The sequence below is a fragment of the Dipodomys spectabilis genome, unplaced genomic scaffold (genome assembly GCF_019054845.1).
Source record: "Dipodomys spectabilis isolate Male_0828 unplaced genomic scaffold, ASM1905484v1 ptg000307l, whole genome shotgun sequence".
NCBI lineage: Eukaryota > Metazoa > Chordata > Mammalia > Rodentia > Heteromyidae > Dipodomys > Dipodomys spectabilis.
In genome coordinates, this window is record NW_024870984.1 from 3,207,154 (window position 1) to 3,279,242 (window position 72,089).

At 39.0% G+C, this 72,089-nt stretch overlaps 1 long non-coding RNA gene and 1 pseudogene across 1 annotated transcript; one reads left to right on the forward strand and one right to left on the reverse strand.

The window, feature by feature from the left end:
- Positions 1 to 15,142: 15,142 nt before the first annotated feature.
- Positions 15,143 to 37,530, reverse strand: LOC122127671. Its single transcript, XR_006151241.1, has 3 exons — positions 37,329 to 37,530; positions 35,781 to 35,854; positions 15,143 to 15,292 (listed from the first exon to the last, which is right to left on the reverse strand). It is a non-coding gene; the product is annotated as an uncharacterized LOC122127671 (long non-coding RNA).
- Positions 37,531 to 68,275: 30,745 nt separating this feature from the next.
- LOC122127706 lies at positions 68,276 to 68,375 on the forward strand (annotated as a pseudogene).
- The last annotated feature ends 3,714 nt before the right edge of the window (positions 68,376 to 72,089 follow it).

The following is a 72,089-nucleotide window of genomic DNA, read 5'->3' on the forward strand; positions in this document are numbered from 1 at the left end:
CAGGACATGAGCACTGTACCTAGTTTCTCGTCTACAAGGATTGCCCTCTCCTACTTGAACCACAGAGGCACTTTAGGCTTTTTCCTAGTGATGTGGTCCTGAGAAATCATATATGCAAAGCACTCTAACCCTAAGGCACATTTCCAGCCCTCTACTTCAGTTTGTTAGTGTGTATCTATCTTTTTTTATTATTGTCGGTTGGAGGAGTGGAAAGCTGGGCCTGGGGGCTGTCTCTGAGCTCTTCAGCTCAAATCTTGTTGCTCTACCACTTGAGCCACAGAGCCACTCCTGGTTTTCTTGTGGTTCATTGGAGCTAAGTATCTCAAGGGCTTTCCTACCCAGGCTAGCATTGAGCCATGATCCTCAGATCTCATCCTCCTGAGTAGGTAGGATGATCAGCATGAGCCATAAGCACCCAGCTATCACTTCATGTTTCTTAGTGGTGAATTGGATATAATAGTCTCATGGAACCTTTTGTGACTGAGATAGTTTGGAACCCAGATCCTCAGATCTCAGCTTCCTGAGAAGGCAGGATGACAGACCTGTGCTATAGAACCCTAGGCCGTGACACTCTGTTGCAAGAGGTTCCTTGGCTCCACGTGGTGAAGTGCTATCCATGAGCCCAAGAGGTAAGTGTCAGTGCTTAGGCCCTGAGTTCAAGGTTCATGACTGAGAAAAACAAAACAAAACAAAACAATTGTCTGCAGGAAACAACTCACTAGTCTTCAGTAATACATAATTTTGCCCCTCCCATGGGGACATATCTGAGTGTCAATATTCTTGTCTGCATAATCATCTCAGTTGTGGAGTTCTTACAAGGACAAGATGAAAGAATACACCCTTTGATGTATATAACATATAACACTCTTTTTTATTCTGTCGTGAGGCTTGAATTTTTGGCCTGAGCTCTGTCCCTCATCTCTTTAGCTCAAGGCTAGTGTTCTACCATTTGAGTTACAGCACCACTTCCGGTTTTCCTGTGGTTTATTGGAGATAAGGTTTTCACCGTCTTTCCTGCCCGGGCTGGCTTTGAACTGCGATCCTCAGATCTCAGCCTCCTGAGTAGCTAGGATGACATGCATGAGCCACCGGTGCCTGCCTCCACATAACCCTCTTTACAGGGTTCAGCAAAGAGCATCTTGTGAAAGACTCATCATCCAGCACCCAATGCAGGACTCAACACACTGAACTCGGTGAAGGACTCAGCACATATCCTGTGCAGGATTCAGCACACAGCACTCTGTGAGGGACTCAGAACCCCAGGAAGGACTCATCACATAGCTGTATCCCACAAGCTGTCATTAGTATTAGGGTGCTTTCATCAGTATCACCATTCTTTCAGAAACACATCACAAACTGCACAAAGTTCACATCTAATCATTTAGAGGGGTATTTTTTTGGGGGGGAGTCACCCACAGGGATTGCACTAAAATGTTGGGGGTAATATCCTAAGATCTTTTGCTCAAGGCTAGAGCTCTCCCATTTTGAGCCACAGCTCAGATTTTCACAGACATCCTGCCAGGGCTGGGTTTTTAACCCACCAGTGTCAGGTCTCAGCCCCCATGTATCTTGGATGACAGGGGTGAACAAGCCAGCAGAATCTGGTTCCATGGCGCTTGGTTGCAGTGGTATACATCTGGCTATTCAGATTAGATTGCAGTTGTCAGCATCAGACACCCAGCTTGCTCTGTGATGAGGTATTTGACGTCCTATTCTTATAGAGTTGCAGTCACAACATTCAATCTTTTTTGGTGCCCGTCCTGGGTCTTGAGTAAGGCTCTAGACACAGTCCCTAAGATTTTATGCTCAAAGCTAGTGCTCGACTGCTTGAGCGACAGCACAACTTCCGGATTTTTATGTGCATGTGGTAGTGAGGAATCGAATCCACGGCTTTGTATGTGCTAGCCATCACTATAGCACTGAGCCACAGGAGTGATGTGTATAAACAGATAAATGTGTAGATCGGCATATATATATGTCTACATATATATGTAGATGTATAAATATATATATATATGTATAAAACAAGAGAAAGATGAGTGTATATTATTAAATTACATAAATTATATTATTGCCAATTATTGAAAAATTATTCCTTCCATTTTTAAGTATCATGGTTGAATACATAGTAAAGTATTAATTGAAAATTAGTCAATGTAGTGTAGTTGTTGTGTATAATTTTATAGTATACTCATACACTAACTACTAATTTAATTGTTACTTTTATAACATTTGTATGGATGTATTTTGGAATGCGTTTCTTAGAATCTCCCGCCAATCATTAGTGGCAGTCCCAGGATTTGACGTCCAGGCTTAAGTTGAGGTTTCGGCTATGGCTATCATAATAGCCAGCCAAACATCAGCATATAAGATCATGTACACATTCTGGGCCTTGTCATTTAGACCCAGGATGGTCACAATGCAAAGCAAAAAAATGTAAAACCACCTTCTAGAACTTCTCTGTTTTATCCTTCTCCTTTTTATTTTTTGCTAACGCCGAGATTTGAACTTGGGTCCTAGGATCCCAAGCTCAGCTGTGGCAGAGATGCCAAGACCTGAGTTCAAGCCCCATGTTTGGCCAAAAAACATAATAAAATAAAGCCCTGGATGGAATTTTTTTGGAATTTTTTGGAATTTTTCTGGCTGGCATGGGATTTGAACTCAGGGTCTGGGTAACTCTGTGGCATTGTGGGTGAAGGGGAAGCTCTCGGTCCTTGAAGACAAGAAATTCAGACCAGTTCCCAGGCTCTGAATTGACGCCACAGCACTGGCAAAAATAATATTCATATATGATCACTATTTACATACATGGGTTTAGTAAGTATGACATTTATTACCCTTATTTATTTATTATTAGTACACATATAACATTTCATTTATTACATCCTATCACGAGTATATATTTGCATATGGATTATACATCATACTGAGACCCAGGATTTTTTTTTCAGGAAAAAAATGTGTCGAAAGTGGTTTCTTCCTACATGAATAAATTTTTGGCGATGCTGGGATTTCAACTCACGGCCTACAATGGCTAATCCATAAATGGGGTCACAGTCTTAGCACACCAGCCTCTGGCAATCTGAGCTGCCAGGAAGTTCTAAGGACCTGTGATCAAGCCACAGTAGTGCCCTATATATATATTGATAGATGTGTAGAAGGCTATATATATACATACACACACACACACACACACACACACACACACACACATATATATATATATATATATACAGAGAGAGAATGTGAGGATATCATTAAATTATATAAATATAGTCATCCATTATTAGTTATTAAATTATGTCTCCATTTAATGAAGTATCATGGTTGAATACTTATAAAAATTTTAATAAAAATTAGTCAATATCCTTCCATTAGGGGAATCATACCATGGTGCTAGAATGGAAGATATAAATCCAATAATTTTTGTGTGGCATTATAAAATAGAATCACGAATTAACTGCAAAATTAATTGTTATTACACATTCCATTAACATTCACATAAATAGGAACTAGTCTTTTAGGATCTCTCTCCATTTGTGGGTGGCAGTCCTGGCATTCGAACTCCAGGGTTAGGTAGTTTACTTCTAATGAAAACCATTGGAATAATACTGTGAAGGTTTCAGATGGTCACAATGAAAAAAAAGAACAACAAGAAGAAAAGAAAGCCAGCTGTCAGTGGTTCCTGCCTGTAATACTAGCTCCTCAGGAGGCTGAGATGTATAGAATGCCAATTTGAATTCAGCAAAGGCAGGAAAGTCCACGACATTCTTATTTCTAAGAGATCACAGGAAAATATCCCCATGGGTTGGGGCTGTGGCTCAAGGGCAGAGGACTACTCTTGTGCAAGAGGAGATCAGACATAGGGCCTGGGCTCATATTTCAACCTCGGACCTGCCAAAGAAAAAAAAAGAAGGCAATAACTCCATGTCTCTGAGTATGGATGGATGATGTATGGATTTCACAAAAGATTTACAATATAATCATCAGTGTGATGTCACATTGTCATTATGACATCAGCTCATTGTGACATCACAAATATGTAATGACATCACACCACTATGATATCACATTGTCATTGTGACATCATATATACATTATGAATGCCAATTGTTTGATTTCATTATATTTCAAATGTGGCATGTGGGTTCATATAAAAAACACATTTTGACTTCATAATCATTGTGACATCACAATCCCTTTGTGACATAACATTGCCACTGTGATATCTCTAAACATCTGTGCCAACTCAAACATGTCCTGTCCTCATGTTTTGTGACATGTTGCCACTGTGTTAGGCTCATTGAGAGCTCAATCTATTTTTGACATATTATTTCAGGTATGACATGAAATATTAGCAATATACTGTGACATCATGAACATTGTGACATCACACTACTAGATTTAATGACCATTGTGTCACATTGTCACATCACGAATCTGTTCTGACTTCATCACATTTGTGCCAACAAATGCTTTGGAATCATCACAAGCCCGTTCTAAATTTATATACTCATTGTGAGTTAATGACAATTGAGGTCTGGAATGCCATTGTCACATCACCAATCTACTGCGACATCACAAAACTAGTTTGAACTCATCTCTATTATGGCATCATCAAATAATTGTGATATAACAACACTATTATGACATTATAATTTGACATCATATTGCAATTGTGATATTACATACTTTCACAAACCTATTATGATCTCATCACATATAAGAAAATTCATGGCCTTTGGGATATCAAGCTCCTTCTGTGAATTGTATCATTGTGAACTTCTAGCAATTCAAATGTGAAATAAGATGTCATATTACAAACTAGTTTGGACATCATTAACTCATTTATTACAAACTCGTTTGGACATCATTAACTCATTTTTATATCAATAATTATATCATTTTTATATCATTAACACTTGAACAAACGAAACCTGTTAGCATCTTTAGCACTTGTAACAAAAAACATGGCCTTTACATCATCATACTTCATTTGTGTATGTTGTGACTTCAATCTCATATCCTCACCATAAATTAGTGGCAATTAAGATCTGACATGCCATTGTGACATCACAAACCCTTTGTGACGTCATTACCAATGTGAAATCCGACTGTTGTTATGACACCATCAGCTCATTGTGACATCACCAAGCTACAGTGACATCATAGCATTATGACATCACATTGCCATTTTGCTGTCATAGACACATTGTGAATGTATATCCTGTGATTTCATTCTTTTTCAGATGTGGCATATCAGTTGATATCAGAAACACATTGTGACCTCATAACTATTGTAACATTACAAACTCTGTGTGACGTCATAACCAGTGTGACATCAAAATGTTGTTATAACATCTTTAGCTTATGACATTATAGCATTTGCCATTATGACATTATGACATCATAGTCACATTATGAATGCCTAATCATTGTATTTGAAATGTGGGTTGATATCAGAAATTCATTGTGATATCATAACCATTGTCACATCAAAATCCCATTGTGACATCAATTTGGCAATGTGACATCACAATGTCAATGTAAAGCTACTAAGGCATCATGATATCACAATGGTCATGAACTCACAATGGGCTTCTGATATCAACTGACATGCCACATTAAAAATAGAATGAAAAACATAATAGGCAACCACAACGTGTGTATGACATCAGAATGACAATGTGATGTTACAATGCTATGATGTCATTGTAGTTTTACACGTCAAAATGAGCTGATGGTGTCATAATGCCAACATGATGTCACAATTATGATGAAGTCAGAAAGGATTTGTTATGTATATCAATGGTATGTCTGTCAGTTGTCATTAGTTCCCCATAAGAATATGGATACAAAAAAGGTTCTCTGATGTCACAGAGGCCATGTGTGTTTTCAAAGGTGGTAAGAGGTCCTAATCTGAATGGCACAATGTGATTCATCATGTCACAATGGAAATGAGATGTCCCATTGTGTTTTTGATGTCACCGTGGTGGGATGAGATCACAAAGGTTTTGTGATATCACAATTTTTTTGTAATATCAGAATGATATATCCAATTTCAATTACTTAGAATTCAATATGAGGATACCAGGAGAAAGAAGAAGCTTCATAGTATGAGGTCATATTATGAGAAAACCCAATGGGACAGTGATTTCACAAACACAATGTGATGTCTCAATATCTTGTTATAATAATGTTTTGATGTCACAATTGGTGACACCATACTGATGAGGTGGTCTTAATAGATTGGAGATGTCCCAAGGGGTTCATGATGTCACAATGGCATATGGGATCTCAATTGTCATTAACTCATCATGAGTATATGAGTTTGGGAAGGGATTCTGATGTCACTAATGTATATGTAGTCAAAAAGCTGAAGAACTAAAAGATCTGAGATGTCACAAAGTGACACAATGCTTATGATGTCCAGCAGTGTGATATCATTATGTTACACTGGATTTTAGATATCTCATGTCGTATCTGAAATATGAGGTCGAACACAGACTTTCAACTCACAAAGGGCCTAAGACATCACAATAGCATGCCACAAAAGTTATGAGGAAAGGAGAGGTATTTGATCTAACAGTGAGTTAGTGATATAACAAAGGCAAAGTGCTGTGACAAAGAGATTTTGATATCACAAAAGTTATGAGTTCACAGTGGTTTCCTGATATCAACCCACATGGCACATTTGAAATAGAATGAAATCAAAGAATAGGCATTCACAATGGGTCTATGACATCAAAATGACAAAGTGATGTTAAGACAGCAATGTTTGATAGGATAGGAACTCATTACCTTGCTCATGTAAATGTAATCCCTCTGTACACTGTACTTATAATAAAAAAGACACAGAAGAAAAAAAGAGAAAAATGGTATGGTGTTATTGGGGTTTGGTAATGTCACAATGAGATGATGGTGTTATGATGACAATGTGATTTCACAGTCATAATTATTGCAGAAAGTATTTGTGATGATACAATACTATGTGTGATCACAATTTTCATTAGTTCACTATGAGGATATGGCTACACAAAGGTCTGTGAAGCCACAGAGGTTATGTGTTTCTTTAAAGGTGCTAAGAGCTCACAATAGCTTTGTGATGTCACAATGTGATTGTGAAGGCAAAACAGCAATGTGATGTCACAATGGGGTTGTGATGTCACAGTGGTGATGAGGTCACAATGAGTTTGTGTTGTCAATATGAGTTTGTAATATCACCATGACATGTCCAATTTTAATTTCTACTAGTTCACAATGAGGATACAATTTCAAAGAAAGAGTCTTAAGCTCCAAAGACCATGTGTTTTTAGTCATAACTTGTGTAATATGCAGCCATTAAGATATTTTAGTCCTTCAGTAGGCTTAGAATCTGTTTTCAAACTCATAATAATTCAGGTAGGACATATGATATCTATCAGAAATTGACTGACATCATGACCATTGTGACATCATATGGATAGATATTAAGACCATGGTGTCACATTGTGAACTCACAAATCTGTTAGGACTTCAACACATTTGTGCCAACACATGACATTGAAGATAACACGGTCCCTTTGTCAACTCATATCTTCATTGTGAATTAATGACATTTGAGATCCAGCATGCCATTGTGACATTTCCAACCAGTTGTGACACAAACAAGACCACACTAAAGCTACCAGCACGACTATATTTATTTCAGCATTATTTACCATATCTAAGATATGGAATCAACCCAGATGCCCCTCAGTACATGAATGGATCAAGAAAATGTGGCATATATATATATATATATATATATATATATATATATATATATACATACATACAATGGAATTCTATGCCTCCATCAGAAAGAATGATATTGCCCCATTTGTTAGGAATTAGAAAGACTTAGAAAAAATTATATTCAGTGAAGTAATCCAGCCCCAAAGAAACATAGGTTCCAGGTTTCCCTTATTTGCAATCACTAGTATATGTCTGAGTCAAGCAGAAAAGGTCAGATAAGTTGATGTTACTGGAATGAACCCTAAGATAAGTATTCCAATTTTTTTTGTTTTTTTTTTCTTTCATGCAATTTTTTCTATCATATTTATAAGATGATTTCTATGTTGTTTTGTATGTCCCTCCCCCACAGTATAACCCATACTTTCACTGTATTTGATGTTGGTATAGTTTGTGGAGGGGAAGGGAAAAAAATAACAAATCATTTAATTAGGGATACAGGAGGACCCATTGCAACAATGAGATGTACAAGTCGTTTTGTCGAAAAACGAACTTAAAAACTTTGGTGGGGTTGATTCTGGTGCAGGGTGATATATAAGGATCTAGCTTTAGTTTTCTACATGTAGTTAACCAGTTTTGCCAGCACCATTTACTGAAGAGGCTGTCTGTCTTCCATTCTATTGTTTTAGCTCCCTTATCGAAGATTAGATGGCTATAGGTCTGTAGGTTCATTTCTGGGTTTTCAATTCTATTCCATTGGTCCTGAGGTCTGTTCTTATGCCAATACCAAGCTGTTTTGATTACTATGGCTTTATAGTAGAGTTTGAAATTTGGTATTGATATTCCTCCAGCAGTGTTCTTTCCGTTGAGGAGCGTTTTTGCTATTCTGGGTCTTTTATTGTTCCATATGAATTTTTGGATTGCCTCTTCTATTTCCTTGAAGAATGAGGGTGGAATTTTGATAGGTATTGCGTTGAATTTGTAGATAGCCTTGGGAAGTATTGCCATTTTCACGATGTTAATCTTTCCAATCCAGGAGCATGGGAGGTTTTGCCATTTTTTAAGTTCTGTGTTGATTTTCTTTTTCAAGATTTTAAAGAGAAGCTTCTCTGAAGAAGAAAGAAGGATGGCCAATAGACACATGAAGAAATGTTCAACATCCCTAGCCATAAAAGAAATGCAAATCAAAACAACATTGAGATATCACCTCACTCCAGTTAGAACAGCAAAAATCAAGAACTCTAACAACAACAGATGCTGGAGGGGATGTGGACAGAAAGGAACCTTACTTCATTGTTGGTGGGAATGTAAACTTGTTCAACCACTTTGGAAAGCAGTATGGAGGTTCCTCAAAAGACTTCACATAGAACTCCCCTATGACCCAGCAATCCCACTTTTGGGCATTTACCCTAATGTATACAAACAAGACCACACTAAAGCTACCAGCACAACTATGTTTATTGCAGCATTATTTACCATAGCTAAGATATGGAACCAACCCAGATGCCCCTCAGTAGACGAATGGATCAAGAAAATGTGGTATATATACACAATGGAATTCTATGCCTCCATCAGAAAGAATGACATTTCCCCATTTGTTAGGAAATGGAAAGGCTTGGAAAAAATTATATTTAGTGAAGTAAGCCAGGCCCAAAGAAACGTAGGTCCCATGGTTTCCCTTATTTGCAATATCTAGTATAGGTATGAGTCAAGCGGAAAAAGTCAGAGAATGTGATGTTAGGAAAACGAACCCTCAAATATGTATTTTAATGTTTTTGTTTCTTTCATGCATGTGTTTCTAACGCATTTATGAGGTTATTTCTTTGTTGCTTTGTATGTCCCTCCCCCACAGTGTAACCCCCGCCTTCACTATATTTGATGTCAGTATAACATGTGGAGGAGATGGGGACAAACAAGTCGTTTAAGGATTCAGGTGGACCTGTTGCAACAATGAGAAGTACAAAATGTCATGTCAAAACCAGCTTTACAATGTCGGTTTGTGGGGGGGAGGGGGGGCATGATTCGGTGGAGGGGAGGGGGGAGGCTGGGAAGGGAGGTGAAGGGTAAACAAAGGAGGAGGCTGCAATGCTTGGTAAGAAATGTATGCATTATCCTGCCCATGTAATTGTATGTTCTCAAATAAAATAAAATTAAATTAAAAAAAAAAAACTTTGGTGGGGGGTGGGAGGGGGATTGAGTGGGGAGAGAGGAGGAGTATGGGAAGTGTTTGGAAGGGGAAACGAGGAGGCAATAATGCTTGAAAGAAATGTACTCGTTATCTTGCCCATGTAATTGTAACTTTTCTGTACGGTATTCTCACAATAAAAAAAAACACAAGACATTACAAACCCCCTCCCAAAAAAATTGTGACAGCACAAAACTATTATAGTAGAAACACATTGTGATCTAATAGCCATTGTTGTAGCACAATACCTTTGTGATCCCACATTTCCATAGTGATATCACTAACCCACTGTGAAATTCCAATCCTCTCACACCCAATCCAGGTATGAAATGTGATACCCGAATCCAGTGTGACATTTAGATCATAGTGACATCACACTGATAGATGTTAAGAGCATTTTGTCACATTCTGACAACACACACCTGTTAGGACTTCATCACTTTTGTGACAACGCATGCCTTTGGAGATACCACAGTCCCTTTATGAGCTCATATACTCATTGTGAGTTAATGACAATTGAGATCACATGTGTCATTTTGATATCACCAACCCATTTTGACATCACACACCTCTTGTAAACATCACTAGAGTGGCATCACCAATTGTGATATGAAAACCTTATTAAGTTATCATATTGCAACATCACATTGCCATTATTATATCACTGTTCCATTGTGTTTTCTAAAACCTAGTATGTCTTCATAGCATTTTAGAAAATTCATGGTCTTTTATACTTCAGTCTTCTGTGAACTCATATCCTCATTGTGAAATAGTAGCAACTGAAATTGGACATGTGATTTTGAGGTATGACTTCACAAAACTATTTGATTTCATTACCAATTTGACATCCAAACCCATTGAGAACTTTCATTACCATTTGACATCACTATCACATTTTGACATCCCAAACCGATTAAGACCTCTAAGCACATTTGATAAAAACATATGACCTTTGTGACATCACAGTCGCTTTGTGTAACTATACCCTTATTATGAACTTCCAATTGGTATCAGACATGCCATTGTAATATCACGAACCCTTTGTGGCATCACCAGTGTGACATAACATTTTCATTATGACAGCGTCAACTACTTTTGATATCACAAAAGTACAATGACAAGATAGCATTATGAGATCACATTGTCATTGTGAAGTTACAGATAGATTGTGAATGCTTATTTTTAATGGTTTTTTTTTTCCGGTTGTGGGGCTTGAACTCTGGGCTTGGTTGCTGTCCCTGCTCTTCTGCTCTAGGTGAGCACTCTATCGCTTGAGCCACAGCACCACTTCTGGTTTTCTAGTTGTTTTTATTGGAGATGAGTCTTATGAACTTTCCTGCCTGAGCTGGCTTTGAACTGCGATCCTCAGATCTCAGCCTCCTGAGTAGCTAGGATTACAGGTGTGAGCCACCAGTGCAAACCTATTTCATTCTATTGCAAATTTGACATATGTGTTGATATCAGAAACATAATGTGACCTCATAACCATTGTAACATCATAAATCAGCAGTGACATCAAATTGTCATTATGACACCATCAACTCATTGTGACATCACCAAACAACAATGGCATCATAGCAGTATAAATCACAGTGACATTGTTACATCATAGACATAACATTGTAAAGGCTTATTGTATGAATTCATTCTATTTCAGAAACCCATTTTGCCAATATACAACCATTCTGATATCACAATACATTGTGACATCACATTGCCATTGTGATATCATTAACCTGCTGTGCCATCACAAACCAGTCCTGTCCTTATAAGTTTTGTGCCATGCTGCCCTCATTATATATTAGGTCCTTGTGAGCTCATAATCTGTTTTCAATCTCATATTTCTGGTATGACATGTGATAACAGAAATCCCTTGTGACATCATATTGCCAGATTTCATGAATATTATGTCACATTGTGACATCACAAAACTGTTAGAACAGCATTACGTTTGTGACAACACATGCTTTTGGAGACATTACAGTCACTTTTTGAACTCATATATTCATTCCCAATTAATGACAATTGAGATCTGCCATGCCACTCTGACATCATGAACTCATTGTGACATCACAAATTTATTGTGCTCATCACGAGAATGGCATCAACAACTAATTGTGGTATGAAATCATTATTTTGACATTATATTGTGGTATTGCCGTCGTGACATCATTGTTCCATTGTGTTTTTACAAACCTACTATGGCGACATCACATCTTAGAAAATTCATGGTCTTTGAGATTTCAAGCTTTTTTCTGTGAACTCATGTACTTATGACCCCTAAAGCAAGGACACAAGCCATTGAGTCAAATTTAATATAATAAAACAATTTACAATAGAAAGGGGACTGTGATTACCTTATCCTGGACTGGATACCCAGGTCCAAGATCATCCTTGACCAACAAATCTCAGAACTTCAATGGGCAGCACCACCCTTTTTAATTGGTCTGCAAACCACCATCCAAAAAATTATGATCTCCAAAGCTCCAAACCTCAATGGGCAAGGCTTTTTACTTTTCCATTCCTCCCTCCTTCACTACAGAGCTGTGCTTCCTTCCTGGTCTTTCCCTTTATCCCTTCCACCACTTCCTTCTTCTCTTCCACTCTCCTCCACTCTCCACAGGCCTGCCCTACTCTGCCCCCGTGACCACTTTCCAACCTTCTGCTCTCCATCAACTTCCTCTCTTCTCAGATTTTTCTCTTTATTCCATCCAGGTAGCACCCATTTTTATTTCCCCTTCCAATGCTCTGAAAATGCAACCTATATATAGGTTTACCTCTCTTTACTCTAATGGGTCTTCTGCCTAACAGTTTTCAACAATCACTTCCCAAACTGCCCAATGCTCAATCACTCCTTGACAGCTCACCATGTGAGGCTTGACACTTCACCTTTGGCGGCATTCCCCACACTCTCCGGTGGGCCAGGCCAAGAATTTACAATGATTATCAGCTCAGACAGATAATTCTGGCCCCACTGGTTATTACATTATCCTCATAGTGAATTAGAAGAAATTGAAATTGTATACGTCATTGTTATATTACAATCTTGATGAGACATCACTAAACCATTGTGACCTAATCACCGTGGTGACATCACAAAATCATTGGGATATCACACTGACATTGTGCCACCATGATCACATTGTGACATCCCAAACCTATTATGACCTCAGAAGCTTTGAAAGAAAGCATGGCCTTTGCGAAATCACAGGCCTTTTGGTATCCATACCCTTATTTTGAGCTGACAATTGAGATGAGACATGTCATTTTAACATCGCAAAACCTTTATGACATCATCACCAGTGTAATATCACATTGTCATTATGACAGCATCAGCCCATCATGACATCATAAAACAATGACATCATAGCATTATGATATCACATGGTCATTGTGATGCCACAGACACATTGGAATGCTTATTCTGTGATTTCATTCTATTTCAAAAGTGGCAGGTTTGTTGATATCAGAAATACATTGTGACTACATAATGTTTATGACATCACAATACCTTGATGACACCATATTGCAATTATGATATCACTAACCCACTGTGACATCACAAACTTTCTTATTCTCATAAATTTTTGACATGCTTCCAGTGTGATCCCTTTGGCCTCTCTGAGTTCATAAATTGTTTAACTCATGATACTTCAGGTATGACATGTGATATCAGAAATCCACTGTGACATCATGACCGCTGTGACACACTGCCAGATATCATGACCACTGAGTCACATTGTGACATCACAAACCTGTTAAGACTCATGACACTTGTGCTAACATATGCCTTTGGATACATCATTAACCCTCCTGAACTTATATATTCATTGTCAATTAAAGATCTGGCATGAGATTTTGACATCACCATCTCATTGGGAAATCACAAACCTATGTGACCTCATCACTTGTATGGCATCACCAACAATTTGTGACTTCAAAACAATACTATCCCATGTAATGGTAACATCACATTACCAATGGGGTTTTCACCATTGCATTTTCACCAACCAATTATTTCCTCATAATATTTTACAAAATTTATGGCCTTTCTGACTTGTAGCTCCTTATGTGAACTAATATCTTCATTGTGATCTAGTAGAATGAAATTGGACATGTAATGGTGATATTACAAATTCATTGTGACACCATTATCCAAGTGTGACCTTATCACCACTGTGACATCACAAACCCATTGTGACATCACATTGCCACAGTGATATCTCGGTCACCTTGTGACTTCCCAAATCTGTTGTGACCTCTTAGCACTTTTGAAAAAGCACATGGTACTTGTGACATCACAGTCCCTTTGGGTAACCATATCCTCATTGTGAACAAAGGACAACTGACATCAGACATGCTATTGTAACATTACAAACACTTTGTCACATCATCTCCAGAGTGAGATCACATTGTTGTTATGATACCATCAAATCATTGTGACATCCCAAAATGACAATGACATCATAGCATTATGACATCACATTTTCATTGTTAGGTCATAGAGACAATGTGATTGCCTTTTCTGTGGTTTCATTATATCTCTAATGTGACATATAGGTTGATTTCAGAAACCCATTGTGACCACATCACCATTGTGATATTACAATCCCTTTGTGACCTCATATTGACATTGTGATATTATTAATGCAATGTAACATCACAAACCTCTCGTCCTCATAAATTTTGTAACAAGTGTCTACCTTGACCTGGCTAGATGCCCACAGCTAAATGCAGCTTCAACCATGAACCCTCAGACCTCCAAAGAGCAGCCCAACCATTTGTTATCTGGCCTGCAAATAAGCAACCCCAAAAATAATGATCTCCAAAGCTCCAAACTTCAAAGGACAAGGTTTTTTTCTTTCTATTCATCCTCCTTCTCTACAGACCTGTCATAACTTTCAGGTCTTTTCATTTTTTTCCTTTCACCATTCCCTTCTTTTCTTCAAGCTTCTCTACTCTTGACAGGCCTGCCCTGCCCTGTCCAGGTGGCCAGTTGCCATCCTTCACCTCTTGGTCTCCCTCAATTTCCTCTCCTCCCAGGTTTTTACCCTCCTGCAGCCTCTTTACTTCTTTCCTTCCAGGCCTTTCCCTCTTTTCTCTCCCCTTCTGTTGCTCTGAACATGCAGCCTATGTATAGGCTGTACCCTTCCCCCACTGCAGTATGTTTCCTGCATAACAGTTTTCAATCATCACTTCCCAAATGTCCATGCCCAATCACTTCATGGCAGCTCACAATGTGGGGCTTGACAACCTATCTCCTTCAGCAGCATGTGCTGCTCCCTTCAGCTGCATGCACCCGCCTCTCCTGTGGTCCAGACCAGGAGGCCATGATGACTATCTGTTCCCATGGATGATAGGGTCACTGCTGGTTATTAAGTGTATCATGGTGATCTAGGAGAAATTGAAATTGGACAAATTTGTGATATTACAAACTCATGATATAACTAACCCATTGTGACCTCACCAACACTGTGACATCACAAAAACATTGTAACATCACATTGCTGTTTTTGACACCAGGATCACATTGTGACATCCCAAACCTATTATGACCTCTTATAACCTTTGAAAAAAATACATAGTTTTGTGACATCACAGTCCCTTTGTGTACCCAAATCCCCACCATGAAATATTGACAATTGAGAATCAAACATGACATTTTAACATCAAAAAGTTTGTGAGATCATCACAATTGTGACATCACATTGTAGTTTTGACACCATCTGCTCATTCTGAAATCACAAAAGTAAAATAATATGATAGAATTATAACTTCACATTGTCATTGTGACATCATAGACACATTATGAATGCCTTTTCTGTGATTTCATTGCATTTCAAATGTGGCCTGTAGGTTGATATAAACAAATCTTGAAATCATAACCATTGTGACACCACAACCCCTTTGTACATCACATTGTCATTGTGATATCACTAACCTACCATGACATCACAAACCTATCCTGTCATCATAAATGTTGTGACATGCTGCAATTTTTTTAAGCCTTTTTGTCCTCATGATCTGTTGTGGACCTCAAATTCCCAGTGGATACAAATTCCCAGTGACATCATGACCATGGTAACATCACACTGCCAGATGTCATAACCATTGCGTCAAATTCTGACATCACAAACCTTTTTGGATTTCAATATACTTGTGACAACACATACTTTTGGAAAAACTACAGTCCTTCTGTGAACTCAGATACTCATTGTAAGTTAAAGACAATTGAGAAACATTATGTCATTTTGACATGCCTCACACATTGTGACATCAGCAATCTTTTGTGACCTCATCACCAATGTGGCATCATCAACTAATTGTGACACCAAAATAATATTTTGACATGATGCAGTGAGTTGACATTGCCATGGTGATATTAATGTCCCATTGTGTATTCACAAACCTAATATGGCCTCATAACATTTTTAAAAATTCATGTCCATTAGGACTTCAAGCTCCTTCTGTGAACTTGTATGCACATTGTGAAAAAGCAATTGAAATTGGACATGTGTTTAAGATATTACAAAATCATCATGACATCAAAAACCTATTGTGAACTCATCACAACTGTGTATCATGAAGCTATCATGGCCCCTAAGTACTTTTGAAAACACACATGACATTTGTGACATTTCAGTCCCTTTGTAAACCCATATCCTCATTGTGAACACATGACAATTGTATTCATATATGCCATTGTAACATCACAAACCTTTGTTACCCCATCATCAGAGTGACACCATTATCTCCTTGCAACATCACCAATTTACAATGACCTCATAGTATTATGACATTATATTATCATTGTGATGTCATAGATACCTTGTAAATGTCTATTCTATTTCATTCTCTTTCAAATGATGTGGCCTGTGGGTTGATATCAGAAAACCATTGGGATCTCATAAATGTATGGCATCACAATCACTTTGTGTTATCACAGTGCCATGGTGGTATCACTAACACACTGACATCACAAACTTGACCTGTCCTCATAAGTCTTGTGATGTTCTGCAATTGTGATGTCTTAGGCCCTTTATGAGTTCGTAATCTATTTTCAACCTTATAATATTTCAGTTACGATATGTGATATCAGAAATCCACTGTGACATCATGATCATTGTGACATCATACTGACAGATATCATAAATATTGTGTCACACTGTGACATCACAATCCTCCTAGGACTTCATCACATTTGTGACAACACATGCCTTTGGAGATAGCACAGTCTGTTTTGGAACTCATATTCTCTGTGATTTCATAATAAATGAGATCCTTTATGCCATTTGGATATCACCAACCAACTGTGACATCATAGACCTACTCTGACCCCTTACCTGTAGGTCATCATCAATTAATTGTGACATCAATACCTTTTGTGATGCCACAATGTGACACTATGATCATTACATCTGTCAGTGTGATGTCACAATGGTCATGATGTCACAGTGGATTTCTGGTATCTAAAGTCATACATGAAATATGAGGTTGAAAACAAATTATGAGGGCAAAAATCTGATATCACAATGTCAGCATGTCACAAATGTTAGGAGGAGAGGAGAAGTTTGTGCTGTCACATTGTGCTAGTGACATCACAATGGCACTGTGATGGCACAAAGTGATTATGATGTCAAAATGGTTATTTAGGCACAAAAATGCGTTTCTGATAGCAACTCTCATGCCACATATGAAATACAATGAAATCACAGAATAGGAATTCACAATGTGTCTATGATGTCAAAATGAGAATTGTTGTCATAATACGATTATGTCATTGAGTTTGATTATGTCACAATGAGGTGATGCGCTTATAATGAAAATGTGATGTCATACTGTTGAGGATGTCACAAACACTTTTTGATGTTATAATGGCATGTCTGCTTTCCATTGTCATTAGTTAACAACAAGGATATGGGTACACAAAGGGACTGATGTTGAAAAGGGCATGTGATTTTTCAAAGAAGCTAAGAGATCATAATAGGTTTGAGATGTCACAAGGGAATCATGTTGTCACAATGACAAGGTTGTCAACATGGGTTTGTGATGTCGTGGTGGTGATGATGTCAACATGTGTTTGTGATGTCAACATGTGTTTGTGATGTCACAACGAATTTGTAATATCACAATCAAATTTCCAATTTCAATTGCTACTAGTTCACAAGGAGGATACTGTAATAATCAGCAGGGCCCCGATAATCTACAGGTTTAGATAACCAGTGTGGCCCCATCTCCTGGCCAGCTGGAGAGGATGAAGTATGCCACCAAAGACGGTGGGGCATTCTGTGGGAGGGGCTGTGGCAATAATCATCACGTGCTGAGCTGTGGAGAAGTAATTTGACTGTGGGCAGTTTGGGATTTGACAGTTGAAAACTGTTAGGCAGTTGGAGTGAAGAAGGGGTACAGACGTTATATAGGCTTCTGGTTCAGAGCAATAGAAGGAGAGAGAAAAAGGGAAAAGTCCTGTAAGGAAGGAAGTGGTTTGATAGCAGAAGGAGAAAGACCTGGGAGGAGAAGAAGTTGAGGTAAGGCAGGAGGTAAAGGATGGCAACTGACGACCCATTCAAAGCAGTTCAGGCCTGTGGAGAGTGAAGAGGCCTGAAGAGAAGAAGGAACTGGTAGAAGGGAGAAAGGGAAAGACCTCGAAGGAAATATAGTTCTGTAGTGGAAAGACAAAAGAAAGGGTAAAAAAGGCTGGTCCTTTGATGTTTGGAGTTTTGGATTTCATAATTTTGGGGGTTGGTGGTTAGGAGAACATTTATGATATTAAATGAGTCTCTATGGATTCTCTTGAACTATAGAGGTCTTAACTTTTGGAGAACCCCATCGAGATAATCCATTTGGATGGCATCAGGCCTTGGCCTCAGGGAAAAATCCCCATAGGTGAGAGTGTCAGCACTCAGGGTTGAGAGTCTACCTCAAGTGTTTGTCTCCGGAGGAGAATCATAGGCAAAAAGTCATTTAGGGTCCTCTAGGGGTGTGTGGGCAAGCTTGCCAGCCTGATTGGGGATCCCCTCTGGGATCTCCTTGAGAGGTCATGCAGGGCTTCTTTGGGAAGCCATCTGGAACCTCCTTGAGAGGTCATGTAGCCCTTCCTTGGGAAGCCATCTGGAACCTCATCAAGAGTACATCTGCAACTTCCTTGAGAAGCCATCTGAGACCTACCCTGGAGGTCATCTGGAGCCTTCTCCTGGGGCCATCTTGCACTTTCTCCAGAGGTCATTTGGGGCTTCCTCAGGTTCCTCAGGAGGTCAGCTGAGACCTCTATAAAAGTAGTGATTGGGAAATAAGGGAAACCATGGACCTAAGTTTCTTTGGGCCTGGCTTACTTCACTTAATATAATTTTTTCCAAGTCTTTCCATTTCCTAACAAATGGGGCAAAGTCATTCTTTTTGGTGGAGGCATAGAATTCCATTGTGTATATATACTACATTTTCTTGATCCATTCATCTACTGAGGGGCATCTGGGTTGGGGCTTCCTTAAGAGGCAATCTAGGACCACCTCCTGAGGTCATCTGGAGCTTCTTTTGGAGGTCATCTCAGGTTACCTTGATAAGAAATATATGGCTGTCTTCGGACATCATCTGGAACTTTCTTGAGAAGCCATATAGGATGTCATCTGTGGCTTTCTCAAGAGGGTTATCTTGAACCTTCTCTGGAGTTCATATGTGGCCTCCTTGAGTGGCCATCTGGGAGCTACTGGTGAGGTAATCTCAGCCTCATTGAGAGGACATCTGGGACCACCTTTGGAAGTCATCTGACACTTCCTTGGGAAACCATTTGGAACATCCATGAGAGGTCATCTAGGGCTTCCTAAGGAGGACATATGTGACATCCTCCAGAGGTCATCCGCAACCTCCTCAAGAGGCAATCTGGAATGTCCTCTCTGTCATCTGGGACCTCCTATAGAGGTCAACATTGAGAGGTTTGGGGCATGTGGGTTAAGTGTCTGTGGCTATTGTTCTGTGTGTGCATGCTGATAGTTCTGTGTCCTGTATGACCCTCTGTTTACTCCTTTTCTCAGGATGGGAGAACAAGGCCTAAATTTGTCATATCCAAAAAATATTCTCCCCCAGGGTTACAGAATCCCTCAGAGGAAGATGCACTGATGTACTCTTTCTCCTATTCTTTGCCATCAGCACCTCTAATGTTAAGTCCTCCCATGCGAAAATTGGTTACTTGTACCATCCTGAGGTGGTACAGTATGGTGTGTTACCCTTATTACCCTTGAGACGGGAACATGGAGGAGATGGTGGGCAGGTCCCCTTTTTAATATATGGTCCCTTTACAACTAGTGACCTGTATTACTGGAAACAGCAAAATCCATCCTTTTCAGAAAAAACAACAACCAGGGCTCATTACCTCATTAGAGACAGTAATTTTCACACACACGCACAACTGGGATGAGTGCGAGCAAACTTTACAGATGATTTTCACCTGGTAGAAAAGGGAGTGAATACTGCTCAGTAACTTGAATGTGGTCCCTGGACCGGACAGTAGCTCCACTATTGAACCAGACCATTTGGATCAAGTCTTTCCCCAGATTTATCCAAGCTGAGACTAACAGCAATTGAGGTATGGAGGTGCTTACCAATTATTGCCAGGTTTGGTTAGCAGTGATACCGCAGAGGCTGGAAAGCCAGAAAGGTGAGTGAGATGGGAGAGTTCCCCAGTGAGTACCCTAATGCTTTTCTGAAACTTCTCCCAGAAGCCTATAGGACCTATAGGCCTATAGATCTTGAAGCCTTGGAGAATCAAAGAGCCCTAAATATGGCTTTTGTTAGTCAGCCCCATATCTTAGAAGAAAGCTTCAAAAGTTATAAAGTTTTGAGGGAAAGGTGTATTTTGAGTTGGAAGTGGTTGCCCAGTGGGTGTTTGACAACAGAGGTACCCTGGAAAAAAAAAGAGTAAGAAGGGAGTTTGAGTTTTGGTAGGAGCACCAGAATAGGGATCAAGAAACCCTTGGCAAAGACAGTACAATTCATTTGCAAATGGCAGTAGGGACCCTCTAGGACTAGATCAGTGTGCTTATTGCAAGAAAAATGGACATTGGAAAAAGGAATGTCCAAGGGGGAGAAAGATTGAAAATGACAGGTTATGTAATCCCATTAACACCTGGAAAATGTGATTGGTATCTCTGGAGAAACATGCAAAGGAGCTTGAGGCTCTGAATTCCAACTGTGTTCAATTTAAAAACAGCCCTATAAAATTAAGAAGAAATGTGGCAAAGAAAAAATTCACACACTTCTATCTCAAAACACAGTTTATAAAATACTGAATCTCCAATATGTGCTAAACAAAACCCACTAAGAGGTTAAAAGCAAATAGAAGAGTCCACTGGAGAAACCAGAGAATTATTGACGTGAAGAAAAGCTTTGAAGATATAAATTAGGAACTTGTGAGAGTCAAAAATGAGAAGAAAATCCTCAAAAGGAACCTAGAAAACAGTCAGAATTAAATGAAATTCAAGTACATTAGCCTGGGTGAGCATGAGGCAAGTTAGGAGACCACAGGTCAGAGGCCAACAGAAGCACAAGACAGCAATGATACCATCCTTGCTAACCACAAGTGAGGCCAAGAAGAGATACTGATGCTTCATTAAGAAATAGTGGACATAATAAAAGAGCTGGACCTGATATAAGAATGTATTAGGCTGAAGTACATGTTGATTATAAGCTTTGAAGAGTGTCACCAGATATTCAAAACAACAGAGAAAGAAGATAAGAATAGATATAGAGAAAGACGAGGAAGTGGTATGTCATAGAAGATGAGGCCAAGAAAAGTGAACAGGAAATATCAGGCTCAAGAAAGAGATTGTTACTCTTCAGTAAGAGTTAAAGGACCACATGGTCTGATAAAGAATGCCGGGGAAAGGAAAAGAGCATTGGGAAGAAAAACAGAAGCGCTAAACAAACAGTTGAAAGATCTGTCACAAAAATACAGTGAAGTGGAAAACTAGAAAGAGAAACTACTAGAGTAAAAAGCCAAAAAGACTGCTGAGATCTTCACCATAAATGTAATGCAGAAATATCATGTCCCAATGGAACAGGTGGAGGTGGGAAAATTTACCTCTCAATAGCACCTTTGTGAACTTAAGGAAGGAGCTGAAGAGCAAGCAAAGGGGTTGTGAGAAGGAACAGCAGTTGGCCAGTCAAAGGAACTCTCATGTGACCCTGCCAAAACATTTGCAGGTTAAGGAGCACATTGAGAAGGAGAGTGGGATCATGAAAGCAAGTTTGAGAGAAAAGGAGGAGAATAAAATGGAAGAAGTATCCAAGGTTCAGAGTACTATACAGGAGTTAAAGAAACTAGAGACCCTAAGATACAGAGAAACATCTGAGCTGGTTAGGTAGCTTGGGAGACCACTCTAAAACCAACTGGGTCTCTAGAGCTACTAGTTGTTAACATTAAAGGAAGAAGCAAAAACAGTGGTAATAAGTGTGCAAATTTTGAAACTAAACTTGGGAAAAATGCATACAGGCTTAAGCTGTCAGTTTATATGTATATATTTGCACCAAGGTAAATTGCCCGAGGCTATTGCCTAAGACTGTTCTGAAAACCAGTAGGGTCTCAGCCTGACAATCCTTTGTAATGTGTGTAGGTAATTTCCAACAGGTAAAAGCTGAAAAGCTGGAACATATGGAAAGAATTCATATGTGAGGAACCTCAGATGGTGAATTGGGCAAGTGGACTTCATAGAGGTAAAGCCTGGAAAGTATGGGTATTGGTATCTATTATAATAGTGGACACTTTTTCAGGCTGAGCTGAGGCATGTAATAATTCCTTGATTTGACTTACCCTTAGGTGTGGGGTCTGAAGTTGGCACTGCATTCATGGCCTAAGTTCTCAATTATTAACTAATGCCCTAGCAATAAATTGGAAGTTACAATCCATATATAGACCTCAGAGTTCAAGGCACTAGAAAGAATGAGTATGACCTTAAAGGAAACTTTAACTAAATTAAATACAGAGACTGGCCATGGCTACGTAAGTCTCCTTCACTTTGCTCTTCTTCAAGCAAGATGTAGCCATTATGTTAAAGAATTTAATCCCTTTGAAATACTTTAGGATAGACCACCTGCTTTGTTCCCTAATCTTGTGAAGGCTATATTAACAGAAATGTCTAACTACAAATTGCTGGCTTTACAACATATTCTTTTATGTACCTATCCTTTGGTAACCAAGGCCCACTTGCCGCCTAAGAAAAATTCCACCTGACAAGGAGGGGCCAAGATGGCAATGAAACAGCAGGGAAACACCACAGCTCTCTCCAACCAAAAACAGTGTTTGGCTTTCAATGCTCTGTTTCACCAAGTGACACCCTCCCCCCCCCAAAAAATGCAATTGCTCAGAGAGATATAGGAAGTGATAAAAGAAAAGGGAAAAACCTACACAGACAGTAAAGTGGGAAGACCCTTCCCCCACCCCTTGTTGGTGATGGGGCTCTGTGCTGAGCAGCTTAAGTTGTGGGGATTCGTGCCAGGCTGCTTAAGTATCCTGGCTCTGGACCCTCCAAAGACCACACACAGGCAAGCATCCCAAGGCTCCCAGAAGACTCCCAAGGTACAGTGCCAACTCAGAGAATACAAACAGAAATCTCAAATGCACAGCCGGCATGAAGACTTCCCTCAGTGGCCCTGGCACGCCGCCTCTGCCTGGTTGGTGCAAGCAGCCCAATCCAGTCTGGAACAGCAGCAGCTTTCAGCAGTGGTGAATGACCCTAGACTCACACTGTGGTACTTCTGTCCTGCTGGTGTAAACAGCCTAGCCTAACCTGGAGCAGCAGCAGCAGCAACTGGCAGTGGCAGCAAACCACCAAGACTCCGGGCACGATGCCTTTTGGCACTAGCCCACTGGAACAGCCCAGACCAGCCCAGGGCGGCAGCGGTGGCTAAGGTGGCGACAGCTGCAGTGAACAACTCCAGACCCCTGGTGGTTTGTGCCTCTCCATACTGACCCACATAAGCGGCCCAGCCAAGCCAGAGGCAGAGCAGTGTCTAACACCTGACTCGTGGTGGAGTGTCTGGCTTGCATATGTGGCCCAGCTGATCCTGGGGCAGTGGCAGCAGCTCAAGCAGTGCATCAGTTGTGGCAGCAGCAGTGGCATCGACAGCGGGTGTGAACAACTACAGACGTGCAGTGGGGTGCAGCATCTCTCCATACTGGTTTGCATAAGCAGCTCAGCCCAGCCCATGCTGTCAAAGGTGAACAGCCACAGAATTGAGGCAGGGTGTGGTGCTGAACTACCCAAGAAAATCCTCATGAACATTCTTGCCTGGGATGGCTTTAAAACTGAATACTCAGATGTGAGCCTCCTCAGTAGCTAGAATTACAGGCATTCCCACCAGCAGGGTCTTATTCTTGCAAACTCCCTAACTTTTTCTCAAATAGATCATTTGTTAGTTCGTACAAGGAATTTAAGCAAATACAAGAGGATCGACATAGTACCCTGTATTCTATCTGTCCATACTGGAATCAAACTGGTTCTCAATAACAAGGCATAAAGTAGATAAAACTTAAACATATGGAAATTAAACAACATTCTTGGAACAATACATGGGTTACATAAGAAATTAAAGAAAAAATTAAAAAGTTCCTACAATTCAACGAAAATGAAAATACATCAGAAAGAAACCTATGGGACCCAGTGAAAGGAGTCCTGAGGGGCAAATTTATTGCTCTCAGCATGCATATCAAGATCAATAGAAAGCCTACGGATTGGGAGAAGAACTTCACTAGCCATACAACGGACAAGGGTCTCACATTTAAAATATACTTGGAACTCAAAAAATTAAATCCCCCAATAACAAATCCTCAAAGAAACAACTGCCCAATAAATAAGTGAGCTAAAGACTTAAACAGAAACTTCTCTGAAGAGGAAAGATGGATGGCCAATAGACACATGAAGAAATGCTCAACCTCCCTAGCCATAAAAGAAATGCAAATCAAAACAACATTGAGATACCACCTCACCCCAGTTAGAATGGCTAAAATCAAGAACTATAATAATAACAGATGCTGGAGGGGATGTGGACAGAAGGAAACCTTACTTCATTGTTGGTGGGAGTGTAAACTTGTTCAACCAGTTTAGAAGGTAGTATGGAGGTTCCTCAAAAGACTCCACATAGAGCTCCCCTATGCCCCAGCAATCCCAATTCTGGGTGTTTACCCAAATGATCACAAACAAGACCACACTAAAGCTACCAGCACGACTATGATTATTGCAGCATTATTTACCATAGCTAAGATACGGAACCAACCCAGATGCCCCTCAGTACATGAATGGATCAAGAAAATGTGGTATATATACACAATGGAAGTCTATGCTCCATCAGAAAGAATGACATTGCTCCATTTGTTAGGAAATGGAAACACTTGGAAAAAATTATGTTACGTGAATTAAGCCAGGCCCAAAGAAACATAGGTCCCATGGTTTCCCTTATTTGCAATATCTAGTATATGTCTGAGTCAAGCAGAAAAGGTCAGATAAGGTGATGTTAGGGAAATGAACCCTAAGATATGTATTCAAATGTTTTTTTTTCTTTCATGCGATTGTTTCTAACACATTTATAAGAATATTTCTTTGTTGCTTTGTATGTCCCTCCCCCACAGTATAACCCCTGCTTTTACTGTATTTGATGTCGGTATAATTTGTGGAGGGGAAGGGGAAAAACAAATTATTTAAGTAAGGATACAGGTGGACCCATTGCAACAATGAGATATACAAGTCGTTATGTCGAAAACTAACTTTACAACTTTGGTGGGGGAAGAGGGGGAGCAGGGGGGATTGGGTGGGGGGGCAGGGGGAGGATGGTAAGGGATGTGAAGGGGAAACAAAGGAGGAGGCTACAATGCTTGATAAGAAATGTACTCATCATCTTGCCCATGTAATTGTAACCCCTCAGTACAGTATTTTCACAATAAAAATAAATTAAAAAATTAAAAAAAGAAAACATAGACCAAGTAAACAATGTTATGATGCAACTAAAACTGCTAGAGGAGCAAGAAAAATTGAACCTAAAGTTGCTAGACAGAAAAAGATAACTGAAATAAGAGCTGAAATTAATGAGATACAAAGAAAATTATTAATAAAATTAATAAAACAAAAAGCTGTTTAAAAAAATCTCAATAAAGCTGACAGACCACTGGCAAGAGTAATGAACAAAAGAGAGGAGACCCAAATCAATAATATCAGAGATACCACAGGAAAAATTACAACAATCATCCACTCAAAGCACTAGCTTTGAGCATAAAGGCTTAGGGACTGTGTCTAGACTCTTACTCAAGACCCAGGAATGGCACCAAATAAAGATAGAATATTTTTACTGCAACTATATAATGATAGCACTGCAAATACCTCATCATAGAGCAAGCCAGGAGTCTGTTGCTGACAGCTGCCATCTAACCTGACTTAGCCAGAGGTAAATGGCTCCACAGAACCAGATGCCACTGGCTCATTAACCCCTGTCATCCAAGGTACGTGGGGACTGAGATCTGACCCTGATGGGTTTAAAATCCAGCCCTGGCAGGAAGTCAGCAAAACTCTGAGCTGTGGCTCAAAGTGGTAGAGCTCTAGCCTTGAGCAAAAGATCGTAGGACAGTACCCCCAAACTTTCAATACAATCCCTATGGCTGACTCCACCTCCTCCAAAAAAACCCCACCCCTCAAAATCATTAGATGTGAACTTTGTATGGTTTGTGATGTGATTCTGAAAGAATGGTGATACTGATGAAAGCACTCTAATTCTAATGACAGTGTGTGGGATACAGCTATTTGATGAGTCCTTTATGATGTGTTGTGTGCTGAGTCCTTTACACGGTGCATATTTTTCATCTGGTTCTTATAAGAGTTCCACAAGTAAGATGATTGTGCAGATGAGAAATTTGAGGCTCAGATATATCCCCATATCAAGGCCAAAATTACGTATTTCCTAACTCTAGTGAGTTGTCTCCTACAGACAATTGTTTGGGTTTATTTTTCTCAGTCATGAACTTTGAACTCAGGGCCTAGCCACTGACCCTTCCCTGTTGGGCTCATCGCTAGCTCCCTATCACGTGGAGCCAAGAACCCCCTTGCAACAGAGTGTTACAGTCTAGGATCTGCAGCTTAGGTCTCTCATCCTGCCTACTGAGGAAGCTGAGACCTGACGATCTGGGTTCCAAACTATCCCAGACACAAAAGGTCCTAAGAGACTACTATCTCCTATTCACCACTTAGAAACACGAAATGGAAGCTGGGCACCAGTGATTTGCACCTGTCATCCTAGCTACTCAGTAGCCTGAGAGCTGATGATCACAGCCCAAAACCAGGCTGGGCAGGAAATTCCTTGAAAGATTTCTTTCCACTGAACTACCAAAAACCTGCAGGGGTGCTGTAGCTCAAGTGATAGATCACTTGGCTTTAGCTGAAGAGCTCAAGGACAGCACCCAGGCCTAGAAATCAATTCCTCCAACTTCCAAGAGAAGAAAGAAATAAACCTGAATTTGAGGGCTGGGAATGTGCCTTAGGGGTAGAGTGCTTTGCATGTATGAATCCCTGGGTTTGATTCCTTAGTACCACATCACTAGAAAGAAGTCTGAAGTGCCTGTGTGGCTTAAGTGGTAGAGTGCTATCCTTGTATTGGAGAAACTCAGGTACAGTGTTCAGGTCTTGATTTTAAGCTCCAGGACAAGTGTATGCACACACACACACACACACACACACACACACACACACACACACACAGATACCAGAAATGAAGCTCTGAAACCAACTGTTAAAGCACTGAGCTCCAGTTCTGAGCTCATGGTCAGCACCCAGACTCTGTGTTCAACCCTGAAACCTAGCCACCCAGAGCCTAACTCGGAGAGGTCAAAGGTTTCAAAACCTGATGAGCTTCACCAGCCCTAAATGACAGGAAGCATTGTGATATTAAACATGTGCTTAGATTTAACAAGCTTCCAGAAACCTAGGAATACACCATTGCAAATAATGAAGCATTTTATTAGGTTAAGCTCCCTTGTTGTCTACCAGAAGGATGCTTGAATTAATTGTAGCAGGTTATTTCAGCACTGGAACATAGTCTAACAAAAAGACAGGATGAGTGCAGGGAACTTGGCCTGCCATGGGAGGTGGCACAAATGAAGGCTTCCTGTGAAAACAGCACTGGGGAGAACAGATGGCTTGGGGTACAAAGAGGCCTTTTTCTCCTGGCCTTCAGAGCCCGACCACACTCCTCCTCACTAATCGGTCTTGATGGAGTTGCTTGTTACACAACTGTACAAGAGTGAGGCCTTTTGTCTGCCTGTTCCAACAATGAGGCAGAGTTCCTTCAGCAGTCCCTGGTGCCGAGAAAACCTCAGGCTACAATGGGAACAGTGAAGGGAGCCCCGGAACATGCACTGTCTTGAAAGCACTGTCTCTGCTATGAAATCATTCTATTCAAAGCAAATTTCCTAGCTGGGTGCCTTTCATCTTAGGGACTCTGGACCTTCACCGATAAAAATACATCCGTTCATATATGGGGAGACATGGAGTCACTTGATTTTTTTGTTTGTTTCTTTTTAGGCAGGTCCGGGGGTTGTATTAGGAGCCTAGGCACTGTGCCTGAGCTCCTTTTGCCCTTGAGCCACAGCTCCATTCATGGAGATTTTTTATTCCTTTGATAACTTCGAATAAGAGTGCTGTGGACTTCCTGTCCAGGCTGAATTCAAACTGGCATTCTCTACCTCACAGATTCCTGAAGAGCTAGGATTAAAGGCAGGAGTAAATAAAACCTGGCTTTCGTTTATTTTTGTTCTTTTTTTCATTGTGACAAACTAAAATCTTCACAGTGTCATGCTAATGGTTTGCATTTCGAAGTAAACTACCCAGGCCTGGAATTTGATTGCCAGGACTGCCACCTACAAATGGAGGGAGATCTTGAGAAAATCTTTCCTATTCATGTGAATGCTTAATGGATTGTTATAAAAGTAACAAATAAATTTGCAATTAGTTCATGATTCTCTTATAGAATGCCACACGAAAAATATTTGATTATGTCTTCCATTCTAGCTCCTTTGTATGATTCTCCCAATTAAAAAATGCTGACTACTTTTACATTAATGCTACTTCATTAAATGGAGGCATAATTTAATAATAATTCATAAAATGTATAATTTAATATCCTCACATTTTCTCTCTCATATATATTGCAAACTACACATCTATCTATCTATCTATCTATCTATCTATCTATCTATGTATCTATCTATCTATCTCTCACTCTCCCTCTCTGTCTGTCTATATATCTATATCCACATCTTTATCTATATCTATCAGCCATTACTATGGCTTGTTCCACAGAACTGGCTGGCAGCTCAGTTTGCCAAAGGCTTTTGTAGTACAACTGACCCTTTCATGAATTGGGCATTGTGAGCTGTGAATTAAAATCTCAGCATTGCCAGAAGTTTATATGTGGAGTCAGAAGACAATTTTGACACATGTTTTTCCTTCTCTGTGAAAGTCCTGGGTCTCAGTATGATCTATAATCCTTATGCAAATACATCCATGTGATAAATTGTAATAAATGAAATAAATATTATATATGTAATAATACTAAATAAAATAAAAAACAAGGGTAATAAATATCATATGGAATAAACCCATGTACGTAAATAGATCTCATATACGAATATTTTTTTTTCAGTGCTGGGGCTTGAATTCGGGGCCTGGAAACTGGGCTGAAATTCTTGTCTTCAACGACGGTAAGCTTACTCTTCCCAACAGTGCCACAGAGTTACCCAGACCTTGAGTTCAAATCCCAGGCCTGCAAGAAAAATGGTGCAAATTCCAAGCCAGAGCCTTGATTTTTTTGGCCAGGACTGGGGCTTGAACTCAGCTTGTGACAACTCTGCGTCAGCTTCGATCATCCTAGGCTGGGGTGCAGCCTCTGGACACACAGCCCATCCTGAGATCCTACGACCAGAGTTCAAATCGTTGGACTGGCAAAAAAGGAGAAGTGCTGGGAAAGAAGCTCAGTAATAGAGTGATTACCTTGCATGCATAAAGCCCAGGGTTCGATTCCTCAACACCACATAAGCAGAAAAAAGCCAGAAGTAGCGCTATGGCTTAAGTGGTAGAGTGATAGCCTTGAGCTGAAAAGTTGAGGTACAACACCAGAGCCAGAGTTCTGGCCCCTAAACCAAAAAAAAAGAAAAAAAATGCAGAGGGGGAAAAAAAGGAGAAGTACAAAACTGGGAAGTTCCAGAAGGTGGTATTACATTGTTTTATCCTTTGCATTGCAACCATCCTGGGTCTAAATGACAGGGCCCAGATAGTGTACATGACCTTGCACTGCTGAAGTTTGGTGGGCTATCAGGGAAGCCATAGCCCAAACCAACAACCTAGGCCTGGGGTGCGAATCCCAGGACTGCCACCTATGAATGGAAGGAGATCCTAAGAAACACATTCTGATATACATCCATACGAATGGAATGTTGTAAAGTAATAATTACATTAGTAGTTAGTTTATGATTATATTATAAAATTATACACAATAATTATAGTACATTGACTAATTTTCAATTAATACTTTGTTATGTATTTAACCGTAATATTTAAATAAATGAAGGAATAACTTATCAATAATTGGTAGTAATATAGTATATAAAATTAGATAATATACAGACATCTGTGTCTTGTTTTATACATATATATATGTGCTTACATACATATATATATGTAACAATCTACATTTGTATTTCTACATTTGTCATTCCTGGGCTCAGTGGTAGAGGGTTTGCCCCATATATATGAAGCCTTGGGTTCAATTCTACACTATCACATGCACAGAAAAATCTGGAAGTCTCATGGCTGCTTGTTTTAAAACAAATACACATTAAAACTTTTAAAATCATATGGAATTTATTCTTAATGCAAGAATTACAATCACAATTCACCACACAACAGAGCACCTAAAATTATGCAAGAAACACTATTTTCCCCCAAATCCCAATATCTCCAAAGACTTGAATTGTTGGGGACGTTAACACACCACTTTCCCCACTAGATAGATAAACTCAGAAAAACTCAACAGAGAAAACGGAGATCTAAAAAACTGCATAGATCAACTAGATTTAACAGACATCTATGGAATATTCCACCCAGCAGCATCAGAATATACGTTTTTCTCAGCAGCACAAGGAATATTTTCCAAAATAGACCACACTTTAGGCCACAAAGCAAACTTGTCCAAATTCAGAAACATTGAAGTTATACCTTGCATTCTCTCACACCACAAGGGAATAAAATTAGAACTCAACACCAAAAGCCACCAAAGAAAATCCTGTAACACATGGAGGCTGAACAACACACTGCTGATTCACGAGTGGGTCATGGAAGAGATGAGAAAGGAAATTCAAATGTTCATGATATTCAACAACAATGAACATGCAAATTACCAGCTTCTCTGGGTCACAGCAAAGGCAATACTCAGGGGCAAGTTTATAGCTCTGAGTTCCTACATCAACAAAATGGAGAGATCTGAAACCAACAATTTAATGAGACATCTGAGCTTTCTTGAAAAAGAGGAGCAAGATAAACCCCAATCCAGTAGATGGAAAGAAATAATTAAAATTAAATCAGAATTAAATGAATTAGAATCCAAAAAATATAGAAAGAATCAACAAACCAAAGAGTTGATTCTTCAAAAAAATTAATAAAATTGACAGACCCTTAGCAAATCTTATCAGAAAAAGAAGAGAACGCACCCAAATAAATAAACGCAGTGATAAGAATGGAAACATCACCACAGAAACAACCAAGATACAGAACATTATAAGGGAAAACTTCTCAAAATTTTATGCTAATAAGTTTGAAAACTTGGCAGAAATGGGACTTTTCCTAGCAAATACTGACATGCCAAAAATGAACCAAGATGAGTTAAAACATTTTAACAGGCCCATATCAAGGATTGGCATAGAAACAGCAATAAGAGACTTCCCATCTAAGAAAAGCCCAGGACCAGATGGTTTTTTAGTGGAATTCTACAAGGCCTTCAAAACAGAGCCGACACCAATATTTCTCCAACTCTTAAATAAAATTGAAAGAGAAAGTTCATTACTGAACTCATTCTATGAAGCTATGATAACCCTCATCCAAAAACCAGGCAGGGACTCATTAAAGAGAGAGGACTGTAGACCCATTACTTTGATGAACATTGATGCAAAACTTCTCAACAAAATTTTGGCCAGTCGTCTTAAACAACGCATCCAGAAAATCATACACCACGATCAAACAGGACTCATTTCAGGGATGCAAAGCTGGGTCAATATTCGCAAATCAATTAATATAATTCATCACATAAGCAAGAGCAAGGATAAGAACCACATGATTATCTCAATATATGCAAAAAAAGCATTTGACAAGATCCAACACCCCTTTATGATGAAGGTTCTGGAAAAATTAGGAATCCATGGAACATTCCTCAATACAATAATGGCTATATATGACAAACCTACAGCCAGCATTATACTTAATGGTGAAAAACTAAAGTCATTTCCTCTTAACTCAGGAACAAGACAAGGATGTCCACTATCACCACTTCTCTTCAATCTAGTATTAGAATTCTTATCTACAGCAATAAGACAAGATGCAAACATAAAGGTGATCCAAATAGGGAAAAAAGAAATAAAACTCTTCCTCTTTGCAGATGACATGATCTTGTATTTAACGAATCCCATAGACTCCACTCCCAAATTACTCAAGTTGATTTAAAACTTTGGCAAAGTAGCAGGTTATAAAATTAACCCCCAAAAATCAATGGTTTTTCTGTATGCCAACATTGAGTAAACTGTTGCCAAAATTAGGAAAGCAACTCCATTTGTAATAGCCCCACAAAAAAATAAAATACCTAGGAATTAACTTAACCAAAGAAGTGAAGGACCTCAATGATGAAAACTTTAAAAACGAAAAAGGAAATCAAAACAGAACTTAGAAGTGGCAAAAACTCCCATGCTCCTGGATTGGAAAGATCAACATCGTGAAAATGGCAATACTTCCCAAGGCTATCTACAAATTCAATGCAACACCTATCGAAATTCCCATCTCATTCTTCAAAGAAACAGAAGAGGCAATCCAAAAAGTCATATGGAACAATAAAAGAACCAGGATAGCTAAAACTATCCTCAACAGAAAGAACAGTGCTGGAGGAATATCAATACCAAATTTCAAACTCGACTAGAAAGCCATAGTAATCAAAACAGCTTGCTACTGGCACAAGAACAGACCTCAGAAGCAATGAAATAGAATTGAAAACCCAGAAATGAACCTACAGACCTATAGCCATTTAATCTTCAATAAAGGGGCTAAAAAAATAGAATGGAAGAAAGACAGCCTCTTCAGTAAATGGTGCTGGCTTGGTTAACTACTTGTAGAAAACTAAAGCTAGATGCTTATATATCACGCTGCATGAGAATCAACTCCAAATGGATCAAAGACATCAGAGTCAAAGCAGACACTGAAAACATTACAGGATGGAATAGGAGAAACCCTTTTTCTCCTTGGCACAGGCTGAAATTTTCTTAATAGAGACCCAGAAAGACAACAAATTAAAGAAAAGTTGGACAAAATGGGATTGCATGAAATTGTAGAGCTTCTGCATGGCAAAGGACATAGCTTGCAAGATCAATAGAAAGCCCACAGATTGGGGGAAGATCTTCACTAGCCATACAACAACGGACAAGGGTCTCATATTTAAAACATACCTGGAACTCAAAAAATTAAATCCCCCAACAACAAATCTTCAAAGAAACAATTGCCCAATAAATAAGTGGGCTAAATACTTAAAGAGAAACTTCTCTGAAGAGGAATGAAAAAGGGCCAATACATACTTTAAGAAATGCTCAACCTCCCTAGCCATAAAAGAAATGCAAATCAAAACAACATTGAGATACCACCTCGTCCCAGGTAGAATGGCTATAATCAAGAACTCTAATAACAACAGATGCTGGAGGAGATGTGGACAGAAGTAAACCCTACTGCACTGTTGGTGGGAGTGTAAACTTGTTCAACCTCTTTGCAAAGGAGTATGGAAGTTCCTCAAAAGACTCCACATAGAGCTCACCTATGACCCAGCAATCCAACTTTTGGGCATTTACACAAATGTTCACAAACAAGACCACACTAAAGGTACCAGCACGATATGTTTATTGCAGCATTATTTACCATAGCTAAGATATGGAATCAAACCTGATGCCCCTCAGTAGATGAATGGATCAAGAAAATGCGACACACACACACACACACACAATGGAATTCTATGCGTCCATCATAAAGAATGACATTGCCCCATTTGTTAGTACATGGAAAGACTTGGAAAAAATTATATTAAGTGAAGTAAGCCAGGCCCAAAGAAATATAGGTCCCATGGTTTTCCTTATTTCCAATAAATAGTATATGCCTGAATCAAGCAGAAAAGCTCAGATAAATTTATGTTAGGGAAATGAACCCTAAATATGTACTCAAATGCTGTTTTCTTTCATGCGATTGTTTCTAACACATTTATAAGATGATATCTTTGTTGCTTTGTATGTCCCTCCCCCATTGTATAACCCCTGCTTTCACTGTATTTGATGTTAGTATAATTTGTGGAGGGTAAGGGAAAAAACGAATCGTTTAAATAGGGATACAGGTGGAAATATTGCAACAATGAGATGTACAAGTCGTTATGTCGAAAACGAACTTTACAACTTTGGTTGTAAAGTTTGTGGGGGGTGATTGGAGGCTTGAATGGGGGGATAGGGAAAGGATGGGATGGGAAGGGGAAACAAAGGAGGATGCTACAATGCTTGATAAGAAATGTACTCATTATCTTGCCCATGTAATTGTAACCCCTTTGTACAGTATTTTCACAATAAAAACAAATAATAATCTAGAAAAAAAATAATTACAATCACCATTTCTATGCCAAGAAGCTAGGCTTAACACCTTTATAACTTTTAAAAACATCCTAATTGTAGAACATCATTGAAAGCAAGTTACATTATACAAATAAACTTTTTAACCCTCTTTTGAAGGCCATTTTAATTTTAATTTTAACACATACAAGGGGCAGTTTTAGCAATACTAATCAGATCATCACATCACTCATTTTAACCATCATGTTTTCAGGGTCTATCTGCAGGGAAAAGGGACAGAACAAAGATGGGCAACTCAGCCCCTCCTATGGAATGTGCCTGCACCCACTCTGACTCTTTAAGGTTAGATGAACTGCGTTTGTGCCAGCTTGCCCTCTTTTACCATGTGTGGACTCCTCCCAGGGCCAGTCCCACCATCTATGAAGCACCCCCCCCCTCTAGGTCGGTCCCACCACGCATGACCAGCTTAACTACACTTCTGCCTATTCAGCCTCACCCCTAAATATAGATCTTAGGTAGTCTTCTAAATTTTCCCTTTTTTGGGGGGTAGGGAGGTTTGAATAAAATACAGTTTTAGACAGACAGAACATGTCATGTTTTGTAACAGTGCTAAATTGACCTTTCCATTTAAATTTTTAATATTTATCCTGAAATTTTAGCCAAGGGAACTAAATCCCAAACTGCCAAAGCATTTAAAAATATTAAAATTTAAAATAACAGATTTTCTAATTTTTACGTTAAAGAATCCTTAAAAAGCCATTTAAAACAATGTGAAAGTTTTTTAAATTTTTAGTAATGTCTAAACCTCTTAACCTTTTACATTTTAAACTTAAATTCACCCAATTTTTACAGCATGTTGACAATTTTTATCTTGAACATGTTTACAAACACATAGAAAACACACAGATCTTAAAGCGTGCATAAATCAAAATCAGTTTTACATAGATTTTTTCAAAGTTTTTTTAACAAAAATTTAAGACAGTATTTTTTTAAACTAAGTACCTTTGTTAAGCTTCATTTTCCCAGGGCTCGCTTGTTTAGCAAGGCAATTCATCAACGGATCTTTTGAATCCCACCTGTTGGAGAAGGGCTGGTTGAAGGGGTCACCTAAAACTAAACTGGCCTGAATTTTATCCAATTTTAGACAAGAGCACATTACAAATTGTTACATTGTCAGGACTTGCTGAAAAATCCAAACCAGGTACATAGCCTTCCACACTCTCTGCTCAGGCAGCCTCCACAAGGAGAAAATTCAGCCCAAGACCTGAAAGGAACCAGACTAGTCCAGCAACCTTACATACCTCACAGTGACGCGAGCCTAGCAGGTCTGTGGCTGAGCCCAGCCAGAGGCTAGAACTTTTATTTCCTCAGAGATGTTCAAATAAATAACAAAAATATAAATAAACACAAAAACCAAGAATCCACACTTAAAACAGGTACCAATTCTAAAACAGAACTAGACAACAGCCAAAAGCTGAGTTGGGGACTAATGGGCCCTCAGTTCATTCCTACTAGAACTGCGCCATTCTCAATCAGCAAGCTGAATTCAGAATCTGTTGAGTGAGCTGGCCACCCTCACCCAGAATTTCCCCACCTCAAAAATAGAACAGAAACGACACCAAAGTAAACAAGACAGACAAGTGGACACAAAGACAAAATCAGATCTCCATGAATTGGGCAACATCTTACCACCAGAGGATTTCTTTTTTTCTTTTATTTTTTTAGATTCCTGCAAATGTTGATCCAGAGGCCTTCCAAGGTGGAGGAGAATTCTCAGTCATCTTGGGGCAAGGGAAAAAAGACCCTGGAAGCCATCCCCTCAGACTGACAGTCTCCCCCCCATACTCAGACCCTCTGGGCCAAGGCCCGAGGCTAAGATCTTGCTGGTGGCACTTGGTGGTCAGTGGCAGATTCATCTGGCTTAGAGTTTTCCCTGCAGGCCCCTTTCAAAGTTATTGCTAGATCCTGCAGGTTCTCCCTTCCCCCACTGCCTCCTCTTCTAGAGAATAAGTCAACCTTTGATGTCATCCTAAAATTCCAAAAGTATTAAAACGGGAGAGCGGCTGAGGTGAAAGGAGCGTCTGGCCACCCCATTCGGGGGGCTCCAGGATGCCCGCTGATCCGAAAATGAAAGTTAAATGAACAAGGAAAGGAAAGAAAGAGAGGCGCTGAATTAAAATGGCAACTACAAATGAGACAAAGAGAGCATGCATGTTGATCTCGAGCTCGAATCCACCCCTAAGCCACGGTTGTGGAGGCCAGATGAGTTCCTGTCCCATAGGATGGCGGAGGCCAATGAGTCCCTACCCGGGAGGTGGATAATCTACCCTTAACCCAGAGTAGCAGAGGCCGGACAAGTCATGGTCCAAAAGATGACAGAGTGAAGCGAGACTCCACTGGGGAAGGCTTCCCCAAGGGCCCAGGGAATTTCTTCAACTCGCCTGCTGGCTACCTTGAAGCACATCTACCAACGTTTCTTGCCAGCTCTAAATCCCTACTTGCAAATCAAACACATAACACGCAACATAGAGCAGCTGCACCCCCTCTTACCGGCTAGCTGGACGACTCGCTGATCAGGTATCTGTGTGGCTTATGGGGGGGCTATCCCGGACAAGCTCCCACATAAAGTGCTCAGATTTCGGACGCCCCCTCTCAGACCACCAGAGACCATGATCAATGCAAACAGCAAAGAGTCATTTATTGCAAGCTGGAGCTTGGTCCTATGTGTACTTGGTAACTGGTGATGCTAAGAGGCCCCAAGCATAAAATTGACACAGCTTTTATAGCATCAAACAAACAAGTTTAGGGGGTTTCCACACAAGCAAGTTCACAAGTTCAGGGGGTTTATGTCCACCCTGATCACACTTCCCTTTTTCAGCTGGAACACCTGGGCAACTGTTCTGTTCTTTAAAGGTGGGCAGGGTTGGTGGCAACCTGCGGTTTTTCTGAGAACTATTTTTCTCTTTGGCAGCACAGCTCTCTTTGCGGGTTACTTTGAGGGCAGCACAGCTCAGGGGGCTTGATCTTAAAATGGAATTACTTTAGCTCTTCAGTTAGGTCCTGAGTTCAAACACCAGGAATGGTGTATGCACACACACACACACACACACACACGCACACGCACACACACACCCCATATGGAGGCACCTTTGCCAATAATATATCATTCCATTATGTTCAGCTCCCTAATTGTCTGCCAGAAGAACTCTTGAATTAATTGTAGCAGTTTGTTTCAACACGGAATGAGTGCAGGGAACTTGGCCTGCCACAGAAGGTGGCACAAATGAAGGTTTCCTATCAAAACAGACCACTGGGGAGAGAGATAGCTTGGGGTACAAACAGGCCTTTTCCTCCTGACCTTCAGAACCTGCGCACATTCATCCTCATTAATTTGCCCGGATGAATTGTTTGTTATGCAGCTTTACAGAAGTGAAACTTTTTGTCTGCCTGTTCCAATAATGAAGCCGACTTCCTCCGGCAGCCTGGGGTATGGAGACCCCTCAGGCTACACTGGGAACACTGAGGGAGCCCCGAAACATGGATTGTCTTGAAAGCACTCTGTGCTATGAAATCATTCTATTCAAAGCAAATTTCCTAGCTGGGTGCCGTTCTTCATAGCAACTCTGGATCTTCACTGACACAAATGCATGCATACATACACAGACACATGGAGTTACTGGCTCTTTTTTTTGTGTCAGGTCCTGGGCTTGAACTGTGAGCCTAGACATTTTCCCTGAGCTCCTTTTGCTCAAGGAAACATTTTATTGTGTCTTAAACCATGATTACCCTAGGCTGTGGTGCAACTTTTACACCCACAGATGATCCAGGGATCCTAGGACCAGAGTTCAACTCCCAGCACTGGCAAAAATACATTAAACCAACAAAAATGGAGGAGGAAAAACCAGGAAATGTTACACAACAGTTTTTACTTTTGTTTCCTTAGCACTGTGACCCTCCTGAGTCTCAATGACTTGGCTTGAAAATTGTATGTGGCCTTGCATGGATGATGGCTGAGGGGCTGTCAGTGAAGCCTGAGCCAAACCAGACACCTAGGCCCTGAGATCGATCCTAGGACTGCCACCTACACACAGCTGAAGATCCTAGGAAACTCATTCCTATCTATAGGAACATTAATAGAATATTTGAAATTTATTAATTGAATTACTAACTAGCTAGTCATTCCAGTATAAGATTGTATGCAATAAATATAGGTCATTGATTAATTAATACTTTGTTAATTCTTCTGCCATGATAATTGGAAGCATAATTTTATACCAAATAATTGGTAGTAATAGAATATATAAAAATAAGGTACAGACAACACTCTTTATATTGGGTTATACACTAGATTCTACATAAATGTCTATCTGTCTCTCTCTGTATATATTTATAGATGCATATACATATGTAAATACACACACACATGCACGCACACACACAAACAAACACACACATACACTGCAATCTAAACATCTACCTGTTTATATATTGGCCATTCCTAGGGCTTGATCTCAGGTCCTCAAATTGGCCTGCCAACTTCACTTGCATCAGACTGGTGTGCTAACATTTAACCATTCATGAAGTGGGCCTGCTAGGCCCTGAGTTCAAGTCAGAGAATTGCCAAAAACTTAATCCTGTTCGAAAAGCCAATTGTTCCACTTGTTTTCTGTATCGATGAAAGTCCTGGGTCTCAGGAATGATGTAGAATACATAGGCAAAGCTATGTCTTATGTAATAGGATGCAAAATGTTATATGTGTAATCATGCTCACTCTCAAATACATAAGAAATAAAACACAAAATAAAATGAATACACTAACTGCAATATGCAATAAACATGTGTATATAAATATGAATCATGTATTTCAAATATATACGAATATTATTTTTTCAAGTGCTAGGATTTGAATTCAGGCCCTGGGAACAGGCCTGACTTTCTTGTCTTCCAGCCCGGTGATCTTTCCATCCCCCACAGTGCTACAGATTTACCCACATCCTGAGTTCAAATCCCAGGCCTGGCAAAAACAATGGCCTGAATTCCAGGCCAAGGAGCCTCATAATATTTTAAATATTAAAATATTTTAAATATGTATGTATGCATGTATTTTTATTTTCTCAAGCACAGGGCTTGATCTCAGGTAGTGGCAATTTTGCCTCAGCATTGATCACTCTAGGCTGGGGTGCAACCACTGGATCCAAAGCCAAACCTGGGTTCCTGGGCCTCAAATGCTGACAGGAAAACAATAATAAATAATGCGACACAGAAAAATAAAAACTGACAACTTACCAGATTTACATTTGTTTTCTTTGCAAAGTGACCATTCTGGGACTGAATGACACGGCTGCAAAATGTTGGTAACGTGGCATTGCTGAAGGCTGGTGGGCCACCAGGGAAGCCTTAGGCCAACACAGCAACATAGGCCATGTGTTTGAAGCACAGTCCTGACCCCTACCAATGGAGGGAGATACTAAGAGTCTCGTTCCTATTCATAGGATTACCGATGGAAGATTATGAATGGCAAAGTTGAATTAGTTGTTTCTGAATACTACTATACAATTAGATGGAGTGATTTTAGGTGACCAATGGATTTTAATGAATATTTTTGAGACATTCAAAGAATAGTATTAATTACATGGATTCAATAGTTTTGGGACAGTTGTTGCTTTATTAATAATTCATTAAGGATGAAAACAAGAATACTAATTACATGGAGGCATAATAAATACCCAAGAATTGGTAGGAATGCAGTCTATATACAGGAATAATGTATAGACATCACTGGCACTCTGTAAAGATCTATATTTACTTGTGTATTACCATCTGCATGTCAATCTGTTCTTATTTTGTCAACCCCTGGGGCTCAATCTCAGGTGCTAGAAATGCTTGTTAGCTCAATATGCCCCAGGCTGGCATGCTGACACTCACCCATTCATGAATTGGGACTTATAGGCTTTGAGTTCTAATGCCAGTACTCACAAAAATTGAATCGTGGAGTAAGAATCCCATGGTGACACATGTTTTCTGATTCTTTGAAAGTCCTGGGTGTAAGGTATGAAGTTTCATACATATGCAAATCTATATCTTATGTAATATATGGAGCAAATATTTCATGTGTAATAACAGTCAATAAAATAAATAGTAAATAAATTAATAAAAAAAATAAAACGAATAACTACACTAAGTGCAATATGTGGTCAACATATGGGGCTCGATCTCAGGGCCTAGGAACTGCCTGGCCGATGAATTGGCTAGAGGCTTCTGTGCTGACAGTCACCCATTCATGAATTGAGCCTTCTAGGCCCTGAATTTAGATCCCAGTACTGCCAAAAATGTAATCGAGGAGGAAGAAGCCGAGCGTGACACATGTTTTCTTTTCTTTTAAAGTGCTCAGTGACAGAATGTATAATTCAGATGCAAATATATATGCTAGTAATAGGATGCCATAAATGTAAAAAATGTCATTGGTGGAAGAATTGTCACTACAATAAATGAAAAACAGATTGAATTAGTAGTGAATCATTCTAGGATAAAATTAGACACACTAATTATAGGACATGGATTAAGTTTAATATTTTGTTAAGCATTAATAGAAAGAAAATTGCATGGAAACATAAATACCTAATAATTGGTAGTAACACATGATGCATAATTTAATTATATAGACATCTGTCGCATTCTATAAAATATGTAATTTATGTACAGATGTATGTACTTATAATTTTAATTAATGCTTTATTAATTGTTAACTGAGACACATGATTAAATGGAGACATAACTTAATACCTAAAAATTGGTAGTAATATTATCTATAAATTAATAATGTACAGACATCTTTTGTGTATAGAAAATTATACACAGCAGCCTCTATCTATTTATAACTCTTTCACTCCTGGGGTTTGTTGGTTAAGTGCTAGACTAGTAAGCACGAAACCCTGGGTTCGAACCCTCAGTGCCACATAAAAAGTAAATCTAGAAGTTCTGCTGTCTTTCAATCAACTGAGTGCTAGCCTTGAGCACAAACACTTAGGGACAGTGTCAAAGCCCTTACTCAAGTCCCAGGACTGCCAAAAGATAAAAAAAAAAGGTAGAATATACTCACTGCAACTATAGAAGGATAGGACATCAAATACCTCATCACAGAGAAAGCTAGGAGTCTGGTGCTGACAGCTGTCACCTAACCTGACTTAGCCAGATGTAAACTGCTGTAACCCAGCTCCATGGGTTACCCCCATCATTTTGGCTTACCCTGGCTTACCCCAGACATCTTGGCTGCTTGGGGGCTTTAAATCCTGGCAGGAAGTCTGCTAGAATCTTTGAAATATGGCTTGAAATTGTAGAGCACTAGCCTTGAGCAAATGTTATTAGAATAGTATCCCCTTGTTTTGAGCTCAAGCGCCATAACTAACCTCCCCCAAAATAAAAACACCCCACTAAACCAATAGATACGAAATGATCCTCGAAGAATGTGAAACCACCTTAATTCTAATTATAGCTTGTGGAACAGAGCTTTGTGCTGAGTCCTCCATAGGGTGATCTGTGCTGAGTCCTGCACATGCCATGGTGCTATATGCTGAGTCCTTCACAAGGTGGAGTGTGCTGAGTCCTGCATTGGGTGCTGGGTGCTGAGACTCTCACAGGATGCTGTGTGCTGAGTCATGCAAAGAGTGCCATGTGCAGTGTCTTTCACAGGGTACATTCTTTCAACTTGTCCTTGTAAGAGCTCCATAACTGAGATGATTATGCAGACAAGAATATTGAGGCTCAGATAGGTCCCCATGGCAGGAACAAAATTATTTATTACTGAAGACTAGTGAGTTGTCTCCTGTGGACAATTGTTTTGTTTTGTATTTTCTCAGTCATGAACCTTGAACTAGGGGCCTAGGCACTGACCCTTACCTCTTCGGCTCATGGCTAGCACTCCACCATGTGGAGCCAAGGAGCCCCTTGCACCAGAAGCCATGGCCTAGGGGTCTATAGCTGAGATCTGTCATCCTTCCTTCTCAGGATGCTGAGATCTGAGGATCTGGGTTCCAAACTATCCCAGGCAAAAAGGTACCATGAGACTATCTCCAATTCGCCACTAAGAAACCTGAAGTGTAAGCTGAGTGCTTGACGCTCATGTTTGTCATCCTAGCTACTCAGGAGGATGAGATCTGAGGTTCATGGTTCAAAGCTAGCCTGGGCAGGAAAGTCCTTGAGACACCTTGCTCCAATGGACCACCAAAAAAGCTGAAATGGCGCTTTGGCTCAAGTAGTAGAGCACAAGACTTGAGCTGAATAGCTCAAGGACAGCACCCATGCCTAGATATCAACTACTACAACAATAAAAAAATGATAGAAAGAAACTAACAAACCTGAAATAGTGGGCTGGGAATGTGCCTTAGGGGTAGAGTGCTTTGCATATATGAAACTCTGGGTTTGATTTCTCAGGACCACATCAATAAAAAAAAAAAGCCTGAAGTGGTTCTGTGGCTAAAGTAAGAGAGGACTATCTTTGTACAAGAGAATCTAGGTACAGTGCTCAGGTCCTGAGTTCTACTTCCAAGAATGGTGAATGGGCCCACATGCATGCGCACGCGCGTATACACACACACACACACACACACACACACACACACACACACAGATTATGAGTGATGCTGTTACACAAAATGGTAAGGTACCAGGCTTCTTCACTGAGATCATGGTCAACACCTTAGCCCAGTGTCCCCAAGAGCTAGCCACCCAGCGCCCAACTAGGAGAGGTGAAAAGTTTCAAAACCTGATGAGATTCACCAGCCCTAGAAGACAGGAAGCTTTGTGATATCAGATATGTGCTTGGATTTCCCAAGCTTGCAAAAACCTAGGAAAGGCATCGTAGGCCCAACATTGCCGTCAATGAAACATTTCATGAGCTTCAGTGCCCTAGTTGTCTGCCAGAAGGACTTTTGAGTTACATTGAGAACTGTATCTGAACACTGGTATATAGTCTCACAAAGGCAGGATAAGTTCACAGTATTTGGCCTGCCATGGGAGGTGGCACAAATGAAAGCTTCCTGTCAAAACAGAGCACTGTGGAGAGAGATAGTTGCGAGTACATAGTGACCTTTCTCTCCTGACCTTCGGCGTCCGCCTGCACTCCTTCTCACTATCTGACCCGGATGCAGTTGTTTGTTACACAACAGTACAGGAATGAGGCCTTTTTTCTGCCTGTCCAGGAAATGAGAGAGATTTCGTCCATAAGGCCTGGGATGCAGAAAAACCCACAGGTTTACTGGGACCAGTGAAAGGAGCCCTGGATCATGCAGTGTCATGAAAGCAGTCTCTGTTATGAAATCATTTTATTGAATACAAATTTCCTAGCTTGGTGCCGTTCATCATAGCTACTCTGGAGCTTCACCTATAGGAATAAGTCCATACATACACAAAGATATGCAGGTACAGGCTCCTTGATGGGGCAGTTCCTGGGGTTGAACTATGAGTCTAGGCATTGTCCCTGAGCTCCTTTTGCTCAAGGATAGTGCATTAACCTTGAATCACAGCCCCACTTTGGTTTTTTCTGTGATCTCTTAGAAATAACAGTGTCATGGACTTTCCTATGCTGGCTGGATTCAAACTAAGATTCTCTACATCTCAGCCTCCTAAGGAGCTGGGATTACAGTCAGCAGCCACTGGTACCTTCTTTCTTCTTCATTTTTTAATCTGGACAATCTGACTTCTTAACAGGGTCATTCCAATGTCTTGAATTTATAAGTTAACTACCCAATGATCTTTATGGCAGTTTTCACTGAGAAGGATTTTCTCGCCTCATCTTCCCCTCTGGTCACAGGTTTGAATCCAAAAGTGAGAAATGAGTGTCACAGGAATTGGGAGAAAATATCCAGAGGACATGCCAGTTCTGTCACTTAGCATTGAGTTGCAGTGAATTTACTGTCTCAGGATGAGAGGACTGAAAGCTGCAATGATTCTCATAATGTCTGCATTGTTCCTTTTGCCAATAAAATGATCTAATAATTATGAGTGTTTTGTGTCTCCAACCTTAAGTATCTAGAACACCCTAGAAGCATCTTCATGTATCTCTTTTCCTCTAGTGCCTCTTGAGATTTACAATAAGGTTTTGTGTGGAGCAGCTCCTCTGTGTATCCTTGAGAAAAGCTGCTTGAAGCCTCTTCAGGAAATCGCCATTCAAAGTCAGCCTGAGCAGGAAGTCTGTGAGACTCTTATCTCAAATAAACCACCAGAAAACTAGAAGTGGAGCAGTGGTCCAGAGGGAAGAGTTCCAGCTTTGAGAGAGAAAGCCAAGCAGGAAACACAGGCTAGAACTGGCAGGAAAGCCTGGGAGGTGCTTATGTCCAATTAATGACCAGATGGCTGGAAGTGGAGCTGTGGTGGTGGTAACACCTCAGCCTTGGGAAAAACTGCCAAGGAACGCATGGGGCCCTGAGTTTCAGCCCTGGGATGACCACAAAAAATTTTCAAAAGAGAAGGCCAAGTTTATTTATCAATGCCCTACCCACTAATGTGTGTATATTACCTCCATGAGTACAAACAGACTGTATGCAATGCTTTTTCTTTTATTTACTCATTCATTTTTTCAAATATGCTCCTAGTGCATACTGCACCATTTTCTTCATTTCAGACCCATGGCTTTTCTCTTCCAGGTTTCCAGTCCTGTGTCATTATATGATGCACACAGCAGCTCTTAGCAGCCTTTATTTACATTAATTATGAGGCCAATGCAGGACCAGTCACAAATCAGGCAGGGGAAAAGAATATCAGGTTTTGTAGAAGTAACCAGTATTCAGAAAATTAACCTAGGGGACTTAAAATGGTAGCATACTTATGTTTAAAAATTACCATTAAGGAAAATATGAAGGGGCTGGGAATGTGGATTAGTGAGAGAGTGCTTGCCTAGCATGCAAGAAGTCCTGGGTACGATTCCTCGGTATGACATACAGAGAAAAAGCCAGAATTACTGCTGTGGCTTAAGCAGTAGAGTGCTACAGACAATGCCCAGACCTTGAGTTCAACCCAAAAACTGGCAAAGAGATACCTAAGTAGGTAGGTAGGTAGATCAGATAGATAGATAGATAGATAGATAGATAGATAGATAGATAGATAGATAGATAGATAGATAGATAGATAGATAGATAGATAGATAGATAGATAGATAGATAGATAGATAGATAGATAGATAGATAGATAGATAGATAGATAGATAGATAGATAGATAGATAGATAGATAGGTAGGTAGGTAGGTAGGTAGGTAGATAGATAGATAGATAGATAGATAGATAGATAGATAGATAGATAGATAGATAGATAGATAGATAGATAGATAGATAGATAGATAGATAGATAGATAGATAGATAGATAGATAGATAGATAGATAGATAGATAGATAGAAAGTTGATAGATAAATCTGGTCTTGGATATCAGGAGGAAAGAAGGGAACACTTCCCATTCATGAGGCCTTCTGCAGTGTACTAGGCCACCAGCATCACCTTCACACAATTACAGAGCAGGAACACTGTCTCTTTCCCACTTCTAAGGTAGCCAAAGGTCCCAGAGCCACGAGGGCAGAGCTAGGTTCTAATTCAGGGGCTTGGAGACAGAAGAGAAACAGCCCTGCCTCTAGTTGGTCTGGGGATTTGCATTAAGTGGAGAATGAAGTAAGGAGAATAGACTGGCAGAGGTAGAAGAAGGGCTACAAATCTGACAGATGGAGAGTCAAAAACCAACTCCCTTAGATGAGAGAGCAGGGTTTTTCTACTCTGTTCCTCCCCTCTCTCCCACTAAACTGGCTCTCTATTGGTAACCTAAAGATAGCCTGAGGCTCCCTTCATCTGAGGAAGGAAGGTTAATTAGTCATTGTTTGAAGAGGCTGAGAAAAGCCTGACCCTGGTGTAACTCTAACAAATATTTCAAGTTTCCCTTCATTGCTGGTTGTTCCTGGAATGAATGAAGTGGTTGTGCAGCTCACTTCCCTGTTTAGTGTGTACATTCTGCCTCCTAATCCTGCAGGCCTAGGTCTCTGCACCTAGCCTGGCTTTTGCAACTGTTTTCTGTCCTTCAGATACAGTGTTACACTGGAGTTCATCCTGCTAACAGGGCTAGAGCTTGGATCCTGAGAACTTGATTTGAACCCCAGATGGGTCATTGATGTTTCTTTCCTTCTTCTAAAGCTCAGGAACTCTAAGAACATTTAGAGTGCAAGTAAATTCTCATCACCAAGGGAAACACAAGAAGCTCTTGAATATCTGACCTTTCAGAAGTGGAAGTCAGAGTGTCATAGACTTCCCTGCCCTGATTGGCTTCACCCTGTGTTCCTGAGACCTCAGCCTCTGGAGCTAGGGTGATGGGCATGAGCTACTCGTGCTCTGGTAGGTTCAGAACTGTAATGACATTGACAATGGAAGTCAAATGCTTATCGCAAAGTGTTTGGCAAGCATATTATGCCTTTCAACAATGGGCCGTTCAGAACCCTGTAGGACACAAGGTTACAATGCTGGAGTCTGAGAGGCTGGGTATATGGATCTGCTACACTTGAACCTGGAGCTCTAACTCCAATTCTGGTGTACATCAGTGTTCATTTTCCAGAGAATGTTCTCCTAATTAGTAATTAGGAAAAGTACTTTGATAAACCCTCATTTTTTTTTCCAGGTGTATTTCTCGAACTCAAGCCTGGGCACTATCCCTGATCCCTTCAGCTCAAGGCTAACACTCTATCACCTTAGCCACAGCACCACATGGGGTCTTTTGGTGGTTCACTGGAGATAAGAGTCTAACAGGCTTTTCCTTGCCTAGGTTGTCTTTGAACTTTGGTCTTCAGCTCTCAGTCTACTGAGAAACTAGGGTTCCATGTGTGAGCCACTGTCATCTGGCCTATTGTTTGAGACACTTCTGGGGCTTTATCTTAGGGCCTGGGTACTGTCCCTGAGCTTCTTTTTCTCAAGTCTAGCCATTTGAGCCACTCCACAGCTTCTGGCTTTTTCTGAGTATGTGGCACTGAGGATTCAAACCCAGTCATTCATACATGTTGAGCAAGCTCTTTATCACTAAGCCACATTTCTAAGCCACCCTTCCAATTTTATCCCTCACCTGCCTATCCTCAAGAAAAGGTTTCTGACTATAAACGTTCTAAAGAAATCCCAATGGGAAGATGTCCAAAGATAAGACAAAGCTCATACTTTGGGCAGACTCTAAACATGTGAAGACTGTGACAAATGCTTCCATTTAATTATGTACTGTGTTTCAACACTTAATAAAATATTAATGAAAAATGAGTCAATATCCTAAATTATTGTTTAATATTATAATATATGTGCAAAATGTAAAAAACAATATGTATATAATAATACTAAATACAATAATCAATAAATGAATCAAAGAAAAATAAAATACAAAATCAATAATAAAAATCATAATATGAAATTAACATACATATGTAAATATATATCATATATTACATATGTATAGAAATATTTTTTCTCTTGCAGGACCTTCATTCAGGACATGGCAATTCTAGCCTGAATTTCTTTTCCTCAAGGACAGTGAGCTCTGCCTTCACCCATGCTGCAAAAGAGTTACCTAGATGGTGAGCTCAAATCCTAGCAATGGCAGAAATACTGGCCCCAGTTCCAAGATACTGACTTAATTTTTATTAATGGAAGCAGTTATGTTTTTTCAGTTCCATACTGAACATTTAAAAAAAAAGCAGTGTAGAATTTTGTACAGCTATTCAGACATCCTTCCCTGAGTGCTTCTCTGAGAATTACATTGTTTCCCTTTTTTAAATACGTTTTTTATTGTAAAAATGTTGTACAGATAGGTTACAGTTACAGGAGCAAGGTAATGAGTACATTTTCTATTGAGCATTGTTGACTCCTGCTTTGTTTTCCCCATACTATCCTTTCCTTCCCATCTCCATAACTACCTCCCCCTACCAAGGTCAGTGACTTAGTTTTCCATTTTTGGTTGGCACAGGCTTTGAACTCATGTAGTGGCAACTCTTCCCTCACATTGCTAAAGATTTACGAAGACCCTGATTCTAAATCCCAGGCTAGGAAAGAAAACTGGCAGAAATTACAAACCAGGGAGCTTTATTTTTTAAAATTTAGTTAAAATGATTAATTAATTAATTAATTTTTGGCCAAACATGGGGCTTGAAGTCAGGTCGTGGAAACTCTGCCTCAGCTTGGATCTCCCTAGGCTGGGGTGCAGTCTCCAGACCCATAGCCGATCCTGAGATCCTTGGCCCAGAGGGATTTTAGGAAGAAAAAAAAGCTGGAAAGCACAAAAAGTGGCGAGGTGCAGAGTGCTGGCGTTTTACTTGTTTTTTTCTTTGCATGTTGACCATCCTAGGTCTGAATGATATGGCTGCAAAGTATACTTGACCTGTCATTGCTGATGGCTGGTGGGATATCAAGGAAGCCATAGGCCAACCTGTCAACATGGCCCTGGATTCAAATCCCAGTCCTGACACCAATGGCAGGAGATTACAAGAGAGTCATTCCTATTCATAGGAATACTGACTGAAAGTGTAGTTCATGCACCGGTCTAGTCTAAAATTGGATGCAATAATCGTAGAATGCTGATTGATCTTAATTAATAGTTTATTAAGCATGAAAAGAATAATATTCCTTCAATGGCGGTATAATAAATATCTAAGATTTGGTAGGAAAGTTGTAGATGCCATTTAATCATAGATAGACAACCCTGACACTCTTTACCAATATATAATTATTTGTATACCACCATCTGCCTATCCATGTATCACTGTTTTGGCCAAACCTGGGGGTTGATCTGGGAACCACCTGACAGCCTTATTGGCTAGAGGCTGCCATGCTCAAACTCACTCATTCTTGAATTGAGCCTGCTAGGCACTGAGTTCAGATCCTAGCACTGCCAGGCTTGATGGAGAACACATCTAAAATCTAGATGCTTTGTGATGGGATGTAAACAATGTAATAAATGGTACATGTATCATCAGAGTCAATAAAATAAATGGTAAATAAATGAGTAAAACAAGAAATAAAATGAATAACCACAGCAAACACAATATGGACTGAACATCTGTACGGAATTACAAATCCTAACTTTAAAATGTATGTAAGATGAACTTTTCTAGGTCTGAGGCTTGAAGTCAGCCCCCCCCTACAAGGAGGGATTTGTGGGAGACCCTGAGATACTATTTTTTGAACCTATGAGGAGTCATGGAAAGCAATCGATCTCATCCCTGAATGAGTAGTTCCTGCATGATGCGAGTAGGAAATGATAGGCAAGACTCATGGAGTATTGATTATTTGTAGAGAAGAGCTGATGAAGCATGATAATTATCATCACAGTCATGAAATGGAAGCATCCAGAAAGATCCAAGAAACGGTAGTCACACAGAATGGATTCCATTACAAGTCACCATCTCTCCTACTCTACACAAATATGTACTTATTTGCATACTATCTTCAGCTTATGAGTGGGTGACTATTATCCTCCCCAGTTTCCCCCTGCCGGAGGGCTCAATCTCAGGTCCTGGGAATGGCCTAGGTCCTTCGTGGCTCACAGGCTGGTGTGCTCATGTGGACCCATTCACCAGTTGGGCCTGCTAGGTCCCGAGTTCAGATCCCAGGCCTGCCGAAAGATTCATCTTGATGTCAAAAGCCAATCGTTGCACCTGTTTTTTTTTTTCCTGTGCAAGTCATGGGTCTCAGCTAGGATGGAGAATAAATGGGCCACCTTGTGGCTATGGGAATAAGTTGTTATCCATGTCAGTGAAGGTATACTTGTCATTATATACTCAAGAAAATACACAATATATCCACGAATAGCATGCAAAATAAAGAGAATAACTACACTCAATGCACGATGAAGTCCACACACAGATGTGAATATACGTCCCTTGTTTCAATGATGCATTGAGGACTATTGAGGCCTCCCTGGGGCTCGAACTCAGTTCCAGGGAATGACACAGCTCCTTAGTGGCTCACAGTCTGGTGTGATCATGTGAACCCATTGGGAATTTGGGCCTTGTAGGCTCTGAGTTCGAATCCCAGCACTGCCAAAAGTTCACCCTGATGTGAGAGGCGAGTTGTTGCATCTGTTTTCCTAGGCTGTGCAAGTTCTGTGTCTCAGCTAGGATGGAGAATGTATAGGCAAGTCAATACTCATGGGAATAGGTTGTCATCCAGTTCACCAAAGTTATATCTGTCATCCTATACTCAAGAAAATACACAATACATCAATGAATAAGACACAAAATAAAGAGAATGACTACACCGAACACAAGATGCCACCCACCAATGTTTAGAAACATAGATCCTCTGTTTAATTATGAATTTATGGCTATATTGGCCCCCACCAGGGCTGGATCTCAGATCCTGGGAATGGCCTAGCTCCTTAGTGGCTCACAGGCTGGTGTTCTCAACATGTCCCTTTCACTGATTGGGCCTGCTGGCCCTTGAGTTCAAATCCCAGCACTGACAAAATATTCAACCTGATGTGAGAATCCAATTGATCCACCTTTTTTCCTGTCCTGCGAAAGTCCTGGGTCTCAGCACAGATGGAGAATGCTATAGAGGCAACTCTATAGCCATGGAAATAGGTTGTCATCCATGTCAGCACTGTTATATCTGTCACCATACTCAATAAAATACACAATACATCCATGAATAAGACACAAATTAAAAAGAATAACTACAATGAACTCAAGATGCATACCTCTCCTGTAGGTAAAGAGAGATCTTATGTTTAAAAAAGGTGGGCTTATTTTTTTGTCCAGTGCTGAGCTTTCAAATCAGGCCCTGGACCATGCCTGACATTCTAGTCTTCAAAGATGGCGAGCTTCAATTCTCCCACAGTGCAAAAGAGCTACCCAGACCTGAGTTCAAATCCCAGCACTGACAAAAGATTCATTCTGATGTCAGAAGCCAGTTGTTGCACACGTTTTCCTCTCCTGTGAAAGAAGAGGATGGAGAATGCATAGGCAACCCTATAACCATGGGAACAGGTTGTCGTCCATGTCAGCACAGTTATACCTGTCACCATTCTTAGTAAAATAAACAATACCTCCATGAATTAGAGACAAAATAAGGAGAAGTGGACCAAACACAAGATGCTGTCCACACATGTATGTCAATGTTGATCCTATGCTTAAATTATGAACTTATGAAATTATGAACTTATACTGGACCACCCTGGGGATCAATGTCAGATCCTGGGAATGACCTAGCTCCTTGGTTGCTCACAGGTTGGTGTGTTCACCTTGATTTATTCGCCAATTGTTCCTTCTAGGACCTGAGTGCAGATCCCAGCAATATTAACAAGTGGATCGTCGAGTAAGAAGCTGAGTGTGAAACTTGTTTTCCTTTTCTCTGAGAATTCTAGGTGTCAAGCATGATGGAGTACATTTCTACAAACCTAGTGCTCTGTGATAGGATGTCATCAATGTAATAAACAAAATGGGTTTCATATAGTAATATCAATGGTAACTAAATGAATAAAACAAAAAATACAAGGAACAACCACACCAAACATGTATGGACTGAACATCTATAGGTAAGTATAAATCCTATCTTTACAATGTATATAAATAGTATGTTTTCCAGGGATGGGGCTTGAATTCAGGACTAGTGAACAGGCTTGACTTTCTTTTCTTCAAGTACGGTGATCTTCCCCTTCATCCACATTGCTGCAGATTTACCCTGATCCTTAGTTCAAATCCAACACCTGGCAGAATAAATAGCTGGAATTGCAAGCCAGGGAGCTAATTTTTTTAAAACTTTTTCTCAGCATGGGGTTTGAACTCAGGTCGTGGTAACTCTGCCTCAGCTTCGATCACCCTAGGCTGGGGTGCAGCCACTGGACTCACAGCTGTTCCTGGGATCCTCGACCCCCAGGCCTTGCAGGGAAAACAATGTACAGAAAAACTGTGGCCTTTTTAGGTTTTCTTCCTTTGCACGTGACCCTCCTGAGTCTGAATTACACTGTTGCAAAGAGTACTTCACCTTGCATTGCTGAAGGCTGGCAGACTATTGGGGAAGCTTTAGGCCCACGTGGCAATATAGGCCCTGACCATCCAATGGCAGGAGATACTAAGAAACAGGTTTCCAACCATAGGAATAACAATGGAATGTTGTCAGTGTCACAGAATGAGTTGTTCGTGAATAGTGCTCCTATAAAATTAGACAGCATGATTTCAGAAGGCTGATTGATTTTATTTAATATATATGAAGCATTAAAAGATTATTATTACTTACAGGAACACAATAATTTCAGGACACTGATTTCTTTTAAGAAAGAAAACAATTACATTACTTACATGGACACATAATAAATACCCAAGAATTGGTAGGAATGTAGTCTATATAACTAAATAATGTATAGACATCTCTGGCACTCTATAAAGATATATATTTATTAGCTTACTGCCATCTGCATGTCAATCTGTTCCTATTTTGTTAACTCCTGGGCTCAATCTCAAGTCCTGTGAACAGTCTGTCAGCTCAATTTGCCCCAGGAGGGCATGCTGACACTCACCCATTCATGAATTTGGCCTTGTAGGCCATGAGTTCAGATGCCAGTAAGAAGCTGATGGTAACACATGTTTTCCTTTTCTGTGAATGTCCTGGGTGTCAGGTATGAAGTGGAATATATATGCAGACCTATATCCTTATGTAATCAATGTTCTATGTGCCATAATAGTCAATAAAATAAATGGCCAATACATGAACAAAACAAAAAAATAAAATTACTACACTGAGTGCAATATAGTCAACATATGTATGTAAATATAAATCATATATGTAAATTGTACATGAATAGGATGTTTTCTAGTGCTTAGGATCGATATCAGGCCTAAGGAACAGACTTGAATTTCTTGACTTGAATTTCAAGGAGGCAAACTTCCACTTCCCACACAGTGCAACATAGTTACCAGACCATGAGTTCAAATCCCAGTCCTGGCAGAAAAATAATGGAACCTTTATAGTATGTGTGGCCCAATTCTTAGGTATTTCATTATGTCTCCATTTTATGAATGTGATTGTTTAAATGCTTAATAAAGTATTAACTAAAATTGATTAGTGTCCTATAATATAATTGTGTATAATTTTATCATAGAAGCATTCAAGAACTGCCCATTCAATCGTGACATACATAATATTCCATTGGGTATCATATAGATAGGAACAAGTTTCTTAGGATCTCCTGCCATTTGGAGGTGGCAGGATCAGGATTCAAACTGTGGGCCGCAGCTCCCACCACTTCACCACGAGAATAGGGTACTCACCAGTCTGTCCAAGAACATCAGCAAGACCAATGATTAGGCAGGCACCAGTGGCTCTCAGCAGTCCTCCTTGATACTTACAAGACTGTGAAAGGAGGATCATGGTCAAAGTCACCCAAGCCAAGAAAGTCCTTGAGACCCCTTTCCAACTTCAGTGCCAACATATCAAGTGTGGAGGGCCAGCCTTGAGCAAAAGCAGCTCACAGACTGTGTCCAGATCTTGAGTTCATGGTCCAGGACTGGCAACAAACAGGCATACACAACAATCTGTGCAGCCATCCAGCTAAAGCAGGTTACCCTTTTGTCCCCAACTGCATTGGACAGAGTTCCCTGGGGAAAAGGCTAGGGGAGCCGCTGTCATCTTGCTCTGCCCATACTGCTTGCATCACTGGATTCCAGCCACACCCCCATTCTTTCATGTTCCTTTCTGACCAATGGGATACAAGAATGGTGACCACGCCCACATTCCATGATGCTGGGGAGCACCAGGATTCCCATTGTTTGTTTACAACACTACCAGAAGTTGAGGAAGGTAGAGGTGGTTGAGTGATCAGCAAGAGACTCCAGGAGAGTTTGGAGTATAGTAGGAAATTGATGCTCCCACCAGCGCCCCAGCTCCCTCCCCGCTTCTTGCGGTGCTGGGTTTCAAACCTCAGGCAATGGAGCACTGCCAGCAGTCATAAGGCCCCAACCAGGTCTCTGCCCCTGGTCTTCTGCTCTGTGCCCATGTGTCCACAATGCCACCTCCATCACTGCTCTTTCCACCTGGAACAGCTGCCAACAGCTTCTCTGAGCAGCACAGGTGAGTGGCTGACCCAACACTACCCCTGCCGCTGGTCAGACACTCTGCTGGGGTCCCCATGACCTCCTACTTGTTTCCTCTCCCTGGCTCTGAGGAGCCACCTTTCTGTCTTGGACATTTCTGAGAAAGAGACTCAATACTCAGGCTGTGCTGGATCGGGATCCTCCTATCTGGGACAGGTATGCTCCACCAAGCATGGTCCTCTCTAGTTGGGATGGTAGACATGTAGTGCCATGCTCAGTTATTGGTTTAGATAGATTATCCCAAACTTTTAGTCCATGCCAGCAGATTCTTGACCACAGCTGAAGTTCTGGATAGTGCCGAAACCATCAGACCTCAGTCTCCTCAGAGTGCAGTTGTGAGGAAACAAGGGATTTATACAGAGGGTTCTGTGGAGCATGGCTAGGCAGAGAGGGAGCATACCTCAGATAAGGTTATCGGCAATTCTGTGAGCATATGACAGGAAGATACCCGGAAAGGGCTCAGGTGGGGTCTGTTATTAATTGTGCAACAGGTGTGGGATTATGAAACAAAACATGGCTCTCATCATTACCCTATCCCCATGAGGAAGGGGATCCTTCACTCTGTTGAGTTTTGCAGCTGAGAAACAGATGCATGGAGAAGCTGGGTGACCTACTTATGACCTCAAGGTCACAGGAAGCTCAGCCTAACTTCTCTACCATGCTCCTTAGGACAATGGGTGCTATTCAGTCCACTTCATGTGAGAATCCACTTCTTGTCAGTTGTGGGTCTTGAATTCTAGGCCTGGGCGCCGTTCCTGAGCTCTTCAGCTCAAGGCTAGTGCTCTACCACTTGAGCGCACTTCCGGTTTTCTGGTGGTTGTTTGAAGATAAGAGTCTCACAGACGTTTCTGCCCGGACTGGCTATGAACCATGATCCTCATATCTCAGCCTCCTGTGTAGCTAGAATTAGAGTGGATGAGGTGGCCCAGTGTCCCTATGTGCCTGGAACCCAAGGTAGCCTTCTCATTCAGGAGGTGGGCTGTGGGTCAGGAGCTGTCTAGCTCAGACTATTGAAACAGTTCCATGACGTAAGCCCCTCTGTGCCCTGGGTAGACCATGACGGTTATTCATTTTCCATCCAACCTTCCTGAACTTATTGTATTGTATTGTTTTTACATCATTTCTAGCACCTGTCCAAAATTATGATATAGTTATGGAATGAAAATATAATGCCATCTTAAGAAAGTCATTTAGGGCTTTGTGAATGTGGCTTCATGGTTAGGTGATTGCCTAGCATGCATGAAACCCTGGGTTCAATTCCCCATTACCACATAAACAAAAAGACACTGGAAGTGGTGCTTTGCCTCAAGTTGTAGAATGCTAGCCTTGAGCAAAAAAAGAAAGACAGAAAGAAAGACAGAAAGAAAGACAGAAAGACAGAAAGAAAGAAAAGGAGAGAAAGAAAGAAAGAAAGAAAGAAAGAAAGAAAGAAAGAAAGAAAGAAAGAAAGAAAGAAAGAAAGAAAGAAAGAAAGAAAGAAAGAAAGAAAGAAAAAGGGAGAAAGAAAGAAAGAAAAAGAGAAAGAAAGAAAGAAAGGAAGGAAGGAAGGAAGGAAGGAAGGAAGCCCTGGGTTTCCCTTATTTGCAATAACTAGTGTATGTCTGAGTCAAGCAGAAAAGATCAGATAAGGTGCTGTCAGGGAAATGAACCCTAAGATATGTATTTAAATGTTTTTTTTTTTCCTGTGATTCTTTCTAACACATTTATAAAATTATTTCTTTGTTGTTTTGTATGCCCCTCACCCAGAGTATAACCCTTGCTTTCACTGTAATTGATAATGTTATAATTTGTGGAGGGGAAGGGAAAAAACACGTCATTTAAATAGGGATAGAGGTGGACCCATTGCATCAATGAGATATGCAAGTCGTTATGTCAAAAACGAACTTTACAACTTTGGTGGGGGGGTTGGGAAGGAGGATTGGGTCTGGGGGCAGGTGGAGGATGGGAGGGGGTCAGAAGGGGAACCAAAGGAGGAGGATAAGAAATGTACTCATCTTGCCCCTGTAATTGTAACCATTCTGAACAGTATTTTCACAATATAAAAAGAAAAAATTAGTAAATGCAAAATAAAGAATCCCTACTTTGAATATATAATTGCTCCTTCCAAACTGAAACCTGACAATAGTCCCTAATTCATGTATTTTACTTATAATACTGTGCTGAAAAAAAAGTTTTGGTCATTAGGACACAGCAATTAATGCCAGTAATGTGCTTAGATGTCAGGTGAAGATTAATTCTGGAAATTCAAAGATTCCAGAATTTTGTGTGGTCACTGCTAATCACAAAGAGAAGGGTAATCTAAGTGACATTTGGAAACCTTTATGGTCAATGACTGCAACAAAAAGGCAGAGGCTAATTAACAGTTGTGACACAAGAGAAAAAATAACTCCAGATGGAAGGAATAAATGATAGTAACTAGGGTATACCAGAAATTGTTCTAGAAAACAATTTTGGTTATTGAAGAACTAGTTTTCAAGTAGGGTTATTCCTCATTGCCTTTAGCATTCTAAATCTCTTAGGCTAGTTCTTAATCTTTGTGTGATAAATGTATCACTCTCTATGCTGTTCTTTCATACTCGATATCCTTTGCTTTCTAAAAATCTGTCTTTCTATATTTTCCTATGAACATTTCCTGATACTAAATACACCTATACAGACGGTAGAGGATGCTAATGGAGGGATCCCATAGCTAATGAGTCATATTATGAGGACATATTATTGCTACCTCAAATTTTCTGAAAAGCTGCAATGGCATCATTTGGTTCAAATTTCCATTGCTTGTCTACATAGTGTCATTCAGAGCACATAAATGCAAATATGAGCCAGGTGCTAGTGGTTCACGCCTGTAATACTAGCTACTCAGGATGTTGAGACCAGAGGATTGTGGTTGAAAGCCAGCCTGGTCAGGAAAGCCTATGAGACCCTTATCTTCAATTAAGCACAGGAAACCCGGAAGTGGTGCTGCAGAAAAAGTAGTAGAGCACTCAACTTGACCTGAAGAGCTGAGGGACAGCACCCAGGATCAGAGTTCAAGCCCCATGATAAACAAATAAAGTGAAATATGACTTTGTTTCCCCCAAAGGAACGACAAGATTAATAATCTTCCCAAGCATCAAAATAAATTCCAAAATGATTCAGTGCACCTACTTTTGCTGAATTATTTACTTTATGGCTTCTTTGCTGGACATATTCTCTACTTTTAAAAATAGTCAAATATTACCTTTACAAAAAATTTCATCAAATATTAGTTGTTTCAAAAGAGAAGTCCATTCAGTTGATGTCACTTAGCTTTCTTACTATCTTAGTTCAAAGCTAACCCAGGCAGGTTAGTCTGTCAAACTCATTTCTAATTAAACACCAAAAAAGCACAAGTAGAGTTTTGGCTCAAGCAGTTGAGTACTAGCTTTGGGGACAGGTGGGCAGGAAAGAAAATTGTTCAGGGACAGGGTCCAGCATCTGGGTTCAAGCCCCAGAACCAGCACAAACTAAACAAACAAGCAAACAAAATAACCCAGATATTTCTTTGGGACTCTCCTTAAAGGAGTACTCATTTGACAAGAGGTTCCTTTTGGTGATCATACTCACTGGATCCTGCTTTTTTGGAATCCGTATTGCTCTGGAGAACTCAGGACCAGACTAAAGGAATTGATAACTGACTCCTGCAAATAGAGATTCCTCTCAGGGGTGAAATAACCATCCATAAGGCACTTTAAACCTCCGTGTCTTTGTTTCTTTGCAGTAGAACACTTTTAAAACAACGTTATTTCCTTTTGTTCTATGATGGCTTTCAAATGGCACATTATTTCTTTTTGTAATACTCTCAACTAGAACTTTACAGAAAAGTTTTATATGAGTAAAGAACATACTCGAAAAAGTCCAGGACAGAGTTTTCTTCAAGCCTTGGGATTCTTTTCTTGTACAGTAAAAACGAAAGCACAACTTAACTTGAACTTTGTCATTCCTCTATTTTCCACTCCTCTCCTGGGATCAGTTTTCACATCCAATTACCGTTACTTCCAGTAACAATAGATGGTGTTGTTTGAGGTATAATAAATGTTTTCTGGCTTCACTGAAATAACACAAGGACACCTTTGGACATGAGGTAACACGTGTTTCAGAAAAAAACTTAGTAAAGAGAAAATATGAAATTTATATTGCTTATAAATATATTATCCATGAGTATATTGAGTTCAAACTTTTTATGGTCTCTGTAAATTAAAGTGAATTGTAAATGGGAAGAAGGTTCTCAGATCATTCTTTTTCTGAGTGTATGTACAGCACATTATTTCCCAAGTGTATATGAGTTAACAGTAAGGGAAACTATAGCAATAACAGGAGAAAGAGACGTTCTGTGTTAAAGTATATGGGTTCAGTACACTATAGAAGACTCTACAAATAAGACAACATTGAAACAATAAAGCCAAGTCCAGTGTGTAGATTTATGGGAGTGATATAGAGAAAGCATTACTCCTAGGTGGAACACGAAGTATGAGGACACTCCTCTTCTAAATCACACTTGCTAATGACACAACTCTGTAGAAAGTAGAATGGAAGTATAATTCTGGTTCCAATGCACGTCAGATATAAGAGCATGGACTTAACTGGAAAAAAATCCATCTTGAGAGAACAGGGCTTATACTAGCAATGAACTGCTGGCTAAGATGATATTTCTTTTTCTTTCCTTATATATTTATTGTTGTTGGTGGTGGTCTTGGCACTTGAACTCTGGGCCTGGGCACTGTTCCTCTGCTATTCAGCTCAAGGCTAATGCTCTACCACTTGATCCACAGTGCCACTTCCAGTTTTCTTGTAGTTAATTGCAGAAAAATGTCTCCGGAACTTTCTTACCCTGGCTGGCTTTGAACCCCAATCCTCAGATCTCACCACCACTCAGCTTACGATCACATTTCTAACAGTGTACATTCAGGATATGTAATGGGTATATTAATCTGTCTTTATTTGAATTCTTGAGTTAAAAACCTGGGCTACAGCATAGACTTTACACTCACAAAAATGTTTATAGCTTAAAAGTTGATACTCCTGGAGAAATAAAACCTAAGGATGTAAAGGAGTCTGGGAAGTTCAGTTTGCAACCAGCTAGGGTAGAACAGTCTTTGCAACAGTACCTATAACTGAGGAGCCAAAAGCTGGGTTGGAAGAATGGCTCAGGTGATGGAATACCAGTCATGAGCAAGATTGATGAATAAGAGCTTGAGGCTTTTACGTACATATATACAAACATACACATACACACAGAGGCACTTATATGTGCACACACAAATACACAAATGAAACGACTCTCATAATATGTAGAAAAATTACAAAACAGTAGAAAATATTCCTGAGTAAGACTAGAATCATGTGATAATTTTTAATATTAGAAAGTCCTAAAGTTACTTTTTTCAAAAGTGTTTGAGAATATTACATAGGTAGGGACCAGAGATAGTAAGAGAGTCAAGTAATCATTATTAAAGGTATCATATCCATTGAGGAATGAATCAGAGACCCCGCAGGTGCATCTGAAAATGTTCATATCCTGTGTCAAATGTTAGAAAATGTTTGAAAATAGTACAGGAACAGTCTGAGCAGTGTAGTGGGTAATATCACTGGAGAAATTCAGAATTGCTAATCTGTATCTAGATTAAATAAAATAAGAAACTATGGCAGGGCAATGTGATATAAGCCTAGAATTCTAGCACTCAGACTAAAACAGAAGATTAGAGAGTGGAGTTACATAGTGATACCTTCCCTGGAGCAGGTAGTATAATTTTGTCTTAATAAAACAAACCAAACAAGAAAGGAATACACAGTTGGAAGGCTGGGCTAATTTTGTCATTTTTTGAGAAGTCAAGTTTCTTATTGAAATGCAACACATATATAATCCTCACTTGTGTTTTAAATTCTCTCTCCATTACAGAACATTCCTAGATGCAAAATGACTCATGATTACCTTCCAAAATTTGAGAAAGTAAGTAAACATCATTCTGTTGGATTCCAAAGAAATGATGAAGGATTACAAAAGCTTAAGACTGGAGAAATAGCAAAGTTTGTCTAATGTAGGACTTTGTAAGTGTTGCTAAATTAGAATTGAGATTTAAAATAAATATTTTGGTTTTGTTTGTAATTTCATATTCTATTGGATACTACAAAATTCTTTCTTTTTTTGTCAGTCGTGTGGCCTGAACTCTGGGGCTGCACACTGACCCTCAGCTCTTCAGCTCAAAGCTAGTGCTCTACTACTTGAGCCACAGCACCATTTCCGGGTTTTTACACTTATGTGATGCGGAGGAATCGAACCCAGGGCCTCATGCCTGTAAGGCAAGCAGTCTACCACTGAGCCACCTTCCCAGCCCCAAAATTATTTTTAAGTAGACGGTTTAATAGACAAATTCACAAATGATTCTTGCAGTCTACTTGCCTAGAATTTTCTTTCAAGAGAGATATAATTAGAAATTAGTTAATAGATAATTCCCACAATTCATGTATAAAATGTTAATGTGAATAATGTAGACAGAGTTGCCAAGAAATGTATGATATTAATTTATAAATTTATCAAAAGCAATTTTTTGAGGCTTTGGTATAACATAGTATGAGGAGAATAATTGTGTGACATATTCTTTCTTCTACCTATGTAACACAGGAAACAATTCCCTTAATTATGTGCCTCTGTATACAACGAGAAAAATGCTAGGTTGGGGGTTTGTTTTCATTTTTGTTTTTGTTTTATTGGTTTGTCCTAGTGCTTGAACTCTGTGTCTGGACACTGTCTCTGAGCTTGTTTATGCTCAAGGCTTGTTCCCTACCACTTCAATCTCAGTGCCACTTGTGTCTGGCTTTTGCTGAGAAGTTTATTGGAGATAAGCATCTAAGGAACCTTCCTGCCTGGGCTTGCTTTGAACTGTAACATTTCACTCTTAGCATCCTGAGTATCTATGATAGTTAAAAAAGTATTAATATAAGTAATATTTGCAAATGGTCTGATCTCAAGAATACTAGGGGGGGAAAATGATCCAACCCACTTTATTGTGGTGTTCTTTCCAGAACATGGAGGGCATCACATTAGCAGAGTTGTAGTATTTTTTTCACAATAAAGATAAGCTATTCGTGTTGTTAATTAAGGGAACTTTGAGGTGCACCTTACACCTTGGAAACTGTTGGGCTAGGATGACTTTATGGCATAAGTCTTCGGATTGATGGTCACAGAAATAGTAGCTTACTCTGATAAATAATTGCTTACTCTTGAATAATTAATTATTACAGATGCTTCATAGTTTTATGCTTTACCGGAATGTGGCTATTTTTCTGTTTACTTCTCAATCTGTAGCAACCCCTTGGAATATGAATCTATTGCAGAATTACATAATATGCAAACAGGTATTCTTTTGAAGCTCTCAGGTAGGAATGTTCAGAATTTGAAAATGAGTAGTTATTAGTCATAGGAATTTTGAAGAACACATATATTCTGTCCTCTTAACAACTTATTTACTTTTAAAAGTTATGGGTTTCCATTGAATGAAACTGTTTACTGTTTTAGTATGAGAAAGTTTAAATTTATTCTTTTTTCAAAATATTGGCAAGTATATTGTGAAAATATTGTCTAGTTGGATAACATTCAAGTTGATGGCCCTCTGATTAAAAAGGGGTAATTAATTCAAATTGAATGCTAAATAGTATTGATTTTTAAAAGTTACTAAAAAATAATAATATTTACTATGCCAATACAGTGAAATTTTATTTCATGTAGCTTATTTATTTAATTTAATTTTCTTGTCAAAGCTATGTACAGTGGAGTTACAGTAATTGTAAGGTAGTGAATACATAATGTTTCAAACTTGTTATCCCCTTTCTTATTTTTCTCACAGTTTTCCTTCACCACAATACCCCTCGCAAGTTGTAATGTACATTTTCATCATATTGTCTTGTGAGCATTGCTATTGCATTGGTTTGCCCTTTGTCCTGTTTCTCACCATTTTGTTCTTCCTATTCCCTTCCCTAATTAAGGTAAATGTATACAAATACACAGGGTATCAAAATCAAATACAGCAGGGAATAAACCATAGGGAAAAATGTCAAAAGAAAATAGAAATCACATAGTACATTAAAAACAACAACCGCAAATAAAAATCTCTGTTTCCATATCTTGGATTTCATTTTGCTTAGCATCAGCATATATGGTCATATATATAACATAACAAAGGCCCTGGAAAATAATAGTTGCATGGACACGATATCATGAAAACAACATGTTAACTGTTTAATATGGTAAAGATGGAATTAGGATTGGTGAATTCGTGATTCTGTTAAAGGAATTTCAAAAGAGTTTTAAAGTTATGACAGGTAAATTTTAATTGTTCAATCTTTTTAAAAACTTAGCCTATTTAAAAAAAATTTAAATTGCCTGGGAGAATAGCCTTTCATGCGAAGAAATCCATGGAGACTTAGCTGAGAGGGAGCAATGTGGGTGAAGATGGCTCTTTTTCACACTAAAAAAAACAAACCTCACAAACCTTGCTATAAATCCTGTAGGTTACCTTGAGAATTGTCCTTACCCAAAAAATATACTCTTACTGTGTGAAACAAAGTTGTAGTGGAATTTAAATTCAAAGTTCTTTAAAAAAAAGATATCAAAATTGTGATTTGACCTTTACTTACTAAACAGTAATTCTCTGAAAAAGATAATTGGGGTCAAACTATTTAGGGCGAAAGTGCCCTCCACAATGAAAGAAGATATTGGATTTACACTTTTCTGCTTATAATACTTTCCACAATGTCTTTGCACGTAAAGCACTGAAACACAGAAAAAATCTGATTGGATACTTCAAACGAATGATTTCACATTTCTAAGTGGCTCAAAAATATAATATCATTATTAACAAGAGACTGTGAAGACTTCTCTTATTACATAAGCCAAAAAGTTTTGGGATCAGAAAAGAAGAGCAAATGGAAAACGTAAGAAAACAGTGTTCTTAGAAGCCCTAGCTAAGCATATTAGCTTCAGCAGTGGAGGGAGGCCAAAACTTTTTAAAATAGATTGTCCTAATATTTTTGCTACATAAAGTGGTTTTACAGAGCCTATGTGGCTCACTTCAATGCACACTAGATCGAATGAAGACATAAAAATAAGTTCCACATCTAAATAAAATAGTTTTAAAAGAGAAACCATGAAGACATAGCAGTGGGGGAGGCCTTATAGTCCTTCCACTTCACTAGACTTTAACCCAAGAAGCTGTGATTAATTGGAAATCAGGTAAGAGCTAAGAGGAGGACATAGAAATAGGACATAGAAGTATTGTCCTTTGTAACAGACACTGTCATCCAAGGTATCGGTGATTTAACTCTATTCTTCTCCATACATCTTGTTAAGCAAATGCAAGACCAAGAGAAAAATAATCTATTGAAGTAAATTTGCAAAGAATAACTTCACTGTTCCTGATATGGTATCTAACGAGAGTCTTAAGTGAGAAGATAAAAGTGGAGTATTCTTCGGTTTCCTCTAAGCATCTTGTTAGCAAACTATATCTTTGAGGTTAGAAGTAATTGAACCAAAAAGTGGTGGAGTACTTATTTTTGTGGGCACTTTAGACATAAGAATACTTTCAAGATAAAAGAAAAAAAAGTATAGCTAAATATTTGTGATCACAGCTTCTTGGACTGGTTCTTTGGAGACAACGTTTTACATGAGAGTTTGTCCTCATTATCATAGATGTTGGGTTTTCGTGGCAACCAAATGCAAGAGGGAAGTTTAATGGATTCGCTTGGACAAGTAAACAGCGTAATAGAAAAAATGGCAAATAATCTTTATTGAATTACTTTGACCGATTACTTTGCCAGAACAAAGAAGGAAAGATATAATTCAAAATCACTTGACTGAAAAGTATGAAAAAGAGTAGTAAAGAGAGAAGAGAGAAAACATAGAGGACTGTTTTCTCTCCAACGGAGTAATGAGTTTTGATCTTGTTTCTTCCATTCTATATTCACCAGCTATCAAATGTATCTCAGGACTGGAATATCCAGTTCAGACAAAGAGATCTCCCATTAGAAAATATTTGCTGCAGATGTAAGTGATTTATAACCTTAGACAATCTATTTAAATCTGTTCAAAATCCTCCCCTACCCCAAACTGCCCTCTTTGAACAGTTGGTTTGCTTTTCCCATACTGCCCTTGATTAACTATTTAAAATTTTGAGAGGTCATATTCATACTCTCTAGAGGTTGCTGTTTGGTTGGGATTTTTGTGTGTTTGGTTTTTGTTGTGTTTTTAACTAAATTTCAAAAGTTTGTGCAATTGTGTTACAATTAAATATGTCCATGTAATTGTCCAATGCTCCTGGATCAGAGTCACTCCTTCTATCATTCTCAACCAATCCCTTCTCCAAGATTTATTTCAGATTTACCACTTCCTTTATCACATGTGTACATTGAGTATTCTAGTTGTACTTGCCACTTTTTCAGTTTTCATTCATTCTATGTTTTTACTAATATTCTTCTCTGGTCTCAACTTTTTGATAGTCATTCTGTTTAACTGTCTGTTCATACTTCGACAGGTTTATATACATTCTATGGCATTTCTATCCTGCATATACTTGAACTGATATCAGCTTATATTTCCATAATTAATTCATCTGCAATAACAATTTGCAAGACTGAAGTCGTGAAGCACCTATACATGATTTTATTCTCATCCATTTGGAAGATTAATATTTAGTCAACAAGTAAGTTTAAAAATGGCTTAGAATGTTTTCCTAACTACCAGTTTTTATAAATGGCTTTGTACAATGGTTTGTGATTATTTTATTTTACATGAGATAATATTCTCTACTATGTATAACTTTTGGGAAAAGAAGAAAACTAAAATTTATTACTGTGGAGGAATATGATAGAAATAGAAGACAGATTTTATGTTTGTCACATCTCTGATGAGTACCCATATTCAAGACTTAAAGTCATATTTCTTAAGGAAAACATCAAACAACATGATAAGGCAACTATTCGTGATCTTTTAAAATGTACCTTATTATTTGATGAAATTTACTTTATTAGCTAAAGTTTAGGCTTGAAATATGGAAGGCTGATCTATATAACACATTTCTGGAAGGCATCTACTGAACAACACAAATGGTGGGGGCTACTATTTCTATAATTTAAGGAATAGTTGAACCTGTTTGGTGTTAGTGCTGGATAATAAATCAACTCTATTTTAACTTGCTCCTTCCACTTGAAAAACTTGTAATGTTACTAAGTATCATCTAATCGTCAAGTGTTATTTTGGCGAATGTGCCTTTAAAAAGTTTATTTGAGGCGCTGGGAAGGTGGCTCTGTGGTAAAGCACTTGCTTGCATGCATGAGGTCCTGTGTTCAATTCCCCAGCATCACATGACCAAAAAGAAAAAAATCTGGAAGTGTGCTGTGGCTCAAGTGGTAGAGTGCTAGTCTTAAGCTGAAGAGCTGAGGGACAGCGCCCAGGCTCAGAGATCAGGCCCCACGCCCGGACCCCCTAAAAAATTATTTGAATAGGAATATATGTTCAGGAGATTAAATATAGGTTACCATTGGTTTGAGAATGACAACCTTTTTATACTACATAACCAAGTTTTACTGAAGTACCAGTGTTTTGAAGCACTAAGGATCTTCTCAATGTTTTTCTGAATTATATTTGACTTCTAAGTCAAGTTTTCCCAGCCTTGGTAGAAAAATTATGGATCTATCCTTCCAGGAACTATTTTTTGGCCTACTTATACTGGACTGAAATCTTTCATTAATCATTAGGAGAGGGGTATTAAAAATATTCTTGTGACATTTGTGATCTTGTTCACTAATATGGGCTGGTCATATGTAAATTGAAAGTGTGAATTACAGAAGTTTCTCTCAGATTTTGTGATCTCATCTTTCATTTTAAGTTGCCTTGCATTTCACAATTGCTTACTGCTAAATCCTATGTAATTGGGGCCCTGCATTATTATAGGAAATGAGAAGTTGAGATGAGTCTTCAATTACTTTCTGTTGGCATGTGGCATGGGCCTAGGTATGAGGACTTGCCCTTGTTATCTGATGATACAGATAACTGGGACCTGGGATCCTAGGACGCGTGGGTCCTGTAGAAGAATAATACCTTTTGGACATCATATCAGCAAAATTTGGGTATGATCAGAAATATGGAGAAAACCATTCTGGGTCCAGTGAGTTAAAACAATATACAGAGCAGCAGAGTAAAATCCCTTACATATTAAAGGAAAACATTTTTTTTTGCCATGTGAATTCAGGAGTCTAAGAACACTTAGAAGGTATCACAAGTTTATATCGAAGACATTGCATTGATACTTCTTATATTCTAACATATATTCTAAACTTAATTATTTATATTCCAATCTATTTATTGTAATAAATATCAATTTATTTGTCAAATTATCGATTAATTCTAGTAAGTTTCATTGTGTGAAACATAAAATTAGCACATATAAATATAAAATATATAACTATATGTAATATAAGGAATGTTTTTCATTGTTCTGTTGTGGTTAGGGTATCAAAGGCAACTCTGTTTTACAGTATTATTCCATTATCTCTACCTCAGACTTTGGTAGAGTTAGACCTATAGCTTTACCATTTGTAGATTTACAGCCTAGAGGCAAGAGGAAACACTGAGATTAAAACGTTACCAATTTAAGGCCTAATATCAAGGAAAAAATATGGACTTCTCCTGGAGCTATGGAAATATTTGGTGATAGAAATTCAGTAGTGTAAGTTCCTGCCTGGTTGGATGGTAGACAGGTCAGGACATTAGGTAATCATGCATAAGAACAATTTTTTCACCTTTTTGGCTTTAGCTACTTTTGAAATGGTATGTATAATAAACAATTATATTTTGATAAAATACTTTCTAGTCAGAACTGTTTACTTCTCCATGATCCCTTGTAACTAAGATTAGTTTTTTTCCAGTAAGATAATCTTTGCTGTCAGGGTAAGATATTCTGGTTGGTCTGTTACTACATGGAAGAAGGGTAAAGGGCCAGTAGATATTTGTGCCAGTAAGACCTCATTTGGGAAATTTTAAGCTGCAAAATTTTAGAAGTAGCTCTTCAGCAAGGCTTACTTTGAATCCATTAGCTCCACAAAGCTAACTCAGTTGATAAATAAGTACTTGAAAAGCCATATCTTTGAATCTAGCTATAAAGGCTTCAAAGTATGACGAAATTTAAAATGAAAAAGACTTAAAATAGTCATTGGCAAAATAATTGCAAGTGTGAGCAATCTACCAAACAATATATTTTTCCACTATACACAGAATTTCAGAGAAATAAGATCAATAGCATTGTTAGTAACAATAAGGTTTCCTTGTTACAAATAGGCAACCAAGGATATATGCCTGTATAAAGATTGCATCATTAACTACTTAAATTCACAGGATACTACATGCTTCGGCAGCACGTATACATAAATTACAACAATATAGAGATTAACATGCCACTTGGACAGGGATGATCTGAAAATATGCGAAGTATTCCATATTTTTCATTCTTCAGATGCAAGAAATGAAAAACAGTTATTAAAAAGTTGATTACAAAAATACAAGTGTAACAACACATGCGATTCATATAATTAAAAGTTAGTTTGGCATCAGTGTATTACATCTTCACCTTAGAAAGGTCTTTACATAGCATAACTTTACAAAACTTTGAAATTAGATAACATTTTAATTTTATCCCAAAGAAATAAAATACTATAAGGACCTAGGAGAAAAAAGAATCTTAAACTGTTTTTATATGGAATGCAATCTGTAAGGACACATTTATTAATGAATATATATAATATATAACAATGTAGTATTCAAAGTATTATATCTAGGAAAGAATGAAATAGATTATGGACATCTTACAAACAAAATACAGAATATGTTAAAATATACTTTCTTCAGACAAGCACCAGAAATATCTTTGGTTTCTGTACTACTCATTTCAACAGATACGTTAAAATTATTTCTGATTTAAAAAATCACAAGCTCTACAGAAATCATTATAGATGTACACAAACAACTCTTGAATATATTTTGAAATCAAAGTCAGGCAATTCATTTGGAAGAATACCATGGAATCCATGAATTTTTAAAGTAAGATATTGCTGTTGCTTTGTATTGTGAAAATATTTTGTACAGAGACAAAGGATGGACTGGCATTTTTGAAATTTAAGTAACTTAACCAAATCATTAAGACGTAGGAGAACAATTTGTACAGCCTTTCACAACTTCAAAGAGGTAGTCATACATACTTATCTTTTGGCAGTATCAAATGCAGTTTCTTCCAAGCTGTTCTTCAGACCTGGTTTAATATAATGGTTCAACAGAAGGAGATCAAACGTATCTTTGCTGTTTCTATTCCCAGCAGCAAGATGCAAGGGGGTCAAGAGGCCTTTAGTTTAGACACTGGTATCTGCATCATGATGAAGTAATAAAGAAGCCACACTGGTATTATCCACGTATAAGCACTGTGCAGGTGTGTCCAGCCATTCACAGTTATTGCATGAATATCTGCCTCGAGCCACCAACTCATGGACAATGTCTCAGTGTCAACTGTAGGCTTCCTGATGAAGAGCGGTATACTCATCTTCTTCCCTAGTATTCACACGAGTGGCCTTTTTGGAAATATTTCTCCACACTGTAGCAAGCCGATTAATTAGGCAGCCCAAAGAAGAAATTTGCTTGGATCCTTCTCCATTTTTTTTTTTTTTTTTTTTTTTTGCACATGATACCATTCCTCACTTTTTCATCTTGTTCCTTGTCTTCATCAGAATTGCCTAACCAGAGACTTTGAGTACCAGTTGGAATGAGGTGTCCATGTATTTCCCCAATAGTTAACATTGGTTGAACTAGTCAGAAAAAACTGGTGAATTTTCTGCATCTTTTTTTTCACCATGATTTGTTTTCCCTTTTTCCATTTTTACTATTCTAAATATTCTAACTGGAGAGTAGAGAATTGATAGAAAGCGGAGGAAAGATTTTCCTCTGTATTAAAAGGTACAGACTGAAAATGAGGACCAGTGGTGTCTTCATGTGCAGCTTATTCTAGGAATGAGAAAATAGGAAATAATACCTTCTATGTAAATGATTTGAGAAATGGCAGAGCAGAAAGTGAAATGATGCAACCAAAAATATAAAAGTAAAATAAATTAGGATAATTATGGAGCAATCATATTATCTATGAGAACCTTGAAAGAGAGAGAGGAAGAGAGAGACATGTGTAATGCACTAACTAGCCACAATATCCATGCCTCTGATCAATTTATAGAGCAAACAATTTTATTTTTAAAAGAGATGGAAATAGAATTTATAATGTGTCTCTTTATGATGTGCAAAGTTATGTATTGATATACATTGCATTGATCACTTTTCTGTTACTGTGAGGAAAATACCTGCAAAGAACATTTCTGAGGAGGAAACTATTATATTGACTCATTGTTTAAGAGAACACAGTTTAAGAAAAAGTGTCTCCATTGTTTTTAATTATATTTTTATTATCTTAAATAATTGTACAAGGGAATTTCCATTCCACAAATCAGTTTTTATGTACAATGGATCTTTACATAACTTCCCCACACCCTTCCAAATCTCACCCCAGTTTAATTTTTTCTACTTTCATACTATCTGTATTGAATATTATGCCTTCACTCTCTTACTCCATAACTCTTTTTAATCCTTCCCTTTGAATTTTCCTCATAACTTAAGTGATAGTTTCCTGGTATTCATTTTGTTGGATTAAAAATTCAATTTTATAAGAAAATACACCTTTTAAATTCTCCTCTGCAAATAGCATGCTTTGGTTAATATTGCTGTGAAAACTTGTATAAAGTTCTATCTTCCAAATATGAGACAGAGCATGGGTCCTTTGTGTGTGTGTCTCTGACTTAGTTTACTTAACATATTTTTAGATCTATCCATTTCTTTGCAAATAATGTAACAATCTTCATAATGGATGGGTGCAATACAATTGTGTATATGTGCCACACTTTCTCTAACCATCCTTCTGCCAAAGGGCATCTGGGCTGTTTCCATAAGTTTTCTACGGTGAATAGTGCAGCAGTGAACATGGTCGTGAAAGTGATTTTACTGTAACCTTTTGGAAGAATTCATCACTATCTTTCTGGGAACAATCTTCTAGCCAGTTTTCCAGAATAAGCACATCCCTCTCTTCATCTCCATTAGAACGTATTGCAAATCCTCAAAAACACACTACCCCCTACAGGTCACAATAAGCTAAAACCACACGGTGCCCATATTTTTTCAATACTTTTTTTCATAATTGTACATATTATTTAGTGAGAAACTTCTATGTACTTTTCTAATGTGGGAATGAGGGACATGACAATAGTGTAAAGGTAAGAAATATGCAATTTAATTAGCTATTATCATATTTAAAATCATTTTCAGCTCTAACTCATAGCCTCACTTACTATTATCTTAATCTTTATTTGATTACTTCATCTATCCTCTAACTTATAACAGGTGAGTTAAATACAAAGGCAGAAACTGTGGTTTGATTTTGACACTCATGTGTGAGGATGCACAATATGGGTAAATAGATTAATTGGATTTAATAGCTATTATCCATTTTGTTCAAATACAGATGATTTTGCCAAACTGATTCTCACAATTCATATTACATTCAACAACAAGAAACGTGTGACAATTCCCTTTGTTTTGCTCATTATTAACTTTTGTTTTCATTTTATTTTATTTTTATTTATTTATTTTTCATCTGTCGTGGGGCTTGAACTTGGATCTGGGTGCTTTCCCTCAGCTCTTCAGCTCAAGGCGAGCACTCTACCACTTGGGCCACGGTGCCACTACCGGTTTTTGAGTGGTTTATTGGAGATAAGAATCTCTCAGACTTCCTTTTCTGTCTGCTTTGACTTGCAATCTTCTGATCTCAGCCTCCTGAGTAGCTAGGATTACAGGCATGAGCCAACGGCACCCAGTTACCATTTTATTTTATAATGTAGGATGATTTCACAAATCTATTGTAGATACAAAAATATGCTAAAATATTTCTATCCGTATGCATTGATATATACATACACACATATATTACACAGGTTATAAAGATAATTTATAACTTCTGTAACTGCACAATTTACTAAATTATTAAAATCATTGATGGCTCATGGCTGGAATCCTGGTTACTCAGGAGGCTGAGATCTGACGATTGTGGTTTGAAGCCATCCTGGGCAGGAAAGT